At 39.4% G+C, this 70312-nt stretch overlaps 7 protein-coding genes and 1 pseudogene across 21 annotated transcripts; 4 read left to right on the top strand and 4 right to left on the bottom strand.

Annotated features, from left to right (window-relative positions):
• Window positions 1-1305: 1305 nt before the first annotated feature.
• LOC126601504 (NAC domain-containing protein 35-like) lies at window positions 1306-3964 on the top strand. The gene is made up of 4 exons (XM_050268225.1): window positions 1306-1422; window positions 1516-1773; window positions 1925-2193; window positions 2740-3964. Exons 1-4 carry the CDS (start codon window positions 1410-1412, stop codon window positions 3643-3645), a joined length of 1446 nt encoding a protein of 481 aa, XP_050124182.1. The 5' UTR covers window positions 1306-1409; the 3' UTR covers window positions 3646-3964.
• Window positions 3965-18730: 14766 nt separating this feature from the next.
• On the top strand, window positions 18731-19711 carry LOC126603106 (uncharacterized). Its single transcript, XM_050269853.1, has one exon. It carries the CDS (start codon window positions 18731-18733, stop codon window positions 19709-19711), a length of 981 nt encoding a protein of 326 aa, XP_050125810.1.
• Window positions 19712-20593: 882 nt separating this feature from the next.
• On the bottom strand, window positions 20594-21324 carry LOC126601515 (probable pathogenesis-related protein ARB_02861; annotated as a pseudogene).
• Window positions 21325-25966: 4642 nt separating this feature from the next.
• LOC126601512 (PHD finger protein Alfin1-like) lies at window positions 25967-31163 on the top strand. Of its 4 annotated transcripts, none has more exons than XM_050268238.1 (5): window positions 25967-26436; window positions 26556-26588; window positions 27686-27914; window positions 30411-30537; window positions 30664-31163. In XM_050268238.1, the coding sequence occupies exons 1-5, from the start codon at window positions 26340-26342 to the stop codon at window positions 30940-30942; spliced, it is 765 nt and encodes a 254-aa protein (XP_050124195.1). In that variant the 5' UTR covers window positions 25967-26339; the 3' UTR covers window positions 30943-31163. The 4 variants fall into 4 exon arrangements, with proteins under 4 accessions (XP_050124195.1, XP_050124193.1, XP_050124194.1 ...); XM_050268236.1 differs by having other exon boundaries at window positions 30411-30540; XM_050268237.1 differs by having other exon boundaries at window positions 25969-26436; window positions 30411-30540; window positions 30667-31163.
• A 901-nt stretch (window positions 31164-32064) lies between these two features.
• On the bottom strand, window positions 32065-34866 carry LOC126601508 (heptahelical transmembrane protein 2-like). 2 transcript variants are annotated; one of them, XM_050268229.1, is made up of 3 exons: window positions 34515-34866; window positions 34186-34342; window positions 32065-32936 (listed from the first exon to the last, which is right to left on the bottom strand). In XM_050268229.1, exons 1-3 carry the CDS (start codon window positions 34736-34738, stop codon window positions 32244-32246), a joined length of 1074 nt encoding a protein of 357 aa, XP_050124186.1. In that variant the 5' UTR covers window positions 34739-34866; the 3' UTR covers window positions 32065-32243. The 2 variants fall into 2 exon arrangements, with proteins under 2 accessions (XP_050124186.1, XP_050124185.1); XM_050268228.1 differs by having other exon boundaries at window positions 34159-34342; window positions 34515-34864.
• A 748-nt stretch (window positions 34867-35614) lies between these two features.
• LOC126601494 (putative pentatricopeptide repeat-containing protein At1g19290) lies at window positions 35615-40763 on the bottom strand. 9 transcript variants are annotated; one of them, XM_050268209.1, is made up of 4 exons: window positions 37976-40763; window positions 37420-37517; window positions 37263-37337; window positions 35615-36565 (listed from the first exon to the last, which is right to left on the bottom strand). In XM_050268209.1, exon 1 carries the CDS (start codon window positions 40671-40673, stop codon window positions 37989-37991), a length of 2685 nt encoding a protein of 894 aa, XP_050124166.1. In that variant the 5' UTR covers window positions 40674-40763; the 3' UTR covers window positions 35615-36565; window positions 37263-37337; window positions 37420-37517; window positions 37976-37988. The 9 variants fall into 9 exon arrangements, with proteins under 9 accessions (XP_050124166.1, XP_050124161.1, XP_050124165.1 ...); XM_050268204.1 differs by having other exon boundaries at window positions 37605-40762; XM_050268208.1 differs by having other exon boundaries at window positions 37435-37517; window positions 37605-40762.
• Window positions 40764-41002: 239 nt separating this feature from the next.
• On the bottom strand, window positions 41003-45903 carry LOC126601509 (2-C-methyl-D-erythritol 4-phosphate cytidylyltransferase, chloroplastic-like). Of its 2 annotated transcripts, XM_050268231.1 has the most exons (13): window positions 45531-45903; window positions 45317-45396; window positions 45161-45241; window positions 44936-44991; window positions 44395-44474; window positions 44190-44272; window positions 43351-43428; window positions 42731-42799; window positions 42063-42131; window positions 41943-41989; window positions 41521-41611; window positions 41322-41364; window positions 41003-41175 (listed from the first exon to the last, which is right to left on the bottom strand). In XM_050268231.1, exons 1-13 carry the CDS (start codon window positions 45685-45687, stop codon window positions 41153-41155), a joined length of 957 nt encoding a protein of 318 aa, XP_050124188.1. In that variant the 5' UTR covers window positions 45688-45903; the 3' UTR covers window positions 41003-41152. The 2 variants fall into 2 exon arrangements, with proteins under 2 accessions (XP_050124188.1, XP_050124187.1); XM_050268230.1 differs by having other exon boundaries at window positions 41003-41364; window positions 45531-45901.
• Window positions 45904-46072: 169 nt separating this feature from the next.
• Window positions 46073-48162, top strand: LOC126601519 (NADH dehydrogenase [ubiquinone] 1 beta subcomplex subunit 3-B-like). Of its 2 annotated transcripts, none has more exons than XM_050268248.1 (2): window positions 46073-46412; window positions 47932-48162. In XM_050268248.1, the coding sequence occupies exon 1, from the start codon at window positions 46144-46146 to the stop codon at window positions 46387-46389; it is 246 nt and encodes an 81-aa protein (XP_050124205.1). In that variant the 5' UTR covers window positions 46073-46143; the 3' UTR covers window positions 46390-46412; window positions 47932-48162. The 2 variants fall into 2 exon arrangements, with proteins under 2 accessions (XP_050124205.1, XP_050124204.1); XM_050268247.1 differs by having other exon boundaries at window positions 46074-46417.
• Window positions 48163-70312: the final 22150 nt, after the last annotated feature.

Here is a 70312-nt window from a genome sequence, read left to right as displayed (position 1 = left end):
GCATGAAAAGGAGATAGATTCCTTGATTATTCTTAACATGCATATGTGTTCTTCCTAATGCATGAATACATGTGTGCGTATATATGGCTATTATTTTCAGACACGGGTTAATGATATAGAAACAATAGACTTCACCCCTTAAAAAAAAAAAAAAATCTTGAAACTTATCAATTTTATTTAAGTAAATATACATAAATGTTTAGTAACTTACTAACCAGTTCTTAATTCTATTGGTTTTTCCTTTCCAAATTGTAAGAGATCTCAAATTTGAATCTTATGTTTCTTGTTGAACAAAAAAATTAATATTTTGCCCTTTTATAATTCTCATATTGCAAAAATGAAATTTACATAGTGGATGACGAAGAAAAGGAGGGAGGTAATTATCATAGTGATTAAATATGATTAAATTTTTACACGATCTCTCATTTTTTTTGTAAAGGAGGGAGGTAATTATTATCAAACGGTCCACTTGTTTTGACCTCTTAAAAGCTGTGATAATTTTTTATTGTTTGATGAAATTTAGAATATCCAGATCACTTGATTCGGTGACTTTGATGGAAGAGATCCGGAGATGATCTCTTTCCAAAATAATACACCCCTAGCATCGCATCACTGAGCATGTTCAAGTGTGGAGTGAAAAATAGGCCTAGGTTTGAAAATTATAATAAGAAACGAAAGCAATTTATAAAATTAATTTTTAATGATAATGAAAGAAAAGTCCAGGGGCACCGCTAAGGGGCTGTGGCCACCCTGTCTTGTTTTCGAAATGTCACTTTCTCATCTTAAACACCGAGCATACCTCTTCTATGTAGGGCCTCAAAGCTTTGTAGATCTTTCTATTAACTACGCTCTACATTTTTCTTTTTCTTCTCTCTCTCTCTCTCTTTCTATTTTTTTACTCCTTGTTCCTTTCCTCCCTGTTAAACTGGAGAGAGAGAAAAAGAAAGAGAAGATGAAAGAAAAAAGAGCAATATTATTCATATCATATTTTTGTACCACATCATACCATCTTAGGTAGCATTTGATGTGGACAGACACATTTGAATTAATCAGACTTTTAAATTTAATTCATTATTTAATAAACTAATAATTAAGAAAAACTAGTTAATTAAATGATGATTGTAGTATACGAAGAGTCTTTCTCCTCCATTTCCTTTGATTTTGCAAATGTTTCAAATGATGTGGTTATCCATATCAGATGCTACCTAAGGTGGTATAGCAATGTGATATAAAAACATGATATAAATAGCATTACTCAAGAAAAAAAAAACTTTTAATTAAGGGCATGGAATGACATATTAACCTTTCTCTTACCTCGCCTACCACTTGCGCGCAGTTGCATATACCAGTTAATAACCTTCCAAAATAACTGTTGTTGAGTGAGTTTTTGGTATAAAGAGGGCAGCGGGATGCCCAAGCTAGGTATATGAGGAATAACGAGTACAGACTAGTGCTTGACGAACTAGCTAGCTTTAATTAATTGGTTAGTTTCTAATCAGTTTATGGCAATTGCAGCAACAAGAACAACCACCTCATCATCATCAACAATGAGCCACGACGACTCCAACAAGGCCGATCATGATCATGATCATGAGCATGATGAGCATGTTGATGAGCATGAGCACGACATGGTGATGCCGGGTTTTCGCTTCCACCCTACTGAGGAGGAACTTGTAGAGTTCTACCTACGCCGTAAGGTTGAGGGCAAGCGCTTCAATGTCGAACTTATTACTTTTCTCGATCTTTATCGCTATGACCCTTGGGAACTTCCAGGTATATATATTCACTCACTCCCCACACACAGATCGATCCAAATAATCATTTGGATTCGCCATATACAAAGCAGTACATATATGTGAAATTCAACTCACCTTCTTTAAGATAATTTTATTTTATCTTAACTTGTATGAATGATTGTGTGCAGCTATGGCAGCAATCGGGGAGAAGGAATGGTTCTTTTATGTACCAAGAGACCGCAAGTACCGCAACGGCGATAGGCCAAACCGGGTAACTACTTCTGGGTATTGGAAGGCAACTGGAGCCGACCGTATGATCCGAAGCGAAAACTTCCGCTCAATCGGCCTCAAGAAAACCCTAGTCTTTTACTCTGGGAAAGCTCCCAAGGGTCTTCGAACTAGTTGGATCATGAACGAATATCGCTTGCCTCATCATGAAACTGAACGATATCAAAAGGTACATATATACATACATAGATTAAAACTAAATTATCAAACTCATTTGGAAATGATTAGGCTCTTCGGGATTTCTTCTTTCTCAATTTACCCAGAGCCTTTGGGACTTCTCGAGTACTGATGGTGAGCGAGTAGGACTGCTGCTTGTTATACCTCAACTCACAATCTTCAACATATATGAGAGAAACTACATGAGCCTTATGTCTTCACTACTGCCTAAACTTTGATCAGTTCACTATATATACATAGCTTAATATAATTAGCTAGTCTCAGTCTCCAGATTATAGATCTTGAGTTTATGTTAATTCTTTTGTATATATCATAGACAATTTGGCATAAGACGTACAAGTTATTAGCAAAGACAAAAGATAAGAAAACTTTTAAGAACACGGACTAGCTAGTTTGACATGCACTAGCTAGTTTGAAACGGATCATGTATTTTCTCCAAATAAATCAATATTGCTTCCTACTTATTCAACATATGGATTGATCCTTTGATTCTGCTTTGGGTGAATCGATGTCTAATTTGCATTAATTTAATTTTCAGGGAGAAATATCACTATGCCGAGTATACAAGAGAGCAGGAGTTGAAGACCACCCATCACTCCCTCGTTGTCTCCCGGCATCCAGGGCATCCACATCTAGATCATCAGTACTAGTAGATCAATCGACGACCATGTCAGACAATAAAAAGCAGCACACCAATAATACCAACACAATTGATACTGTGATGGAAAAAATCCAAGCTTTCAATGAAGGCCAATCGCAGCAAATTCATCATGATCATGAACATCAGATGGATCAAAAGATTAGCATCGAAACTGAAGGTAGTAGCGGAAATTCTGATGTGACAACAGTTTTGGGACTTTCGAAGTATAAGGTGTACCATCACGGCCACCACCAGCCCCACAACATTGAGAGTAGTACTAGTACCGCTGCCGCACTTGGACAACTGGGTACTCCAACTCATCATGTGGATCAGGAAGAAGGGATGCCTACTTTCTTGCACCACCTAACAAACTCAAGGCAAATTGCTGCTAATTGCTATTCGGGGATCTCAAGTACTGGCAATTCATGTGCAGCGCTCTTCACCGGTGGTTCTTCTTCTGTTTCATCTTCCAATATGAATGCAATTGATGATCTTCATAGACTTTTGAATTACCAACCTGTACACGTACAGCAGCAGGCCACCTCCAATCATTACCAACAGCAACAATATGTACACCATCATCTAGTACAATACTATGATCATCACCATCATCATCCTCCCCAACCCAACAACTTTTTCTCCACAAATTTACCTGCAGCAGCGGCAGCACTATCAACTATACAGCCACAGCCGCAGCAGCAGCTCCCCCCCAACGCACTTCCAACTGCTTTCTCTGACCGCCTATGGGACTGGAATCCAATATCAGAGCCAAACCGGCCGGACTACAACAATCCGTTCAAGTAATCAATCAATTATATATATATTGCTAAAGTACTGATGACCAATGTTATTCTTACATATAGATCGATAATAGTTCTATCGATAAACTTCTTAATTAGTTATGCTATTAGCTATCTACTCTCATGAATGATTTATCTAGCTAGCTAGCTAGCTAGCTTACCCTTAATAAGTTCTAAGTCTAGTAATCTAATTGCATAATGTTCTAGCTCATTAAGCTCATATATTACTTTTTTTCTTTTAATGTTATGACTAATATGTATCTTGTTTCATAGTTTCTCTTCCGGGTTTTTGGTTAAAGTAAGTCTAATTGAATTATTCCCAACTGCCTTTTGTTTACGGCCACTGTATATATAACATGTGATAGCGCTAGGCTTAGAACTGTGTTGGATGAATATATGAGCACTACGACTGCATGCATTGGTGAAGGTGCTTAATGAATTCCTAATTAGGGTTTCAAAGTAAATCGTATGGGTGAATCACTGAATCTTCTTTTCCTTTTGTGAACGTCGTCTCTTATTCTCTTTATGATTTCAAGTAGTTCAGAGATCCTACAAGAGATCAAGTGCTGATTAGGGTTCCCGGTCATGTGTGCTGATTAGGGTTCCCGGTCATGTGTTATTCTCTAAATTCCTCAACATCACTTCTTTTGTGTGTGTGTGTGTGTGTGTGTGTGTGTGTATTTGTAAGCATTATTATACATACTATATGAACATGTGAGGTACGCGTATACTTTGTACTGAGTGCTGAACAGAGAATGGAGGAGCGAGGATAATCTTAAATTGCATTGGTTATTTTTAGAAGAGTTAATCAAGGTCGATAATGTTTATATTCCAGTATAATACTCTTATATTACAGAGATTTTTTTTTTTTTTCCAAACGATAAACTGATTTATTAATTATGGAATACGAATCGAAATATTAACATAGCCTCTAGGATGTTAAAGAGCCAAATTGGCTCCCAATCATTCCAGTGAAACACACCACTTAAAAATATAAGCAGCCACCTCAATTAGAGGCGGCTTTATTACACTTCAGAGGAGAAAACCTAAATGCAACGGACCTCAAACGGGAAGCCAGAATATGAATGTGATGGACTATCCTAAACCCTAGATATCTATCACCGCCTTTGCATGTGTCTCTACCTCCACCATATCGAAACCCCACTCCACACAGGCCGTCAACCCAGCACGTATGGCCTCGGCCTCTGCCACGATGCTATAAAAATCTCCTACACCACCAGCCGTGACTGTACATAACAAGTTTGATTTTATTTTGGTGCTGTGACAATACATATGTGTTCAGGCGAAGATTTCTTCTAAGAGGGCACCTCGACACTCAGCACAGCTCCCCAAGGGATTGACACTTTGGATGTGTAGTCGGGCTCTTGCATGCTAATGTGCTGCATGAAGATGACAGAGTTAGTTTTGAAAGGTGCATTTGTGGGGCCTTAGGTGTAGGCCTTGAGACTCGCAATCAAAACTAACCAAGTGATAGGCATGCCACTACTATCTCAAATTCTCAGTATAGTAGATGTAGAACAAGATTGTGTTTAGTCGATTCCTTGCGCCCCAAGTTACTCGAACTTCTTCTTATCAAAGGATTGTCGTAGATGGGTTAAGTGCACATTAAGTTCTTTTTCTTGCCTTGCGAACAATGACTTTTAGTTCATAGTCTTATATGTTCGAATGAGGAGAGTTCAGATCCCTTAAGTCATTTGTTTGGTTCTTGATTGGTTTTAAATGAGAGCATATCCATTAAACTAACCGGATCCAAACACAAATAAAACTCTTAAAGTAGGAAAACAGGCGGATATGACTTGAATACATACTGGAGAATGCATTTAAGTAATAGATCTACAAATTCAGAAAGCAAACACAGAGTTTCGGGTAAGATTTCACCTTGTCTGGCAAGGTTGAACCTCTTGCAATCGCTCCTCTTTGAGTTTACAAAGGTTTTTATGCAAAAAAAAGGATGGATGGTAAACCATCTTACACAAGGGAATTGATACTATGCCACTAGGGGTGATAGCAGAGCTTCTAAACAAGACAAAACTGAGATCTAGGCTGATTATAGCTTTTAGATGTAAATCTGGCCTGAGAGCACAGTTTGTATGTTTGTTTGTTTGATTGGTTGAGTGTCCTTGTCTCTGAGGCTTCTTCCTCCTTTTATAAGCAAATTAGCCCGACTGCAGTGACTTTGCTCTTACCCAAAAGCATTTAGAGGGTAGTGAGTCATCAGCTTTTTACTTGTATTGCTACTAAAAAGTGTTTTTTGGTTGATTGTGAAGTCCCCATCACTTGACATTTAAATCATAGGCACATAGCCTATGCATTAATGGGGAGGCGCCAATTTGTGTCTGGGCATGATGTTGGGTTTCGGGCAAGTCTTCTTTTAATTTGCATCTCTAGGCTTCCACACACTTGCAGCCTAATGTTCAAATATTAACTCAAACAGTATGTGCATGCGCATGTGTATAAATTGTAAGGGGAAGATGTAAATCAAACATTATTTGATGGATCGGAGTGGCATGGATGAGGGCCTGCATTCTAGTGCAACTCCAAGCCGCCAATATTCGTCATGTTATAATAACTTCTTAGACTTTAGGGGTGCATCGATGTATTGTTCTTCATGTGATATATACAGGAAGCTGGATGCAGACCTCTCGCGGTACACGCACACTACATTCGAAGCATGGGAGAGGGGGGGTAGGCACCAGTATTCAGTAGCCAGCATTCTCAATGGGATTACTAGAGCTGCATATTTTAGGGTATAACTGTGAATTAGTAGGTTGGAATATTAATTATTACTTCTGAGTCTCTGACAAGTCAATGAGACCTGCATCGCATGTGTGCAGCTTTGCGGGCAAGTACGCGTCATGCTGAGCTCGGCTTTCGTGTATTGTTTGAGGAAAAATATTAATATGACACGGTTACAGTTTTACAATGACTTTTCATGATAATAATGCAATAATATGTTTTAAGGTTTCTTCACATATTATTACATGATTGGCATAGAAAAGTCGCTGCAACGATGTACCGGTGTCATACAATTTATTTTCTTGTTGTTAGAGAGACTAGTCCAAGGAGGTCCATGCTTATGATGGTTTTGCCACACTAGCTAGCTTTGTGGTATTGGAAAGTGTTATTCATATTTCTATTTTACTTTTCACACTCTTGTTAATTTTTTGCCATTGATTTTCTTCAATACATTAGATCCGAAAATAAAAAATTAAAAGAAACGTGTAAGAAGTAAAAACAGATATAGCACTACCCTTGCACAATGCCCAGCACAAATACAAAACAATGCTTGTGGTTGTTTGCCAAAAAAAAAAACAATGCTTCTAGTTCTTCACGTGACCTAATTAGTTGTTGGCCTCTCTAGTTCTTTGTAAATTTCTTGGCCAAAATGTCACGACAACAGAAAAGTCCTTCTATCACACCCAATATGCGTCATTGGACGCATTCATTTAATGGAGAAATTTTTTATTGTGACAGGAATACAAGTGGTACATCACGTGTTTTAATACAAGTGGTGGGAAATTTTATTTTTTAAGTTATTAACTTTTTAGCACACATATTTCATCATTTGTATAATAACACATAGTGTACTATCCTATGCCCTGGTTTGATACTGAGGTGATTCTGAAAAATAAAAAAAAGTGGCTATCAAAAAAAGCCAGCTTTTTTTCACAGTTTTTGGTGAAAAAAAAAGCCAAAAACACAAAGCTACAAAACCCAGCTTTGAAAAAACTAGTTTTTTTTCACATCTGTTTTACATAAAAATTTATCAAACACTATAATACTGTTTTTTTTTTTCAAAAGCACTTTTACAAAAAAAAATTACCAAACACTCTGCTGCTTTATTTCATAGCAGCTTATTCTCACAGCACAGCAGAAGCAGTTGTTTTTCAAAGCACAGCAATACCAAACCAGCCCATATGTACCGGTCACAATGAAAAATCTCTCTATTTGATGAAGCGGAGAAGGCATGATAGCGCTTGTTTTTTAAAAGGGGTATGAGGTGAGATGATATATTTTACTAAAGAGAAATCATTTTTAAATGAGAAACTCCAACAGTACAAGGTGATATTTTATTAAATAAAACAATAAGAAATTACAAATAGTCAAGAGGAGCCATAAACCGTACCCTCATAACAAAGAAAAATAAATATTCATGTTTCAACGGGCTAGATGTCATCCTTAACTTTCAACGGCACATGTTGAATGTTACACATCTATGTAATTCAAAAGACACTATTTACAAGCTATTAGATATTATTACTCACCATTTTCCGCCCTTAGTAGTATTTTGCAGCTTTATTAGTATTTTTGCGCCATAAGAACTACATCAAAATACATTTTTCTTTTAGTCATTACAGATAATTAGATTGCACATAATTTATTTAGAGACTGAATTTAAGTTGAAATCTTGTGGAGAGCTTTTTCCCCTAGTCTTTTGGGCTAGTTTTATATTTTCCTTGGCATTTCCAAGGTTCTGCTTTTCGTTCCATAGTTGTTTTAGGGTCTTCTCTTTGGTGCTCTTAGTTGATATTGGTAGATCTTAGGCTTAGTATGGAAGCTCTATCATAGAACAAGGCGAGGAGGAGATGCTAATAATCTTGGTGGCTTTGTTTATTGTTCGTGCTTTGGCCATGCTGGTGGATATGAGGCGTCTGGACCTTCTTTGGTCTTCCACAATGTTTAAGCGGTTGTTTCCCCTCCTCATAGAGGCGTTTTTCTTATTGGCATTGCATTCAGTAAAGCCTTGTATGAATGCTTGATCGTCTTTGGTGAGTTTGGATAACATGTGAAGGAAATCTTTTGAAATAATTAAGGTTTTATTTGAATAACTCATGCTTTTAACAAAGGTTAGGCAACAAAAGCTAGATCATCATATATTTATAAAACAAAACGATTTTCTCATTATCTTCAAGGCATAACGAATCTAGTTTCTAAAGAGATAAGGGAGAAAAATCATTTAATCAAAATCCACACTTTGGTTCTAAAACCAAACCCTACACTTTGGATAGAATGTCTCCAATCAAAGCTTCTCTATACTTTCTTTGAACCATGAAATGATTCTCGAAAAGTCACCAAGGGAGAAGAGATCTAAATCTCCATACGTACGCCAAGTTGATTTTCAAAGAAGATGATGAATCTTGAGGAGACAATGATGCTAGCAGCTTCTCCTCAACATTAGTGTCGTAATGGAAGAGGAGAGATGTTCTCTCTACAAGAATGAAACACTAAAGCCGCAAGAGACTTAAAGTCCTTTGTAAAGAGCTTACACTCGTGCGAAAACTCTAGCCTTGCTATGTATGGCCGCGGGTTAAGTGTTATTGAGCATTTTTGGGATGTGTAATGGAAGTTGTCATGCACAACAATTTATAAGCTCAATTGGATTGGAAATTCAAAACTTATTTGAAGGCCCAATAAGACATCTTACAGTCATACGATTAATTAATTTTATAACAAGAGTGGAAATATGTTTGGTGAAGGCTCATTCAAGAAAGATTTTGCAATTTTTGCTCAACATAGAGTATGATGGCTGATTTTTTTTTTTTCTAAAATAAGACTTGATTACTTGTGTTGTGTATTTATATTTATGTGTTTCATATTGTACGTAAAATCGGATAACCTCATCTGGATGATGTATAGTTTTGTTTGGACAAAATATTAATTGATACTCAACATGTTCTAAATCTTAGTTCACTCCCTAACTCAAGAATATTACGACCTGTTTGATATGCTACTTAGAAACTCTAACTTTAAAAGTATTATTCTTTGTATAAAGATATGTTTTTATTAGAAAATTTAAAATAAAAACTATCTGGTATAAAAATGAAAATTATTTTTAAATCTTACGAGTTTCCAAAAAAATATACCTACACCCACAAAGAACTCCCATCGTACCTTTCCTCTTCTCTCAACCTCCCATATTCTGCCATTTCTCTTGAAGTCCATTTTTTTCCAACTTCCCCTTTGCCACGACCTCCCTTTTTTCCTTAGCGCTAATTCACTTACAAGATCCATTGGCACTCACACACGACCTCATTTCTCCCAAAGTAAAACAGAACATGTATATATGCATTGGCAAACACAACATAATGTTTCCCATAGAGTAGTTGTATTCGGCTAGGAGTTTATAGAAGATCTTGGTGTTGCCGTGCCCTGCTTGTTTTCGTGTTCAACTTTCATAGCCGCCGTTGGAATCAGGTCAGTCACTCATTCTTTTGTATTTTAATTGTATAACCTTATAAGGCTAACAATTGGTATCAGAGCAGCTGATTATATGATTAAGGGGTGGTTTGGGAGTAAGGTGCTTAAAAAAAAAAGCACCCATGAAAAAAAGCTGGGAGGGTTTTAGGTGTTTGGTAAACTGAAAAAAAAAGGGCTTATTTTGGAAGTTGCTGTGAGAATAAGCTGAAATCAAAGGAAAAAGCTGAAGCTGTTATTTGCAGCTTTGGAAAACTGGCTCTTTTTCAAAGCACACGGAGCTACAATGCTCCTTTAATGAAAAGACCCACTATCAGACTGCTTTTTTTTCCAAAAGCACTTTTACAAAAAAATTTACTAAACACTCTGCTAATTTATTTCACAGCCGCTTATTCTCACAACAGCTTTTTTTCAAAGCACAGTAATACCAAACCAGCCCTAAAATCTATTAAGAAAAATTGATTTTAGAGACTGAAAGAAAACAGCTTAATCAATAATTGATATTTGGATAAATGTTGAAAGTCTACCAATCACATATGAAAACATACAATGGAAAAGACATGAAGGCATTAACATATGGATGGGAAGGTTCATATATATACATTGGCATATGAAATCCTGGTATAACCTTTCCTTTTGGTCTCCTCGTTTAAACAAGTGCTTTACAGTTTCTTTTAACTAGCAGCAGATCGTTAAGTAATTTTTGCTCCAAATGTTAAAGTTTTAGATGGGGGCTCCTTGACAAATAGACCAAATCTGTGGAAATTAGTATGTCTGGGAAAAGTTGAATTTTTAAGGCATACCCAGAAGCATACATATAAATGTGCATATATATCTTGTTTGTTCATGGCTATTTTGTTAGTAGTACATGAGTAAGCCTATTGGCTGGCCTCATCAGCTCCACCCGCAGTTTCCAGGGTGAACAGACGCAAAGGGGACACTAAGCACCCCCTCAAATGCCTCACGGACATGTTTTGGAAAACACCCCAAATCCTTATTGCTTCTTATTTCTATGGGTAAAATAAATTTGTGCAAATCAATTTTTTTAACCAGTTGTCTTAATGTGTGGGACATATATATAGACTGAATTGGATTGCCATGTCATTGGTTGTTGTGGGAAGTAATCAATATGGATCAAATTTTAAATTTGCAAATATGTAGCAAAATAGACATATGGTGTGTTTTTATACAAGGATTGGGTGGTCATATATCGCTTTAAGCTTGAGATGATCCCATACAAGACACAAATATATGTATAATATGGCAGATACGCAATAGTTATGTAGTACTTTTGTTGCTTATGGTCATAGTGATATTAACACATAAGGAATATGTACAATTTTACTTTCATATCTTGGTATAGTCAATTGTATATGACTAGTTAATTATGAAATGGACGCATAACTTGTGAATTGACTGAGAATGGCAGAAAGCATTCGGTGGCAAGAGCAAGAACAATATACAAATAAAATGAGGTTTGTCGTAATTATGTGACAATTCTCATTTGTATTTTATCTATTTATTATTTGAGAATTGTGGTTGGTCATGTGATTATAAATATGTTTATAAAGAAGTGGTGAACATATGAAGGTTTATAAAAAAGTGGTGAACATATGAAGGCATAAGGTATGTATTTCATTCAGAGCATGTGACTAAATTGATAAGCATAAGTCTTCAAACTTGTATATAGTTTATTAGTTTTTCCCATGCCTAAAGAATTTAAACAATGCTTTAATCAGTCAATTTTTATGTGCCATAAGGGGAGAAGAAAATAAATTATTCAAGGCTAATGTATGGCATTGTTTAAGTCTTATGCTTGTAAATCTTTTCAATTTGAATTATGATGTCGGTTTAAAGGATGAAATTTGACTACTAAAGTTTCTTTTGGACATCGAAATTGAAATGATATGAAATTGAATTTGTTATGGATGTATAAATTCATGATAGATGCATATAATTGTTTCTGGCAGATTGCGTGTCTTGATTTTAATCGGGTGAATGACACGTCTAATGGTCACCAAATGACCTGAATTTTGGATATGTTCAACATATAGATGTCTAATATGTGTCTGAAAATTTTCGTAATTTTCTGCCATATATTTTAATTATGGTGAATTCACTAGTAATCCATGCTCGTATAGACAGTTACTGGCAGATTATGTTGGTTTTTTTTTTTTGTTTGAGACATGACTTTAGACTACTATGTTGATCCAAAACGGCTCTATATTTTTATTTTATGAAGATTAGTATGTCTATTTTGATCAGTATAAATTTGGTAGCAATCAAGCTTATAAATTAATTATGATTAATTCTAAAGTAAGTGTAACTCGTTGCTGAAAATTCTGTTTGACAACTTTATGTTGATTGTAGTATCTATTTTATTATGTCTAAAATATAAGGCAATTTTCTTTAGGTACATCTTTGAAAGAATATATTAACAAGTGTTTGCCCAAGTGGAAGAATTAGTGAACGAAAATTGGGCTTCACACTCATTAACTTATTTGCAAGTATGAACTCTGAAAACTTAGTGGGAATTGTTCTAAAATTTTGACCACTAAGTGGACTTGCATGAATCTATTAAAGCATTATTCTATCTTCCATGATTTTGTGTTACTTGAATGTCTATAATATGTTTAAGTTGCACGAATGGATACTTGGTATATGCGTACATTTTCTATTACTTGCAATCATTTGGATTTCTCGGTTGATCATTTGTTTTGGGGCTCATAAGGACTTAGCATGAATGTGGACTTATTAATACATATAAGATGGTTGTTAGATGCAAGTTTTGTGTAACAGTGGTGAATGCTTTCATGTTTAGTTGTACCTTTCATTAAGGTAATATGCATTCATTGATTGAGTAAGGCTATTCCCAAAGGCATATTTTCAAAAGTATGATTTATGTATTGATTTGCAAATTAAGTAATGATGTTGCAGATCATTGGGAGTTTGAGTTTCATGTTAGTAATACCTTACATTTGCAGATGACCTATAAGGTATGTATAGAATCCAGGTATTCATTTTAATCTCCAGTTGAATTCATTAAGTCACATTTTTCGTGTGCTAATCAATTATCTGATGAAATATATATCAGATATCAAGTTGTTATCAAATTGCATATTAAATGGCATGACATGGTTTATGCACTACCTCAGTTGTGAGGATTTCCATCTTGCCCGCAGGTGTTGGAAATCACTATGAAAGCAACTGGTATGGTGCATAAATCAATGTCAAAAACATATTAATTCATCTTGCTCACAAGTGTTGAATTAATTTGTTTTATGAAGTTTTTGGGATATTTTACTTGGACATGTGCCTATTTGGTATTTTCAGTTGTGTCCGTTGGCTACAAACATTGTTTGTATTATTACTAATCTAATGAAAGTGATACATGATTGTTTTGGAAATGTATTCACACCTGCAGGTTATGGTGGCTTCATTAGATGAAGGATATCTGCATTGGCAAATTTAAGGCTTCGAAGAAGCATAAAGTGTAACTTGTGAGTTACAATAAGGTGGACCTGAGATGATATAAAGTAAGACATTTTGGTTAATTTAAAGTTTCATCTCTTGATCATAATTTGTGTTTCATGTGAATGAAGATTTTCGCATGTGTGATTATGAAGGTTTTGGGTTGTGTCAACCCTACAACCTTGTTAGTTCCATGTTAAGAAATGCATTTGACAGAAATTGCATTAAGGACGAGATGTAATCACTGTTACATGGCCACTAAAGTGACATTAGTCTCCAATCTCAAGTATAAACGTGAATATTACATTTTGTACACAAGTGGGAGAATGTTGGATTTATCCAATAATCAACCTTTTAAGTGGTCTACTACATGTAATAGGAATGTAATATTGAAGAATAATGTTAATTGTGATTTGATTTCTTAAAGATATCAATCCTATATAAGGTGTCTTATATTGGAAATAAGATTGATGGAATCCTTAATTGAATATGATTATGATACTTGACTTGGAGGCTAATAAAGTAAGTTTAGGTTTCCTTTATGGATGGAAACCCTAGCTTTTAGCCTATATAAAAACATCAGTCCCTATAAGCCCTAAAAAACACAACATAATGCTTCCTATAGAGAAGTTGTATTCGGCTAGAAGTTTATAGAAGATCTTGGTGTTGTCGTGCCCTGCTTGTTTTCGTGTTCGACTTTCATGGCCGCCGTTGGAATCAGGTTAGTCACTCATTCTTTTGTGTTTTAATTGTATAACCTTATAAGGCTAACAGCACCCTCATATGCAAGAAAAGGTTGCAACGGAAGTTCGAGAAGTAGCAAATTTGAAAGATGATTCCAGCATTGTTGAACTTGCAGATTATCTTAATGAAGATGCCCTTAATAAAATGCAGTATCTCTTAGCAGCTTTGACTAAGACACAGACGCTCTACCCTGCAATTCCACTGGTAATTTGACTAACATCTTAACTAAATCTAATGCATGCATACTGCAAGGGAAATGATTTCAGTGCGCTCCCGTTTATTTTTCTCACTTAAATTTCTTTTGATTTATTCAATTTAAGGATAGAAATACTCCACGAATTATCTTTTATTACTTTTTAATTAATAAAAACACCGCTATATAAACCATGCACTATAGTCAATAGCATTGATCTAAGTTTTGTCCATTAGAGAAAATGGTTTGTGTTAATTTTACATATATAAAATAAATGGGTAAACGGTTACCCGTTTATAACTGCGGTTAATACCTATAACCACTCATTTAAATTTCACAGGTAAACGGTTATACCCATAACCGTAACCGTGAAGTTTAAATGGCGGGTAACCGCGGGTATTTTGCGCATCCCTAGCTTGAAGTGGCTAGTAAACTCCGGTGTGGGTGATTCAAACTGGATCAAGTTCACCGAACCAAATTGTCGAAGCAAATTACTTTGGTATGCTCCAAATTCGTAGGCGAGATTCCTTTCATCAAGAAAGATCTACTTATCCTCCATGAAAGGAAAACCTAATCAAAACTTGATTAGGGAAATCCCTCGAGTATTTAAAAATTCTTATTGTAACGAGATTGACATGCGTCTCAAGCAATCATCATCCTAAGAGGAAAAGATTTCCTCTAGGATTCACCTAGTTGACTAAAGATTACTGTTCTTAAAAGTTATAAGGAGTATTCCTTAACTAGTATATACTATATATAAACCCCATAGGGTTCATATCAAATGTAGCACATATGTTGGAACTAAAATTTTGCACCACTGCTAATCATAAAGAATGCGAGAACGGCCACCTACAGATAAGAACAAACAACCATAGTTAACTAAAGTTGTTGGGTGTGGTACCGCCAAAGGATTTTCGAAGGTCAAGTTAGGATAAAATCTTATAACTTAAGCAATAGACAAGAGACTGAAGTGTGTGTTATGTGTGTCACCATAGATGAGCCCTAGATGAGTGTATTTATAATAGTCGGAAGATAGTTTTTTCAGGATATAGAATTTGTATTAAACCGAAAGAATCCTAAAGATATCCAGCATAAACAAATTGCTTCATTTGAGGATTGTAACTACTTGCGAGTATGCGGCACAAGCCAATCTCGAGATTGTATGAATCTCGAAAAATACAGGAAACCAATATGATCCTTAGTTAGAGCAGGTTTTTGTATCTTGCAGAGCAAGCATGGTCGATCTCAACGAGGCTTGCTGGTTCACCTACCATTTTGGAATCCAACTAGATGTGGTGGCATCGTTGATCCGTTTAGCCTTTACTCCGGTCTCAAAAAATTATGGTCCCACATCATACTATCATTCTTGAGCCTACTATCTAAGTTTTAAAGACACTCCTACTGACTTGATCGTTGGAGAAACCTTGACTGGTACCATGCCGGTGCATAGGTTCTTTATGATCTCTACTTTCTTTTGCATGTTACTGGTGATGGTTCTTAAATCTATGGAGGTACGGAAGTTTAATTACAACAAGAGGTAGATCGAATGTATAACTAGATTTTGTTTGGGTTGGAGGACAATTCCACAACTGAAAGAAAAAAATTAACTGTAAAAACACATTTTTTGTCTTTTCAAAGAAATAGGTTGTTTAGTATCTCGTAAGTTTGGACTTTTGAGATAGGCTTACCAAACAAGGATTTTAAATTTGTGGCTTAAAAACTGTTTTTAACAAGTTGGTGTCAAGAGCATACTCGAAGGACTACATTTTTTTAATCAATTTGAAACCCTTTTTTTTTTTTTTAGCAAGTGTTTGGGTTAAAAACTGAACTTTAGGCCCAAGGATGGAGTCGGCCCAAAAGAAGGCCTGGAGGAATAAAAGATCAAAGCCCAGCCGAGACTTGGGAAGGCAGGAAAGGGCCTTTTCTGACTTGATACAATTCACAAAGGCCACTTGCCTACCTACCCAAGGACCAAGTGGTATAGACTGATCAGACTGCACAGCCCATAAAGTACTTTATGGTGGCATTACATGTAATAAAGCTGATGAGTCATCACCCTCAGACTGCATTCGGGCAAAGCTGTTGCTACAGGAGCCAAACCAAGTAGTCTATAAAAGGAGGAAGAGAAGGCAGGAATAAGGACACTCAAACAAACAAACAAAAGCACAAACTCTGCTCAAAAAGCCAGATTTGCCTTCAAACGAAGCTGTAGTCAGCCCAAGCTTTCATCCCCCTCGGGATAATCTTTTCTCCTAAACTTTGTAATAGCTCTGCTACCTTGTTCAAACTTGTTGTAGTATCGATTCACCCTTTTGTATTCTCCTTTCCCCTCTCCACCTAAGCTTTCAGACCTGTGATAGAACCACAAAGATAGGGACCTGCAAGACGATCAGCCTTAATTGATAAGGTTTAATCTTGCCCGACCTGCTTTGTTATGTCTTTGTCTTTTCTTTCTTTAAAGTCTAGCGATATGTTGTATGTTTTTAGTTATATGCAAGTTGTTCCTAGCAAAATCACGATGACAAAACTTTCTCAACACTTGGATTTGATTTAAATATATCTTCAATGCTTAAATTAGATCCAAGTCCTAAGCCCGCAGGCATGCAAATCTGATTAGTTTAAAAGTCCTTGGCCTCAAGGCATAAAAAAGAACTTTATGTGGACTTAACCCATCCACGACAATCCTTGATAAACGAGAAGTCCGAAGTTACTTGGGGCGCAAGTAATCGACCTACCTTCTAGTTTTCTTTCTATTATATCATGATTATCATAGAACGCTTAAGCATGGGATGGACTCTAATGGAAAGCCTCAAGGCCTACACTTAAGGCCCCACAAAGGCATCCATTTGGATTCATCCTATTCAGCGATCTTAAGAGTCTAAGCATAAGAATGAACTCTGATGGGAAGCCTCAAGGCCTACACCTAAGGCCCCACAAAGGCACCCATTTGGGTTCGTTCTATTCCTTGGATTCGGGTAATCAGAAATATAATAGTTAGAAGATTCCTACAATCACAAGAATACATATGATGCGTTCGAGTACTGGTTTAGTTATGTACGGGAAGCCTCAAGGCCTACATTTAAGGCCCCACAAAGGCACATGTTATAACTAAACACGGTTTCTTGGATTCATTATATATATACAATGAAAGAACAACAACCATTTTACATCTGCCATGCTAAAGATGGCAGTGGCACGCCTGAGCACCTAAATGTTAACCTTGATTGTGAGCCTCAATGCCTATACCTAAGGCCCCACAAAGGCACCTCTCAAAGTTAACTCTGTCCTTCTCTTTCAGCCTTGCCCGAAGAGCCTTGCCCGACGAGACTTGCCCGACAACGCCCAGAAACGAAGTAAAAGCCCGACAGCAGCCCTCAACCGATGCCAACCTCCAGGGGAGCTGTGTGCTCGTCGGCCAGGAAACATCCCCAGCGGAAATTCCTGCCACGAACATAGTTTTGGCACGCCCAGTGGGACCCAAACTTCCAGATCTTGCATGTCCAAAAAGAAGAACCATAAACTTGATAAAAAGAATCCAAATGAAGGTCTTCTCCAAATGGCAGAACAATCAGAAAATCCTTCTTCCCCATCCGGACAGGTGGTTCCAGATAGCCCGACTACATCTGAAAGATCACAAGGAAAGGGAAGTAATGAAGAGCTACAAGCTACAATGATCCAAGTGTTAAAAAGCATGGAAAAGATCTCCCTAGAAACAAAGGGAGAAGTAAGCAGACTCTGTATGCTCACAGGGAATTTACAGAGAAGGCTTGATTTGGAGTTCTCTACTCCAAATGATGCTCAAGGAAGTGGAATGAGCCGGGTTATCACGAGAGATGAGCCAATCATTCCCTTATTTCCACTACTAGAAGAAACAGGAGATAGGGGAAAGAAAAAGGTAATTCTTGAGGGAAGTCAACCAGCGATGGAGCCGATCCCGAAGACAGAGTTTCTTAGTTTCCCATTATTATAATTTAATAATAAGGGAAAGGACGAACAAGAAAGGATGAGGTACGGAATGCCAGGTATGATGGGAGAAACTAGTGGAAAAGAGACTACCACTACTACTACCACTACTACGTCAGATAAACCTCCACCCTATAGACCGCCCCCGATGGTCAATAAAGGTGGAGGATCTAACTGGAGGAAACCCAAACCAAGGAGGGAAGCGAATGCGGGTAATGACCGGAGCCCGAAGATTGGATCAGCTATCCTCGATCATAATGATAATTTAGCCACTCAACAACTAAGGGATGAATTGGCTGAGTTAAGAAGAACGGTGACTCAAAATGCCCAGCCGCGGGCTCGCCCAGTGTTCAGGATTACTTACCAGAAGCCGTATCCTAAACATATCGACTAGCTAAATCCATTCCCTCTCAACTTCAAGATGCCCGCATTCCCCACCTTCATAGGTGAAGACAGCAGTGTGTCTTCCAGAGACCATATTTTCAAATTCTCCAATCACTGTATGGCGTATGAGGACAATCCAAACTACAAATTGAGGTTGTTTGGAACTTCGTTGGCAGGACTGGCGTCTCAATGGTATTCTCTATTACCCCCCAACTCTATTGCCAACTGGGGGCAAATGGAGATGGCTTTTCATGAACAGTTCTACAGGATAGAGCCAGAATTGACCATCAATGATCTAGTGGAGGTAAAACAATACGATCATGAATCCACAGAAGACTTCATGATGAGGTTCAGGAGGACCAAGATGAGATGCCAATTCCCCATCAACCAAGCACAGCTCATATCTATTGCTCAAAGGGCTTTAAAATTACCTTTGAGAAAAAGGTTATATGATGCACAGTTCAGTGAGCTGCAAGAACTCGTGATTGCTGCCACGAAGTACGAGAGGTTGTTGCAAGAGGAACAGCAAGTGAAGCACACTTCCAAAGTCCCTCATTTCTACAAAAACAAGGCTATTATTCACCATGTGGAGGTAGGAGAAACCAGGCCCGAACACGAGGATGGTCGTGAGGAAGAAAATATAGAAGTATGTGCTGCTGAGATGACTACACCCTTCAAACCATTGACGATCAAAGGATTAGTCCAACCTGTCAAGGATCAGAAAATCGTGATGAATGATGGTGGTTTCGTCCCCATGAAGCCCCCAAAGTATCAGAGTTATTCGTTTGATTTAACCAAGGCACCAGAGATCTATGAAGAGTTGGTACGGGCGAGAGTAATTTTGCCCGACAGTGCCAAAAAGATGCCCAAGCCCGAGGAACTCAGGGGGAAAAAGTATTGCAAGTTGCATTATACCTTCAACCATTCTATAGTTAATTGTGTCCAGTTTAGAGATTGGGTACAAGACCTTATAGTGAAGGGTAAGCTGCTACTTGATTCACCCCAGGCCAGTATGATGGTGGATACTAACCCTTTCCCGGAGGCTCCTATCAGTATGATCAACCTCATTTTTAAGGAGCCGGGGTCATCAGCTGAGTAAGAGTGCCATGAGGGGACCAGAGGACCAGGGACAGATTCTAAGGTTGTCAACCATAAAGGTGGAGAAGAAAAGCAAGTAGACAATGGGGCAAAGAATTGCCCAAGGCCAGTTCGAACAAAGCAAAGCAGGAAGCAAATTACATATCCATTCCAATATAAAAAGGGAGTTACAAATCATTCTATTCTAAAAACTTTACATCTTTACAAAGAGTGATTATTCTAGAATGGTATGTTCGCATGATGGTAAAAATTCTATTAGGTTCAGCTAAGACAGTATGATTGTTTACAAGTTCGGACTTGGCTTGTTCTAATTCCGAAGATGCCTTTTCTACCCCTTCGATTTGAAGTTCAAGTTTGTCTAGAAGAAGTGCTTGTTCTGCCTTAAGGACAATCAGTTGCTCTTCCAGTTTCTGGATTTCAGAAGAAACCACTTTAACTCTTTCTTTAGTCTGCATGCTTACTTCCATCAGTCGGTTAACTTGGGTAGAAGAGTTTGATTCTTTTTCCATAAAACATTTTGCCCGGTTAGCCTGTCTATCCGCTCTCTGGTATTGTTCCCTTAGAGCCCTCAGGTTCTCGAAGAAAGAAAGAAAGGAATCATGCTGAGGCTTGGACAAACAACCAGTTTTGAAAAATTCAGTTATAACCTTCTCAAGATCACAAAGAGCATTGAGACTAAATGACGCGGTGAATTCCTTCTTTGCCCATTCCTGAAAGATTTGCTGTTGCTCCGAAGACATGAAGGTTGCTGAAGGCTGCGTTGAAGATTTCAACCGTGTCTCAAGTCGCCCGAGTGCTTCAAAGAGTTTGAGCAGCTTGGCAGGATCAGAGGATGGGAAAGGAGGAGGGTCTGGCGTGATAGTTCTCTCCGATGAAACAATGCCTATTGAGGGGGTAATCTCTGCCTGTTTAGTCTGCTCAACTTCAGAGGGGGAAGTACCAATACCTCCAGAAGATGAATGAGGATGGGGGCGCTTTGATTTACGAGCTAATGGAGGAGGGGAAGTTTCTTTTGAAGCTTGCTACAAAAACCAAAAGACTCGGTCAAGATAATCTGAATACAGGTTAAAGCAAATGAGGTTCTGGAGAAAAGAAGTTTACCTGACTCAGCCCCGGAGTTTCACCAGAGAATGTACTAACCCTTGGTTGGGGAGGAGGTTCTTCACCACCGGCAGGAGGGGAATGAGCTGCGCCTGAACTTGTACCTGCATCCTGGATATATCCAAAGAAATGAGTAATTATCAGCAAAAGGGTCACCAGAGGAAGAAGCAAGAAGAAAACATTCCAGTACCTGAGCCTGATCTGAATGAGGAGAAGAAGGTTCATCAACTATCGGGCGAGCAAACGCCTGCGAAGTCGCTACATCTGAAGCTACAGGGATCTCAGGAACTATGGGTTCTTTATCCGAGACCACTAGTGAGGGAGGTGGCTCATATACTGAAGATGGCTGCAGGAAACATAAAAAAGAGTTAATTGGGTAGCAATGCGCAGAATTTCAAGGAGGAAATAATAATTTACCAAGGGATCATCCTCATCCACGAAGTGCAATACAACTACTGTGGACGGATCGAATTGAGAGGAAGGGGTCGCATCCAGAGCAGTGGAAGAAGTCATAGATCTCAGAGGGGGTCCATGACTAGGCAAAGAGGCAGATGCACCAGCCTAGGAAAACAAATAGAAAAAAGGAAAAGGGCTTAGCTATTAAATCCATAAAATTGGAGGTTTAGAGGTAGGGAAAGTACCTCAGCAGGATTGGTCTCAGAGGGGGAAAGATTTTTCTGTCGGGCAGGTCGTGGAGAAGCCTCGGGCGAAGAGAGCATTTCATTTCTCGCAGCCTGATCAGAGTAATCAAATTCAGGGTTGTATGAAAGTAAGAAAGTATACAATAATATCAGTCATACCTCGAGTTCTCGAAGGGCGGTGTCTCGCAATTCTTCGGCCTTTTTAAGCATAGCAGCCCGTAGTGGTTCCTCCTTGGAAGCAAGGATTGGCCTTTTAGATGCTTGAGGTCCTGTTGATCGATGAAAGGGACAATTAGATAAAGGAGGAAGACAGCAGTTCGATATAGAAAAAGAGAAACTCACTCGAAGATTGTTGTTTCTTTCTGCCTGCTTCAGGAACTGGAGCAGAGGTGACTCCTGATTTAGAAGGAATAGTAATCCTTGCCCGCTTACTCTTTCGAGTAGGAATTGGTCTTGTGGTTGTCGTAAGAGGTGCTGGATCAGGGTCAGAATCTTTGGCCATGACCACTTTCTTTCGCTTAAGGGCTTTAGTGATTGCCGTGGGTGTTCCTTCAGCCCCTGAATCCCCAATGGATTCTGAGATGTCCGTCCCTTCCCCGGCTTCTCGTCTCTCAGCCTCTGCAGCAGCACCATGAAGAATTGCAGCATCAGCAGAGTCATCTTCGGATTCAATGACTTCCAATTCAACATCCACTGGAGCTGCAGAAATCAGCAAAAGTAAGAATAGAAGGACTTCAGAAGGGAAGCCAAAGCAGGTTGAAAGAGAAGTACCTATCAGAAGTGACCGGTTTTTTTCTTGAATCATCTCCTTCCAATTTGCAAGCTCGCCCGAGCCAGGATATGATTTAAGAGAAAGCTGGCTGAAGATGCGATCGTGATTCATCTTCAAATCTCCTCCATACTTTTTAGTCCATTTCTCCTCCCACCAAGAGGAGAACAGCGAGGTACATTCAAAATTAAGAACAACGGGATGTCGGGCTGCTTGACTCATTACATCCAGGCTACGTCGGGCGGCTCGGAATGTCACTACAGTTGGGGTTTGTAACCGGAATGAGGTGCCACAATGGACAGAGTCGAAGAATGGGACAGGTATAGCTTGCCTAAATCCTAACTGCCGACTGCAGAAGTTAGGATGGTACACCTCCAAGCCTCGATCATATCTATTGCCCCGAACCCCCCAGGCCAAGTCTCTTGGTTGAATACAACTGATAAATTTTTCTCTACAAAAGGAGGTAGCATCCTCACCAGGGGCATCTTGGAAGGCTTGGTCAGAGAACCAAGGGTATCTTCTCAAAACTGACGCACCCCATTCCAAGTCTGATCGAGTCCTGCAAACTCTGAAAAAGTAAAAGCAGGCGAAGGTGGAATGGTCTGTAGGAGGAGCTTCTGCTAGAATTCGAGCAGGAGCCACACCCTCTGGAAACTCTAGATTGGCAGCCCGAAATTCTAGAAAATACCATTGCAGCCAGATTTGTATCATCCAAATTGGTCCATTCAAGTTGGTCTCGAAGGGCTCATCCCGAGTCATTTCAAAAAGAAGGTGATAAAGGTGGGAGAGAAGAAATGGACCTGTGGCTACATCATCAAAATTATGAAGAACCTCCACCAAGGGGATCCATTCTACCCTCACTCCCTTGGATTTGTTGGGGAAGACATGCTTATTGAGCCAGTAAAGGAGAAAGTACATATGCTCTTGATTTTTGTCAGCCCGAGGGGAGCCTACTCCAAAATTTTCCTTCACAAAAGGGATGAATCCCTTAAAGGAGGTCCCATAGCTCTTGAAAGTAACGGAGTTATAGCTCAGAGGAAGGAAGGTTGTGGAAGAACTCGAGCTCCCGGTGGTAGAAGACGGGACCCAATCTTGAGAAACATCTACTATCCTGCCTGACGGCCTCAAACCGAAGACCTGGGCCATATCAAGAATGGTGGGAGACATGGGGCCCATACGAAAATCGAAGGTATTTGTGCCCGTATTCCAAAAGAGGAGAGCAGAAGCAAGCAATTCGGGCTTAGGGACAATGGAAGTCTTCGAAAGCTTGACCAGTTCATAAATACCGTTATTCATCCATTTCTGCTTGAAGAAAGGCTCTAATTCGTCAACCCATTGGGCCCAGGTGGGATCATTCATCAAGGGAAATCCTCGACGATATGATGACCATTTCGAGGAAGAAATGCCCGACCCAGCCAGATAGGGATTTGGGGAAAACCAGTTTCCCCTGGGCATGTTGTCTTCCACTACTGAGGGGACCCGGGAAATCCAAGCGGGACCCAATGATTGTACCCCATGCGTCTCAAAGAAAAGCTCAAAATGCAAACCTGCCCGCGGGCGATGCAGCCCGTTGAGTAGACGGCGTAGGGTGGTGATTCCGTCGCCAGACTCATAAGATGGTGGGGTTTGGCTGGATCCTGAAGCCATTTGATGAAGATAGAGAAAGAAAAGAAAGAAAGAGGATAAAGATGCAACCTTGTCGGGCAACAGAGAAAGATAGTGGGGAAGTAGGAAAGTTTTTTTTTTCCCGCAGAAGGATTCCTTTCGCAGAAGTTCAATCGCAAGGTATTCGTGGGTTTAATAGGGAATCTCTTTCAATTAATATTGGCGCCTGGAATTCCAGGTTTAATATCAATTGAAGGGGGCACTGTTTGGGCTAAAAACTGAACTTTAGGCCCAAGGATGGAGTCAGCCCAAAAGAAGGCCTGGAGGAATAGAAGATCAAAGCCCAGCCGAGACTTGGGAAGGCAGGAAAGGGCCTTTTCTGACTTGATACAATTCACAAAGGCCACTTGCCTACCTACCCAAGGACCAAGTGGTATAGACTGAGCAGACTGCACAGCCCATAAAGTACTTTATGGTGGCATTACATGTAATAAAGCTGATGAGTCATCACCCTCAGACCGCATTCGGGCAAAGCTGTTGCTACAGGAGCCAAACCAAGTAGTCTATAAAAGGAGGAAGAGAAGGCAGGAATAAAGACACTCAAACAAACAAACAAAAGCACAAACTCTGCTCAAAAAGCCAGATTTGCCTTCAAACGAAGCTGTAGTCAGCCCAAGCTTTCATCCCCCTCGGGATAATCTTTTCTCCTAAACTTTGTAATAGCTCTGCTACCTTGTTCAAACTTGTTGTAGTATCGATTCACCCTTTTGTATTCTCCTTTCCCCTCTCCACCTAAGCTTTCAGACCTTTGACAGAACCACAAAGATAGGGACCTGCAAGACGATCAGCCTTAATTGATAAGGTTTAATCTTGCCCGACCTGCTTTGTTCTGTCTTTGTCTTTTCTTTCTTTAAAGTCTAGCGATATGTTGTATGTTTTTAGTTATATGCAAGTTGTTCCTAGCAAAATCACGATGAAAAAGCTTTCTCAACACTTGGATCTGATTTAAATATATCTTCAATGCTTAAATTAGATCCAAGTCCTAAGCCCGCAGGCATGTAAATCTGATTAGTTTAAAAGTCCTTGGCCTCAAGGCATAAAAAAGAACTTTATGTTGACTTAACCCATTCACGACAATCCTTGATAAACGAGAAGTCCGAAGTTACTTGGGGCGCAAGTAATCGACCTACCTTCTAGTTTTCTTTCTATTATATCATGATTATCATAGAACGCTTAAGCATGGGATTGACTCTAATGGAAAGCATCAAGGCCTACACTTAAGGCCCCACAAAGGCATCCATTTGGATTCATCCTATTCAGCGATCTTAAGAGTCTAAGCATAAGAATGAACTCTGATGGGAATCCTCAAGGCCTACACCTAAGGCCCCACAAAGGCACCCATTTGGGTTCGTTCTATTCCTTGGATTCGGGTAATCAGAAATATAATAGTTAGAAGATTCCTACAATCACAAGAATACATATGATGCGTTCGAGTACTGGTTTAGTTATGTACGGGAAGCCTCAAGGCCTACATTTAAGGCCCCACAAAGGCACATGTTATAACTAAACACGGTTTCTTGGATTCATTATATATATACAATGAAAGAACAACAACCATTTTACATCTGCCATGCTAAAGATGGCAGTGGCACGCCTGAGCACCTAAATGTTAACCTTGATTGTGAGCCTCAAGGCCTATACCTAAGGCCCCACAAAGGCACCTCTCAAAGTTAACTCTGTCCTTCTCTTTCAGCCTTGCCCGAAGAGCCTTGCCCGACGAGACTTGCCCAACAACGCCCAGAAACGAAGCAGAAGCCCGACAGCAGCCCTCAACCGACGCCAACCTCCAGGGGAGCTGTGTGCTCGTCGGCCAGGAAACATCCCCAGCGGAAATTCCTGCCACGAACAGCAAGCAATAGTGATAATATGTTAAATGGTTAGTTATAAGGAGAAGGAAAAAAAGTGAAAATTGAACTCACCCAAACGTGGATAAACATGATTAGTTGTTCTCGTTGCGGTAATCTCCGTGTGGAATCATTTGAGAGACAAAAGTTGATGAGTTTCTAAAACATGGACCATTTGTTTGATAAAATGAAAAGCTGTTTTCGGAAACAAGAAAGTGTTTTCGGAAACAGAACCAAACGGGCCCTTACCACTAGCATTGCAAATTTGCGAGTAAAACCCACCCAAATATGAAATATCAACCCTTCCTTAAATCCTCGCATCCTATCCGACTCGTACATTTATATTTCTCTTCGATTCTGTCTCCGCTTGCTTGCAACACCTTTCTGGCTGTCTAAAACAAAATTAAAATTTATTTATCAACAGCAACAAATAATTAGAATCCCCAATTCACCAGACCAGCAAACCCTAATTTCCTAATCAGAAGAAAAAAAATCCAATTCAATTCCACCACCATGTCCCTCTGATTTTCCCGGGCGACCCATTTCTCTCCAATAGGTAGCAGTTGAGATTGAGATTGAAGAAATTGAAATTGAGGCAGAGATAGCATAATGGAGGGCATACCGCACCCAATACCTCGAACAGTGGAGGAAGTCTTCAGCGACTTCAGAGGCAGACGCGCCGGCTTGATTAAGGCCCTCACCAATGGTTTGCCCGCTTCTCATTTTTTGTTATTTTTAACCTCTTAATTCTTTTGCATATCTCTCTACTTTCGTATGTGAATTTCCTTTCATGGTTTTACTAAATTTTTTGGTTCATTTTTGTAGACGTTCAGAAATTTTATCAACTGTGCGATCCTGGTGGGTTCTCTTTTCTCTTTCTTTTTTTACGTTTATGTTCTCTGTCTTTTGAGTAAAAGGACCATCTTTGTGGTTCTTTTCCATTCATATGTTTGTTTGTTGTAATTTCTAACTGTTGAAGCTTGATTTATAACGTGAATTTGCTGCACCATGAGCATGGATAAAAATACTCAATCATTTCAGCTGTGTTTTGTGCTGTATACCAAATTAAAATATATATGAAGTAACTGCTCTTGTGCAGCACTTTAAACACAAAACATCCTCATATGCCCGTTTTCGGTTACTAAAATACCCCATTTTGGCATATAGAGGCTAAGGCACCATTCTTTATAATAAGAAGTTTACTTACCAAAAATTAACCTGTTTGAAGGTGCATTGAATTTTATGACCTCCTAGACCCATTACACTGGCCAACTGTTGTGGAGCGATGGTGCCAAAGGAAAATGCTATAAATTTCCTGGTTGCTTTAGGTTGTTTGACTTCTTCTTGCTATGGTATTGCAAATGTTCTATAAACTTAAGTCCAAAAGTAGGTATTTTTAGATTTATCTTGCTTTTTGGATGGGTTTCTGTATAGATGGAGTACCTACTTTTCAAGTTGATCAACAATCAGGCTACTAAGTTCATGGCCCGTAAATCAATTATTAGATCATTGGAGGAGAATTTTCCACCTTTGAGGTTGGGGTTCACTGTTATTTTTGTTGTGTTTTTCTCTTTTTTTTATTTGGTTACATTAGTGTAGACATTTAATTTTTCAGTGGATCTTTCTGCGTCATGCTTTCTTAGTGGATGCTGAGCAGAAAAAAGAATTTTCCTTTTCTTTTGGACCAATTTATGCACTTTCCTTACCTCATGTATTTGAACTTTGGAGTTATTAAGTATTGATAAAATTAATAAATAAGTTTTGATAATTATCAAGTTTGCCTCTTTTCTTCAAGTTTGAATGAAAATTCATTCTATATTCCTCTTTTAATTTATAGTTGAACACATAACCAAAATAGGATTTGATGGATGTGGAGTCACTTACAAGTTACAACGCGGTTAAGATAGATTGTCTTTCCTTTTGTTTATTTCTTTTAACATATGTTGTGCTTGCAGAGAAGGAGAACTTGTGTTTGTATGGACTACCAAATGAGACATGGGAAGTTAACCTGCCTGTTGAGGAGGTTCCTCCTGAACTGCCCGAGCCAGCATTAGGTATAAACTTTGCTAGGGATGGGATGCAGGAGAAGGACTGGTTGTCACTGGTTGCAGTTCACAGTGATTCATGGTTGCTTGCTGTTGCATTCTATTTTGGTGCACGCTTTGGGTTTGGTAAGAATGAAAGGTACGAACTTGGTTTTCCTCTGTATTTGTATAACCTATATTGTAAAATTTTAATTAAAACAACTCACCTCTTAAACATATCCTATTATCAATTGGGAAATGCACAGGCTGTATTGATGAGTTATCTTCTTTTTGTTATCATATGTAATATTTCTATGTAGCACCTAGTATAGAATATAATTATTCATCCTTAGTTATTCTTCTGCAAACATATTGAAACTTTGTTTAAAAATTTATCCATAGTCTGTAGTAATGAGATCACGCTGTTGTTTGGTGTATTGAATTTTATATCTTAGTTCTTACAGAATTTTTTCTACTTTAACAACAGTTGTAGAGCCCCAATTTATTATTATTATTTTTAAATTTCCGTATTACAATCTCTAATGACAGTTTTCAAAAGCAGTAGGGAAAAGATTTACCTGCCATATGAAACATCGAGTCAGCACTTTCTGTTGACATATCTATCAACTGAATACTATATGTCTTTTTAGTATCAGTTCGTGCAGGTTGTGGTATCTTATTATTGATAGTTACCTTGCATATGATGTGCTAAGCTGTTTACATATTTTGTATGCATGTTTGAATAAGTTAGTTTATCCATGTATGACATTATCTGGCTGGTTAAAGTAAAGAAGATCAAGAAGTTCTCTTTAAAGCTAATTCATAAATTTAATGCATATACTTATAAAAACCTAGTTTTCTACCTCCTCCTTTTTCTTTCTAGGCTATTCCAAGGAAGATGCTTATCATTTGTTTGCTATCCTCAGGGTTTATATAGCCTATCCGTTAAATACTAGCATTTGATTATGTTGAAGAATCAACTAATGCTAGGTATGTGGCAATACTGATAGATTTCTTGCGTGGACTGTGTTCAAGCAGATGAAATTGGAGGTCCCTTTCTGCTTCCTAATATTCTGCTCTTTGTTGTACAGAAACGTCGTTTAATATAAGATATCTGCATACACTTTAGGTGGTGCTTTTTTCACTGGTGCCACTGCAAGGCCTCTTTTAGGCTGCATTGGAAGCCAGGGAATTTCTTTATTGCGTGGTCTACAAAGGTTGCCACCGTATTCCTTGGCCTAATTAAGTATTCCTGGTTGTTTCTTGGAGCAATCGGCTGCCTCTTTTGCCACCTTTTGATTCAGGATGCTAAAGGGGTTTTAACAATCGATAATTGGATTTTTCAAACAACCCTTCTGCGGTTCTGCAACCAAACTGCTTAGAATAAGTCTCACTGTCCTTTCATTTATGAAGGCTTCTATCTTTTTTCTTTTAGTAATTTTCAAGGCTTTCCAGTCTTCATATCTAAGTAGCCTCACCTTTATGCTATGATCTACCTGCATTAGACAAGTGCTGACATGCGAGAATGATAGACGAACTGAGAAGAGATAGTTATGGTATTTTTATCTGTACCTGATGACATTTATGGTTTTTTCTTCTGTTGAGAAGAGATTTAATTTCTTATGATATAGGAAAGAGTAATGCTATGTAGATCAACATTTTAGACCAAATTTGCAAGCAATGTACTGTGTCACCAATAGGAAATAAGCACGTTAATGAACACTTAAGTAATAATCCAATCGTCAACAACCACATCATAATGGTCTACGAATTTTGGTCTAAATAATTGGTCTCCCTAGCATTACCCTATAGGAAATTGGTGGCTGGGATTCAATTTGGCTTGACCTTCTCAGAGATCACTGTCTGAGAAATTTCATTGCTTGGCTACCTGAAAATCCTTAAATTACAATTGTTTTACTGTGATATCTCGAGATATACAAGCATGTGTGTGTGTGTGTGTGTGGATGTGTATGTATAGGTATGTATTCCTGTATGTGCAGGGAACTTGGGGGTTTAGTTAATTTGCGTAACTATATCGATACTGATTTCAGATAATCTTACTCCGTCTACTTCCAATCTATTTTCCTCATTTTTGGCTGACTGTCATTGAATATTCCTCTGGATACCTTACAGGCCTAGCCTTGAATCTTGTCTGAAGAGTGAAGACACATAGTTTGATGTCTGCATTGTTATGAATTATTTACCTTAACATACATCTGTGATGTTTGGCTATTGTCAACAATCATGTTTGCTTGGTAATTATGGGTATTCTGAAGATATCCTAGAGATTGAGAATGCCATAAAGAAGTGTTGTGCAAACTTCTTTTTCTTGGGTCGGTGGTGTGGGAACTGATTGCAGATGAATAAATTATTGGGATTAAAGTTGACTTGCAAAATTATAATTTCAACTTAATAATTTTATGATTAATAGTTTCAATTCAGTACCAGTTGTATCTAATCCCTAAGGTGTTGGATGAGTGGATTGCTTTGTTATTGATGGGATTGAGAATGTCAGAGTAGAGCCGTTCATGCTGTAGGATAAGGAAATATACCCTTTCTGCAAAAGCCAAGTGATGGGAGCTAAGTTTGTCTGAAGCTTTAGTGGATAATATCATGTGAAGGTGGTTCTAATTTCATGTGGCTTTGAAACTTGCAGGAAGAGGCTTTTTCAGATGATAAATGATCTCCCCACCATATTTGAAGTTGTGACAGGAAACGCTAAGCAACCAAAAGACCAGTCTACTCCTCCCAACAACAGTAGCAAGAACAAATCCAGTGGAAAGGTGGTAAGCAGTGGACTAGTTTGCATGATATGATTTTGTTTTTGTGTTTATACATCTTCCTTCTTTAGCCTTTGTTTTCACCTTATAATTAATCCTAGCTCTTTCTTTGTTGGTGCTGCCTTTAAGCAGTCTCGGCAGTCTGAGCCCCTGCAGAGCAAAGGAGTGAAAATGTCGCCGCTGCCCAAAGAGGAGGATGAAAGCGGGGAAGAAGAAGAAGAAGATGATGAACAAGGAGCGACTTGCGGGGCATGTGGAGACAATTATGGGGCTGATGAGTTCTGGATTTGCTGTGATGTGTGCGAAAGATGGTTCCATGGAAAATGTGTAAAGATTACACCCGCAAAGGCTGAGCATATCAAGCAGTACAAGTGCCCAAGTTGCAGTAGCAAGAGGGCTAGAGTTTAAATGTAGGTTCCGAATGTGGAGAAGAAACACCAATCAAAGAAAGCAGATGAGGGTTTACAACTATCATTACAATTTGGAGTAAAATAGAGTCAGTTGTCTATCTTAGTTGATGAATTTGAATGATTGGAAATGGGATTCTTCTAAGTTTTGCTACTCCTTGCTATTGTTCTGTCAAGTTTTCTCAGGAATTTGTTTCTAATATGAATAGTAAGCTATACGTATGTCCGTGCAGTCTCCTGGTTTGATTTTTGATGCATCTATTGGACGTGTTTATTTATGCATGATTACGTGCTGTTTGCAGTGCAGCTTACATGCTTTGTTGTCCTTGCTGTTTTCTAATTTTCTTGGCTAGTTTTATGTTTTAGTGGTACTAGTACAATAACGTGTTTTATAAGAAAGCACAGATGTTGAGCGAGTTCTTTGTGCAGTCGTGGAGTATCTGTGAATGCTGCCTTTCGGGTAAGTTTCTCCAAGAAATCTAGTTGTGCCGGAGGATTTGGCTTGGTTGCTGATGCACCCAAGTTTGGGGAATGAGTGGATGTGCCACATTTGTATCATGGTTTTAAGAAATTGCTGTGCTGAGTCGGGAGTGAAGGCTTTGGTTGTTACAAACAAGAGGTGCTCCAACGTAAGGATCTCCTAGTGTGGCTGGAAAGGTCGGTCTTTGATTATGCAGTTTCTCTTGATTGAGCAAGTGACGAGCGAGCGCAGATGCATGCTTCTCCCCGTCTGACTGAGGAAGGCGGGGTGGGGTTGGGGCTCTACACTGAATCGCCGATGAATTGAAGAGAGTTTCTTGTTTACCAAAGAATGAAAAAAGAGACTGACTCGGTTTCTTTTATTTTTTTTCTTTTGAAGTTGTGTGATGATGAAAGGTATCTCTGTCTTTGCACAATTCAGAACATAGGGCCCTGTCTGATGCAGTTCAAAATTGCACATATGTTTTCCTTTTTCCTGTGTTGTCCTTTCCTTGTAATTATATGCCTAAAACCCATAATTTCGCGTGCACGTTACCATATTACGTTGTACATTTTAACATTGAACACCAAACAACAACGCAGGCACTCCCTTGGTACTATTTAATTAATTCGCATGCACCACTCGATCGCATTCATTCCATAATGGCATCAATTATCAATCAATTATGGATGTTAAAAGTCAGTACAGCGTTTTCGAGTAAACATGCGTTGCGTGCAGCCATTTTCTTACTAATACGCAATCCTCAACAAACTAATACACACCCCGGTGTGGTGCCACAATGGCTGTACCCCTCACCAGTCCGTCACCAGCGTAAATGCCGCCTAATATGAACACGTTGGTGATCCTCGGCGAAAATCCATGACAACCAGAGTAGCAGCGCCATGTGCAAGTGCGCCTAGCACAACAAAGACGTGGAAGACCTGATGGCTGTGCCCTACAACATCAAACTTGCCCGGCTTCCACCGTTCTGGTATCCTAGTCACATAGAATGCTGCTCCTGAAGCATATAAAATGGCCATAGCAAGTTCATATGCCAGAGCAACGATTATATGTTGATGGCCCCAATTGATAACTAGGGCATGAAGCGCAGGAATGACTCCGGAGAAGCCCATCGAGAGGAAAAGGGTAGCCCTAAAAGAGCGGAAACGGGGTGCAGAGAGACTAGGGGAAAGAAGGGTAACGATGACAAGGATCCCGAGCAGAGATATGGAAGAAAGGTAGAAAAAGCGAGAGTAAGGGTTGCAGGAGAAGGCATAGTAAATGGGAGCAAAGAAAGAAGAGACGATCATAAGAGAGATGCCGGCATAGTCTAGGCGCCAGAAGAAAAAATTGAAGCATTTAGAGTGACAAGCCAAGAGGTGGGAAAGGGAGCTGCAAACCAAGCATCCCATAGCCCCACTTAGGAACACAAGCCACGGCCACATTGGAAGTAGAATACCATCGTAATCAACTTCTTGCTTCGCACTCGCATTCACATTCGCATGAATGATTGATGATGCATGTCTCTCTGAGTCCTGCCTCCCAAACAACAAAAAGACCACACATATAAGCACATGTTTAAAAGCGCTTTTAAATAACTTATGCAATTTCAGGAAGCACTAATAATGAATTTAACCTTGGTCAATTTGACTTCTTTTTTTTTGTCTAATATTCTAGTTAACCAAGGGTACATTTATTTTTGTCTTCTTTTACAAAATATGATTAATGAGAAAAGCAATAATAATGAATTTAAAAAAGAACAATACGATAATTGTAAACTAGTTCATTTTAGGTTATTTCGGTATTTACCATTTTGATCTGCTAATACTAATTGCATTTGTATGCACTCTAGCATGTGGTACTTCTCTCCATAAATCTAAGTAAGAAATTTGAGATTTAGAAGTCTACTAAATCCAAATAATGATTCCTATTTATTTATGTTTACCTATATATAAAGCCAGAGGCCCAATTTGGGGTCACGGCTTCGACAAAACTGATATGACCAAATTACCCCTCAACCAAAAAAATCCAAATGCAATTCAATATAATATATCAAATAATGCAAGGGTGATTTGGTAATTTGATTAGCATAAAATATAATATAAGTTTAAGTAGGAAGAGAAAAGAATAAAAAAATGGAAGAATGATTGAAAGTTGATGTTGCCCGAAAGGGAAAGAAAAATATAATAAAAAAATAAAGAAAATCATGAATATTGTGTTCAAAACATCTTAACATAAGTATAATGCCGGTTATAAAAAAAAAGTGATTCGCACGCAAATAATAATGTGATTAAATAAGTTATCAAATGATTATTTTTTTTTAATAAACGATATTATCTATACTAAAGAGAATGTGGGCTTAACCCCACAATAAACTAATAATAATGTAATTCAATCAATTATTTATTAAATGTAAATTATATAGAAAGGTTTATGAGGGATTTCTTCTAGCATAATTCAATAAATACATTTAAAGCAGATAAATCACGCATATGTCGTGATTCAAAAAATGCCTTCTGCACACAAATGTGCGTGTGCACGAAGACTAGTTTATTGAATAAGAAAGCACAAAACAAATGGAAGCGTATAGAAAAAAAAAAACTTTTGTACGCACTAGCAAAGGGTACAGACTTTGTGAGACCCACACCACGCGTCGTATTGATTATTTTGATTCCATTGTCGCGTGAAGGACAAAAGTTATTCCCAACTCCCGAAAACAAATGTTAAATAATATTTAAAAAGAAAAAAGAGACTGACCGGCGAACAAGGAAGAAATGCGTTTACATTGTGAGAGGAGGAGACATTGATCAAGGGTCCAGGAACCGCAACAGCCCTGCCATATTTACCCACCAAACAGAAAGCAGCAGCAACAGTGAGTGAGTCGTTGTCCGTCAAGGTGATGAGCGTCAGTCCCAGGAATATGAAGAACCCCACCAAGTGGCTGCAGCACAAGTAATTATAAGTAGGCCAATTTCTTAATGAATTCAATATGATGACTAATTTGCAGGTAGTTGGGCAGAACTAAGTAAGTAATTGAGTTAATTGAATAGAGGATGATGACGATATATAAATGAGGGAAAATGAAAGGAGGAGGGAGAGAGATGCGTACGTACGTCCAGATGTTGAGGGTTTCGTTGTGGAAGGCAAAGACGCTGAACAAGAGATCCTTCAAGGGCCACTCGCATCTGTAATGGTCCAATATGTACTCGTTGTCTTTCATGTAGGGCGGAAGCTCTTCCAACTTTCTCAACCTCGTCGTCTCGGTCGTCTTCTTCTTCCTGCTATTACTGGTGCTACTACTGCCCCACCACTCCATTCGCTTCCCGTGATTGCACATGAAAACACACACTCTCTGTCTCTCTCTTTTTTCTTCTTGTTCCAATTTCGTATTTCGTGTCTGGCCTCTCTCTCTCTTTCTTGTCCGATTTATATATGGATTATACGGAATTGGATTCAATCGGATTCTCACATTTTAATCATTTATTATCGTGAGTTAAAAATTATTTGATTTTTTTATTTAAAATTAAATATAAATAATATCTGATAAAAATTAATTGTAAAATATACGATAAAGGGTTAAAATGTGATCACAAAATGGATCCGGAGACTATCCCTTTCCGGATTATCCACCTCCAAGTAATTTTTTACTTTTCTTTTGTAAAAGGGAGTAAGTAAGAGTAAGGAAGTGGGTGGGCTGCTTTCTTACGTGTCACTTGGCTGGTTAGACTTTGAATTCAAACTAAACCAATGTCAAAGGAGTTGAGCTAGCTCTGCTGCCCTACTCTCTAGCTTTGCAAAAAACGTGGAATTAATTACCTGGAAATCTATAAAACGTGGAATTAATTACCTGGAAATCTATCTGTCTATTATTATTATTTCTTATATTTTATTCCATTCGCATCAAATATTATTCAAATTTGGTGCAAGGCGGAGAAATGTAATTTGTGTGATCATGACTCATGAGCATATATATATATATATATATATATATATATATATATATATATACACACACACATGATATTGAAGCCATTTTTCTTTCTTGGTTGCGTGCTAACAAATATATGCACCCAACTGACAAGTATATTTTCCTTATTCAACACAACTTTCAAATGCATTTGGATTCTAGAATCATATGGTATGATTGCCCTCAGGAGCGATGTTAGAAAGTTAGTTCACGGGACCACAACTAAGCAATGATGGATATAGGTAATGAAGAAAGAGAGAAATCATATATAAGAGGGCAGTGCAACATTTCTGAAATAGCATCAGCACACTGCTTCCAGCAACATCCGGAAAAGCACTTCTGCTGAGACTTAATAATAATTTTAAATCAGATAGATTGAACCTTGGGCAACAACAGAGAGACCTTCACAAATGATAGACACTCCTGTTGTGTATAATTATGGTGACTTTCTTATTATTCTCGACTCACGATAGAAAAAGAAATAATTTCGTCTTTCCTTCCCTCCTTCCCTGGTACTGTGAATTTAACTTCCTTCTGGATCTTAGGTATGGGTGTCACAACATTACATGACCAACCATTTAGTTTAAACTTCTCCTGCATCACTACACCCAGTATACAAAACATGTCCAAGCCAAGAGCCAATGCATTTACAAGGAGGGCAGGGCAAGGCAAGAGAGCAAAACATGTCTAAAGCATAAAGTTTCATTCACTTTATAATCCTTGTTTTAACATTATTCATCCAATTCAAAACAGTATCCATCCATCTCCATTCTCAAGGGATATGACTAAAAAGCATTGTACACTCTAAAGGCAATCTAATACATGGTGTTCACAACTAATTGGACAACTTACTTGGTATCAAAGCTACTATCCTAAATCAGAAAAATTCCCCAATTAGGTTGCTCAGAAAAACTAATCTACCTGTACAATGCAATAGGCTGACCTAAAAGCCAAAGATATTGCTTTGGCATGTTGCCATGTTGGCATAGTTGCCCAGAGCATATTAGCAATTTGGTATGTCAGTGTTCTCATTAGCATGAAAATGACAAATTAACGAAACCCATTACCAATAGTCTCTGCAACAACATACCCCATCACTGCAACAGTGGAACCTGTTATTATCCCTCATATTGATAGCTGCATGGCAATCCCAGCACACCCTCAGATTCTTAACCACCCTAATCACTGCCTCTGCATCTGTACCAAGAAGATGAGTATTCTGTTTACTTAGTAGCTGAGTATTTTCTTAGTTACTATAAATAGGATTCTTGTAAGAGGAGAAAGGCTATTATTGTAGTCATTTCTGAAATACAAGGTTACTTTTACTGTACAATTGAGAAACAAGTAGAGAGGGTCTAACAAGTAGTATAAGAAAAAAGTTAAAGATCAGTAGTGGTATATTGAGGTCAAAATTTCATGACGTCCGACTATTAACATGTATTCAATATTTTCAAACAGTGCAAGTGGCCCTTTACCACAATGGTGGAAAGGTGTTGAGCCCTTGCACGAAGGCGTGGGTTCAAACCCCGTTGGTGGCTAATCTAACAAAATCTATCGTTTGACCAAAAAAAATTCAATCAGTGATATGTTGAGATAAGTAGCACCGCCTAAACCATAATCCATAAGGAACTCATCAAACACATAGTACACAATGTACTTGGCTGACCTAACAACGGAAGATATTGCTTTGGCATGCTGGCCTAGTTGCACAAACATATAAAAAAGCATTGTCATCTGGTAGACTTGGAATTAACAAAAACAGCCGTAGTTAAAGATGATATAGCATTTCAATTCATATTCCATTCATACACAGGCAAATGTACATGAAGATGAGAATTTGATGATCAAATGGGGAATATAGGGAGGTAAAAACATGGTATCCAACAAGACTTACCCTCATCCTGCCCTTCCCTCAAGCCAAAAGAATCACCGATACGTTTTTCTCTTTCACTAGTCTAGACTCTGATTTCTGCATTATCAAAATCATCATCTCCATAACTGAATTGTAAATAATAATTGAACAGAAGGAAAGGTAAATTTGAAGATTTTACATCATTATTGGCAACCTTCGCAGAGAAACAAGTGAAGGTTGAGATTGCAATTCTAGCTACCTTAGCCTTGTGCCTGAAACTGAAGCTGAAATGATGACCTGAGACAAGATAAACATAGGCAATTAAGCAAACAATGTTTTATTTTGAATTGAATGATATGAAAAGAGAAGAGCTTTGGTGTTGACCTGCCTGAAAGTCTAATGCTAGAATTTGAAAGTGCTAGAATTCGGAGGTTATAACTTGAAAAGGCTGTGTGTGAAGAAGACTCACTGGTCCAACCCAAGAACACAAGGCACCATCTCAACCTTGACAACTCAGAGCTGACACTAAGAGCCAAATTCCAAATTCTTTGTACCTGTGCAGCTGTTTTTATTCTAAATTCCAACAGATGAGGAGTCTAAATATTCCATGAACTTGAAGACAAAACACCACCGATCCAGTTGTATATATTTTTTATTTGTCCTTCAGTACTTTAAGGCTAATAAATGCTTCTTTGGTGAGAAATAACACAGAGGAGCGGCTATGACACATCGTATGTTTAAGTTTAATATCTTACCCTCACCCTTCATTCAATGCTTTGAACCAAACTGGAGTATGTAATTAACAAGGTTATGCTGCACTCCCACCTTGATCAGTTGACTCAAAAGCTTCACAGATTCTTCCAAATTTCCTTGCTTATAAAGACCATTGATCAATGCAGAGTAAGTGATAACAGAGGGAGCAATCCCTTGTCGAATCATCTCGTTCCAAAATTTAAACGCTTCCACAGTATTTCCAATTCTGCTGTATCCACCAATCATTATATTGTAGGTAACATCATTAGGAACTAACTTCTTTCGGTTAAGTTTACGGAAAAGCCTCTGTGCTCTATCCAAATTTCCTGATTTGGACAAGCCATTTATAAGAGCATTATATGTGGTAATGTTAGGAACAAGATCCCTTTTCAGCATTTCATCTCGTAAGTTGAAAGCCTCAGTCACATTACCAGCAGCAGCCGTGGCATTGATTAGGGTGCAATAAGTAAAGTTGTCTGGAGAAATACCACTGAGCAATAATGACGATATTAATTTCCTTGCATCAGCAACTTTCCCTGATCTGCAGAGCCCCAAGATAGCAATATTGTATACAACCGGGTTGGACAGAGAGAAACTTTCAGCACTTTCATCAAGAGAATCTGCAAATTTTTGAATTTCTTGATTTCTACTGCCAACTTTGCAAAGCTTCGAAAAACATTGCTGATCTGAAAAAAAATCAAAATCCAATAGCTTCTGCAACAGACTATTTCCTTCATCAATCCTACCAAGCCTATACAGAGTACTGACAACTTTGCTGCAAATAATTAAATTGGTGGTGAACCCTTTGTCAATCATCTCAAAATATGAACTCAAAGCTTTATCCAGCATCCCTTCATTGCACCAACCAGTGATCAGGGCTCCATATGTAACAATATCCGGGGTTAATCCCCTTGTCTGCATCTCAGCAAGAAGACCATTCACTTTACTTAATTTCCTGGACATAAAGACACCATTGATGAGAGAATTGTACATTTCAATGGAAGGAAGTATTGCTTGCCTTTCCATCAAACTCTTAACTTTGAAAGCTTCTTCAACGTTCCCAATTTTACAGTACCCATCACTCAGGGTTCTATAAGTCATCTCATCAGGTAAACATCCTAGCTCCTTCATCTTTTCGAAAACCTCTTCCGCTTCAACCATTTTTCCCATCTTGCATAACCCATTAATCATTGTATTGAAAACAAACTTACTTTTGGTAAAACCCTTTGCTAGAATATCTTTCCACAGAGTTATAGCCCCATCAAGATCTTCCTTCTTCAAAACCCCATCAAGCAGAGAACAATAGCTAACCTCGTCAGGAGCCAACCCTCTTTTCAACATTAGATGCCAAAGATGCAAGGCATCATCAAAAGCACCCGCTTGACATAAACCCTTGAGAAGCGTATTATAAGTTATAACAGTGTGATGGATTCCTTCCTGAAGCATCTCATCAAAAAGCTTCAATGCATCACTTGTCTGACCTTTCTTACAATACCCATCCATAAGGGTATTATAACTATAAGAATCAGGGTTTAAGTTCCAATATCTCATCCGCAACAACACTCCCTCCGCGTCACGAACTTGACCGACCTTGCAGTACCCATTGATCAAGGAGTTGCAAATGAAAATATTCATACTTAAACCCATGGTCAACATCTCATCCCGAATCCTAATAGCATCATCAATTCTGCCAGCTTTACAATACCCATCTAACAAGACGCCATAAGCAAGTTCATCCACAACCACAAACTCGTCCCCCTCCTCCTCCTTCATACCTCGAAGCACCTTCTCCGCTTCCTCCATCTTACACTGCTTGCAGTAACCCTTAATCAACAGTGTATAACTCACCACATTTCTCTTAATTCCTTTCTCAGACATCAACCCCAACACCAATCGGGCTCCTTCAACATCTCCCGAACTGATGTACCCATTAATCAAACTATTGTAAGTCACCACATTTAATTCAAAACCCAAACTTTCCATCTCTTTGACAAACTCCGCCGCTCTACTCAGCCTCCCCTCCTTACAATACGCATTCACCATTATCGAACAGGTATAAACATCGGGAACAATCCCCAACCTAATTATCTGCTCATACACAAGCAATGCATTGAAACATTCACCGTTTCTGACCAAATTACTCAACAATGAATTACAAGACCTCAAACTAGGAACTCGACCGCACTTACCCATATTATCAAACACATGAAGTGCACACTTGGTCATGCCCTTCTCAGCAAACACCTTGAGAACCATGTCGAAAACCGTTGGAGAAAACGTAAATTCCCTGTAAACGCGAACAAGCTCATCCCAGACCACGAATGCTGAACAATGGTTGTTGCAGAGACGGACCAACTCGTTCAAATACGCTCTGGTTTGGTCGTGCATTCCAGCTCTGGACAAGATATGAACAATCATACAGTAAGACTTGAGGTTGGGCCTGAACTTGTGCTGCTTGGAAGCCAATTTGAAAAAGGCTAAGCAGGCGGCGGGGTTGAGCTTCAGTTGGCGGAGGACGGTGCTGAGGAGGCGGTCGGAGAAGTCAAAGGAGAGCTGGTGAAGGGCGTCGTAGCGCTGGAGGAGGAGGAGGCGGGATATGCGGTCGTGTAACTGGGGGCGGGTGAGCTTGTACTCGTCCCGGAGCTTCCAGTGGGGTGTTCGGGACACGTGGAGGGACCTGCGCGCGAAGTAGCAGATCATTTGGTTCGGCTGAGGACGGAGTAGTCTGGCGATGGCAATTTCACTCCCTAATCGCTCCCCGGCATTTCGTTTGAATTCAGCTTCTTAAATGAAACGGGTAGGTTGAAATTTTTTATTTTATTGTTTGGTTAGGACTTTTAATATTTAATTTTATATAACACTAATAATTTACTCTAAATTCTCAACCCTGAAAAGGGAGATCCGATCTCGGGTGCATAGGGACCGAGCAATGCCACTCTGATCATCAACATCTCTTGGTACACAGTATTATTATTCAAGTTCAATTTCATTAGAAATGATATTCAGCTTCTAATTACACACATAAGCACTTTTAGGGGAAACATGCTTCAATTAATCACATTAGTACATACTACACTTTTGTATAAATATGATACAACTTATTTATACCGGAAGAAGAACAGAACTAGAAGCAGTGGCACAAAATCTCATCCCCTTCAATGACCTTTTTTGAACTTAAATTAACTTTCGGCTTTAGTTTGGCCTACACAAAGGAAAGGAAAGAAAGCTTTACCAAAAAAAAAAAAAAAAAAAAAAAAAAAAGCAAAGGAAAGAAGAACAAAACTACAAGCGCTGGCACAAAAACAGTATACGGAGACTATTCGGGAGAAGACTGTCCCGAGTTCATACTCAGTATTCTTTCCGCAAGTAATAAATCATCCGGCGTTGTCACCTGCAAAACCAAAACACCAGCATCGTTGCATTACATAGTATTAACCAACTTTCCAAATACACCGAGAAACGTTTACGTCCGACGTTGGAACTGGACTGCTTAACATTGCTTAACAGTCAAAGAATCAAGCTTGAATTAGGATACATGTTTCACTACCTTGATGTTGGTATAAGATCCTTGAGTGATGTACACGGGATGCTTAAGGTGCTCAACAATAGACACGTCGTCAGTCACTTCAAGCCCTTCTCTGCGGTAAGCACAATTTGTTCAGGATTTGTATACCAATCATATTTAAGTTGACGGACAAAGATACTTACAAATTATAATTAGGAGCCCACATGAAAAAAAAGTGAAATATGGAGAAAATTATAGATGGCCGACAGAATATTAAGTTTCACTCATACACCGACGACAATTTCAAAATAACATAAACAACAAACATCAGCCTCTCAAGGGAACGCTCTGATATATTCAGTGCCTCAACATTTATCAACATGGCCTCATTATGCTAGTTTGGCATTCTTTAACAATCAGTATGCGACTAAATTGTGCACCATGAATTAGTTAGTAGTTAGTACCTATTGACAAGCTCAAAACCCTCTCTGAGCAACTCAGGTTTGATGACCTGTAGGAATTGATCAGCATTCTAAATTAGGTCCTCAAACGATCAACTAAGATATATAAGTTAAGGAGCAAACCTGGGGTGTCTGCATTTCCCAAAGTGTTCTCCTGTCAAGGGTTTTGACTACAAAAGATTCACTGTTTGCCTGCATATAAAAATGGAAAAGAAAAATAAAGCACACGAATAAGCTCATCAAGTTTTGGTTCAATCTAATCGATTGACGAAAGTCAAGTTATTTGGAGGACTGACACGGTGAATTGCTCGTTGGTGTAGCAATGTGTAGTTAGACTGGAAAGTAACAATAAAACAAAAGGTTCTGCTACCCCCAATTAAGATTGCAATTCCATACATTTCCAAAGTGCACTTTCCGAAATCTAGACATGGTATTATTTATGTGGTCTTCAAGTAATGGCCATCACAGAGTCAAGGAAGACCATTTCAAAGTCAATTAATGGCGATCCTCTGAGGAATGGAGCATCGTAACATGGTGACAAAAGATGGGAACAGAAAACTACCACTAGTTGAAAGAATCTTCTGTAAGGTCTATGTCACACTACTATGTCAAATGTGGAGTTGAACTGTTGAGTAAAAAAACATAATATCCTTTGATACAACCAAACTACAAAGGAAGCATGAAACTAGGAGTTTCAAGACACGTATTAAATGTGTTTCACTGAAAAGAGACCAAAGAGATACTAAACGGACACAGCTTTAGCATAAATATTACTAAACTGAAGGTAGTACCTCTTTGATTGTAGCTTTTACTGGAACACCAAGTACGGCTGCACCATTTAAGCAGCCATCTTTGAGAACCTAAAGGCATACAGTTCCAACTCTAATCATTCTTTTAAATATCCAAGGGAAGAGTCCGACTTAAGAATACAAACAAATAAACAACCATGCATAAATTAAATGTTTTACCGTACATATAAATGCCTAAATCTAACAACTAGAACCCACATAAAAATTTCCATTTCTTTTATTCTTCTTTATATATTTTTGAGAGAGACCAACTATGACTGGACATATTGACTCCAGCACTCAGAATGTGCAAGGAAACGGCCAACTGTGACAAACTATTTACAAGTATCTAATTAATTCAGACAGTGATTTATTTCAATAAGTAGAACTGCTCTATACCAAACGATGTACTAAGTGTGATATATTTCATATGTGTTCTTTTACATATTGAACTCAATTGGTAGCACTGGTCTATAACCTCCAAAACCATAATCCAGAAGGAACGCATAAGAACATAGTACACTACATAATGAAAGTCAATGCACCATTAAGTACGTATAGTCAACAGACAATAAAAGCCAATGCGCTAGATGTGAGCAGGGAAAGAAATCTGCATCTCAAACCTTTGCTGCATCTCCTGATGCTACCAGAGGTCTAGCAGAATCATGGATACAAACAAGCTCCGAGGTCAAATCAATTGCCTGTCCACAGGAGAATTGTATTCAATCATAAGAAGATAAGTTTATGCTCCCAATAATAGTCATACATCAGCTTCATAATTAAAATATAAAATAAAAAATAAAAAAGCACCAAACGATCAATGCAATTGTATATATCAATGCGATTTCAAAATAAATAAGAAGAAATCATTGACTTCTGTCTTGTTACTAACCGGTTACAATGTGCAAGACAAATACAGAAAAATGGAAGAATATCTGTTCATAACAACAACGAACAAACTTCAAAATAAAAAATAGAGAATAGGCCTAATGGCACTATCACTCCAGAGAGTGTCGTTACAGAAGGATTTTTTGGTTGCCCTTGAAGAAGATTTCAAAATTCATCTGGAAAAAGTTAAATTCAGGCTTCGGGCTACCTATATCAATCTCACATTTCTCACACTGAGGCTTAGGGATTAAAGTGAAAAAGCTTCCTGCAAAATAGGATAAAGTTGCATTCCCACTGAGAAGAAAACTTTCAACAAACTTCAATGATTGAACCAAAGTTTCATTACAGAAGCGTTGTCCCGAAAGAACAATAGACAGCCTTCTCAGTTTCATATATCAAGTAAGGTAATGCAACAGACATTGAGATAAAGCAGAGCCTAGACTTCATTATAATTTTAAATCAGATAGATTTTGTTTCTATATAGAGCCTTTGGCAACAAATGAGAGGCCTTTACAAAATGAAAGAGGCTTTTTAATTCTTGATTAACAATGGAAAAGAAAGAATCTCTGTGCACCTGGAGTCCACTGTAAACCGAATCTTGTCTTTCCTTCCCTGGTAGTGTGAATTTAAGTTCCTTCTGGATCTTATGTTTGGCGTCTGAGAACATGACCAACCAAATTAGTTTAAATGTCTCCTGCATCACTACACCGAATATATAAAGCATGCCAAGCCAAGAGGCAATGCATTTACAAGGAGGGCCAGAGAGCGAGGATTATAACCTTCAAAAACATCCTTGTAGGAGGGATCACAAACTACAATTATTTCCTTGACTTCAATCATTTGGGAGAAAGTGTAGAAGCTGCATGGAATCCAAAATATCATTCAGAAGAGCATAAGATTTGTATCCGCGGAAAGAAAAAAAATAAGAGAGTAGAAAGTCAATTAATATTTCCACGTGACATGAATAAAAAACCTACACAAGAGAATCTGAAAAGGACTATTGCAACTAGAACTATAAAGACACAAAGAGGTCAGGTTTCAGTCACAAAAGAGTAACTGTGTCTAGAAATTGGCATCCAATAATCCACCAACTCAAACTTGGTATTGTAGGAACTTTTGGCATCTACAAGCAACTGGGTCTTGCAACCAAATAGTCCAAAGCACCAAGGTTCATTCATTTTATAATCCTTCTAAAGTTACAAAATGAAAGTGCTTATTCATCATTATAATGAACCAGATAAACATTCAGCTAATTAAACAAAATGACGCATTGTAGTTGGTTTGATAAGTGGTTTGACTGAGAGAGTGTGAGTCAGTTACCTGTATAATGCAATTGGCTGGCCTAAAAGGGGAAGATATTGCTTTGGCAAGCTGGCCTAGTAGCACAAACATAACGAGAAAACATGATCATCTTGTGGGACTGGAATGACAACCAAATCCATAGATGAAGGTGATGGGGATTCTATTTCATCCATTGCATTATGCAGAAAAATGCAGATGAAGAAGAGAATCTGACGATCTAAATGGGGAATGTGAAGAACTTACACCCATCCTTTTGCCCTGCCCTCCAGCCAAAAGAATCACCGACACGCTCTTCTCTTTCACTATTGATCTAGTCTCTGGTTTCTGCATTATCAAGTAAACCATTTACAAAAGTGGTGGTGATAATTGAACAAAAAAGAAAGGGAAATATGAAGATACATCTTCATTGGCAACTTTCGCAGAGATTCTAGTATGCAGGGCCTTAGCCTTAGCCTTAGCCTTGTGCCTGAAACTGAATTGTTTGCCTGAGAGACAATAGAAGCATGCAAGCATATAGCTAATTAATTAATTATTAAACAATTAAGCATACAAAACAAATGTTTGAATCAATGAATTTGAAAGGAGTAATTTAATGAGATAAAAAAGACAAGAGCTTTGCCTGCATTCCCAATGCCTGCTTCTGCTGCTGCTGCAAGTCTAAGTCTAAGGCCTCCTCCTCCTCCTCCTGCTAACTTTGAAAGTGGTGGGATTCGGAGGTTATCATTTGAAAAAGCTGCTGAGGAAGACACATTGAGACTGAGGACGTCCATGTCTCAACCCACAGACCTCAAAACCTCACCCTTCCTTCCTTCCTTCCTTCCCTCCCTGTGCCTCTCTGTCTCTGCAGCACCTCTCTCTTTTTTTTATTCAACATAAGAGATGAGGAGGATTCTGTCTGTATATTCCCTCAACCTGGAGACAAAATCACCACTCATCGCTTCCTGTATAATATTTCTTTTTTTTTCTTTTTTTCTTTTTTTTCCTCCTCAACCGGAAACAGAATTATTGTGTATTTACATACGGCGGGTCCGTTGGTAGACTAATGATCGCTAATGGGCCTCCATCGAGTCCCAGTATTTCATCATATTAAGCCCAAACTAAGCCCACCCCTACCCACCCTATGACAAAAATGATGAGAGAACCCAAGTCAGGAGAGAAATTCTCATTAAACAGAAAAACAAACAGGAAAGAAGACGAAGGGGTAATCAATCGAGAGAGATACGGAAATGGGTGGGAGTAAGAAGGCGCTGGGGACGACAGGGGAGTTCTTCAGGAGGAGGGACGAGTGGAGGAAGCATCCGATGCTCTCTAATCAGCTCCGCCACGCCACGCCCGGCCTTGGCATCGCTCTTGTTGCATTCGGCGTCTACCTCGTCGGCGAGCAGGTCTACGACCGCCTCGTCGCTCCATCCCCCTCCTCCTCTCATCACGCCCACTCTCATTCCGTCTCTTCAACCTCCGCTACTCACTGAAGAAAGAGAATTCAGCGGGTCAGGTGAGGTCAGTCTCCAAGATCCAACCTTTTTCTTTTCTCAGTTATCAATTAGGGTTTCTTTTTGTTTGTTAGGGATTCCAGCTGAAAATGGAATCAATGATTCCATATAGCAGTCGTTTCTAATTTCTAAGCTTTAATTCCAAATCAAAAATTAAATCTTACATATTTATATTGCAGTGTTCATCAAATTGGTACTTAGATTTGAATACAACGTATTTACGGGATCATTGTCCATTTGGGTTTTCATTATTGCCCTACATTACTTTTCAAGTCATCGATGCCAATTTTTTCTGTTTGTTTTGTAGTTTTGGTCTTTTAAGTGGTCTTATATGCATGTGGGACTTTCAATTGAACTTTGAAATGGGAAACAACTACTTGTAACTTGTAGGAAAGATGGTATGCATACACCTATGATTATGTAGTGTATGCATCTGCATACTTGAGATTAAACAAACTACTTAACGACTGGCAGGTGCAGAGATTGTTGTCATCTCTCGGGAAATTTGTTTAGCTTCCTTTTAGTGGCAATTTGATTAGGATACTTCTGCATTGGTTTGTTAGTTTTTGTGGTTGTGAATCTTGCAACTTGTTAGTTTTAGCGGAAATTTGTTTAGCTTCCTTTTAGTGGCAATTCATTACTTCTTAACATGAAAAGTTCATATTCTTTGACTGAAATTTGCTCCTTGTAAGTCTGGACTAGCACTTTGTATGTAAAACTAGAATGGCGTCCAGGTATTTTAATTGAAACCTGATAAGGCTAGTGCTCGCAAGCTAAAGTTGAGACAGAATGTATTTGTTTTCTCTCCTGCATTCCAAAAAGAGTTTTTCTATTAAACACCACTTTTTTCTGAGTTCACTACAGTTTAACTCAAAAAGTGTTAAAAACCTTTTAATTGTGCAAAACAGACTATAGGACATATTGAGAACAAAGAAAAACACTCGTCCAATGCACATCCACCCGAATGGCACCACAAACTAGCCCACAAAGTCCCAATGGCGGCGGCAGTGCTGCCATCGGCTCCAACTCCAGCGATCAATTGGTCAATTGGCACAATATGATGATGATGCTATACGTATACTCTTGTTGATTGGGGATCATAATATAAAATTAGGTATATATCTAACAGGGCTTTTGGGTGTTTTTAGGGTTCTGTTAATTCAATGCTCAGACTTGCAATGGCCTTATAGAAGGCAACCTGAGTAACTGAATCTTTTGTTCCCTGCTTGGATTCTTTGTTTGAAACAGTATTGACAACTCCATAATAAACTCAGGGCGTCATATTGATATCAACATGCACAACTAAAACTGAACACAAGAAAGTGTCTTCTTAGGTTCTATTTAATGAAGGCTTGGTGGGGGTGTCTGTTGATGTGTTGGTGGGTGTGATTTGGTGTTTAATGGGGTGTAAATAGAAATTGGGGTGAACTTAGATCAGAAGTGGTGTTTAAATAGAAGAACTCTTCCAAAAATATGTATGGTCCTTTTATGTTCTTATTTGATAGTTAGCTGATCTTGCAGATGGGTGCTCGTGGTCAACAGGAGTCAGCAGGAGGAAAAAGTTGTGGAGTTTCTTATATTTCTGTGCCCTTTTCTGCTTGATGTTTGAATAAAATGTTTTCACTTCTCTAGGGCCTTAACGAACTTGAAGGCTGTAAGTTTTATTTGTGCAGAGTTTTAATCTGCTGTCGCTACTCCCAGAATGTCTTACATTTGAAGATTGCATCATTTAAAGTTTGTGTTTGGTTTCTATTCGTATATTCCTTTGAATTGCATTTTTCAACTTCTAAACTAAATTCATTTTAGGCCTTTAATTAAATTTGGTTATGGTTTTGTGTGTGGTCATTGCCATGGTTCCTAATGCAGCCTTTGGGAGTCAAATTGCTTATGAAGACTGAAGAGCGGACGGTGTTCTTGCCTTCTTGGATGGCAACTAGATATGAAACCTAAGCCTTTTTGACTAAGTAGCCATGTCTAAGTTCAATTAATAATGAGATTATGAAAACAAGCCTTTAGTGTTTAAAACGGTGTCACTAGCCTTTTCCATTTTTAACAACACGGGAAAGTTTTGTGTCTGTTCATGGCGTTAAGCAAGGATCATTAGGGGCAGAAACTATGAAGCGCATCAAAGATATCATTCACTTTTTTGTTCATTGCATTTTGCACAAAATGTTTGGATACAAGTTGGTAAGACATCCTCTGTGTTTCTTTCTTTTTTTCTCATGACGATCGTATTGCCTAGATTAAGAATTTGTCCCCTTTTATTAGTCATAACTTGAAAGGGACTTTTACAGTCTGTTTGCAAATTTGGAAGCAGAGAAATAGGTTAAGTTCTAATTCTTCGTTTTCGTCTCTACCCTACTCTACTCAACTGAGAGACATATCTACTTGAATTTAGCATCCCTAGTACTGACAATACGCCTGAGGCTCTGAGGCTCAGCCAAGCAGCAAGCAGCCCCGTATATATTTGCAACAATCTTGAGATTGGTTGAAAACAAGTCTAACAACAAAAACGTCTTCTGTCATTACTCCGTCTCCGTTGTTTATTTTTCATGACAGCTATTAACAAAACTTACTTTTCATGAGAGCTATTAACAAAACTTAATGGCTCGTATGGGGAAGAAGATCCTCTCCAGATCCTGTTTGTGCGGACCCTCGGGATCCATTGATCCTGGTCGTTCAACACAGATTGAATGGTGAAAAAAAACACACCATCTAAGCGTGCCGTCGCAGCTGAAGGACCTCCAAATCCATGGACGCAATGTCTCATCCACCTCCTTTCTCTTCCCCACGGCTTTGCCCAACCAAATGTTGTCTCCAATCTGCTCGCTCATCATGCACTGAAGCACATCGTCTTCTGTCGCAAACTTGTTCCATGAGCCAATTGAGTTTACGACGAGTTGATAACATGCCTTTGTCGTGAACTCGTTCCATTTGGGAACAAGAGAAGCCAAGCATTGAAAGGAGAAAGAGAGAAGGCAGTGAACAGGAGGTTGGTGGAATCGTAGCTGTTCGATCTATGGTGAACGACCATGATCTATTTATCCTGAGGCTCCGCACGAATAGGATCTGAAGAGGATCGGATCCTGTTCCGCGGTATGGTATGGTCAAACATTCAATAATTTTATTAATTTGTAAAAGTAGACTTTAATTTTGACTTTACAGGAAGGTCACGAGCACAAACGCTTGCCATTGCCAAGCAATTCCTCTTTTTTATTATTATACACAACGTACGTAACGTGACCGACTGGAAAACATTGACTCGTTCCGTTCTACAAATATATGTATCTTTGTTGTAAATACTGGGTATGTATGCCCAAATGTATATAGTAAATCTTTCACAAGTTTAATAGTGTTTTGTTTGCTTTTCAAAATGTTTGCTCTATAAATAGAGCATTACAAGTGCAGAGCCAAAAATAATCACAAGGCGACACGTAGATTGTTAGACAAAAATGACCAAAATACCCCTGAGGTACACCGGGATCTCTACGCGCAAATAGTTAACAATCCTTTTTCAACAAAGTCAAAGATGCTCCAAAAGAGGTAAACAATTCAAAGTCTATCTCATCAAATTCCATTTTGCAAGGTAACCTCCAAATTATTATGTTAATTGGTTAATTAATGAATTAATTACCCAATTAATCCATTAAATATCAATTAAGTCACCATTTAATCCCAAAACCATATCAATGGCCGGCCAACCCCATCCAAGAAAGAATCCATCATATTTTCTACCTTTTTCTATCATTTTCTCCTTTTTAATTACACTAATTAGCTAGCTAATAAATCTCATAAACACAAAAACATTCCCCTTATGTTTAATTAGCCAATTAATCATAATAAATTGGCTAATTAAACCAAAATTCATGCCAAAAAACCAACCTATGGCCGGCCACTCTTTTCTCCAAAGAGGACCAGCCTATCCCTATATATAGGCTCTCATTTTCACCAAAAAGCCATTCCAACTAGGGGTGGGCAAACGAGTACAGGAAATTGCTGGTCGGGACGGGTAATAGAGATTCGGGCTGGGTACGGGCCAGGTCCTAATTTTGTAAAACAGAAACGGGGCGGGGCGGGGCGGGCCGTAGACATTTTCAGTTCGGGCCGGTTCCAAAAATATAGAAAAACGGGTACCCAGACCGGCCCATTTGTAATTAGAATGGACAGACAAGATTGAAGATCATTTCTTTATCCAATCTTAACCGTTCATTTTAGGTTTCCTCGTCCTATCGAATTCGACTATGTCACTCTAATCTCTCACTCGAGTCTCTCTCACCGTCTGTGAATCATCCCCTCCCTTCTACCACCCTGACATCACGACGGTCATGGCGACCACCACGACAGCCCAACAACTTCGACGGCATCCCAGACTTACAGAACCCAGTCACCCCACCACCCATCTTCTCGATTTGTCACCTCTCTCTCTCTCAGTCTCACAGGTAAAAACCAACATTTGTGTATATAACTGATCTGCATTTCGAGCTCTCTGCTTTATTTCAGGTGTTAAATTCCTAAATATTATGTGGGTCGAGTTTGATTTAGTTGTTTTTCTGCATTTCGAGTTCTCTGATTTTGAATCACCTGTTGTGTTTTTAGGTCAATTTTATGTGATTAGTGCCAGCATTTTTTAAGGATATGAATCTGGTACTCAGTCTCTATCTCACAGGTAAAAACTAAAAACCGAACCCCCATTTTCTTCTATGCTTTATCAAATTTTGTTTTAAAATCAATTGAATCTTAGCATTACTTCATCTGTTTTTTTAGCATTACTTCATCTTGCCCTTTGGGTGTGAGATAGGCTGCGTGAGTCTATCTGTGTAATGTGATGTTTTATAGCTTATGTTATTGTTTATATGTCCTAAACTTCTAAAGTTCATTGAAGGCTGCCTAAATTTTGTGATGATCGGTGGTGTTATGCAGGACTTGTTCTTTGCCTTTTCTGGAATGTAATAGTTGTTACTACGGCATGGATTAAGGGGGGAAGGTGCGTGTGAAAACATACTTGGCAACTATCCTGCATGTAAACAAGTTCTCATTTTGGATCTATCTCATGTTGGGTGAAATTGATCGTTTCCTGATCTTTGGTGTAGCGGTAAAAATTTGGTTCCTTGTTGTTATCTACTTCATATCAGGGGCTCCTGGATCCTATGTCTTGTGGTACCGTCCATTGTACCGTGTTTTCAGGTATATATTGCCTATTTATATTGAATCCTGCCAGAGTCCTACTTCTGTATACCACTTGTTTATAGCCAAAAGGAACTTTAAAGCTTGGACACCATGTGAGGCAACAAAGAACAAGTTATGGAAGATTTAGGGAATAAAACTTATTGGATTTGGGGTAATATGATAGTAGTATTGATGATTGTTATGAGGAATTCATCTGGTTAAAGCATATGTAATTGTTTCAACCATGAGGAATATAGCTGCTTAATTTGTAGCTAGTTATAGTATTGGTTTGAATTCTCTAATTTTATCTTCTTGCAGGTCCGAGAGTGCTTTGAAGTATGGACGGTTTTTCTTGTTTTGAATTACTTGATTTTTGGAATTTGGTGTCTTGGACTTTTGGATATTTTGTATGTTGATTTCATTTTTAGATGTTGGACGATGTAATATTGTTATTTTGGATGTATTGTTAATTTATGAACTTGGATGTTGGTCTTTGTATTTAAATTGGATGTGAATAATGGTGAATTTGTGCAAAATCTACATAAATGCAGTATGTGATATGTGATTCTATGCAGTTGCAATCTGCGCAAATCTGTGCAGTTTCCAATCAGTGCAGTGCAGTTTGCAATCTGTGCAGTGCAGTTTGCAATCAGTGCAGTGCAGTTTGCAATTTGTACAGTGCAGTTTGTAATCTGTATTATGTACAAATTTGATTATTTTTTTTTTCAAAAAAAAAAAAAAAAGGACCCATGGACCTTGCCCAAATCGGCCCGTTTCAACCGGGCCGAGTAATGTCTGGTTCCTGTATTAGAAAATCCAATACTCGCCCCGGCCCGTTTTGTTTAAGCTCCGGTTCCTTCAAACTTAGGTTCGGCCCGGCCCGGTCCATGCCCAGGCCTAATTCCAACACTTTGGCAAAAATTCCAAAATTCTCTAAACATCTTTCTTTCTAAATTCTAACTTTGGCATCAGAGGTTCTTCGGCCAAAGCCCCCCTCCATTCATCATGGACGCGTGAGGCTCTTGGCCTTAACCTAAGGTGTTAATTGTTTTGTAGGTGCAAAATTGTCCAAGATCAAGGAGGAAGAAATTTGCATCCACAAATGGGTGCTTTCAATGAGAGTTGAAATCCATACTCATAGAAGACTCTCGCACAAAAAGGTTTTTTCTTTATTTTCTAGTCCATTTGAATATTTTTCATACGTTCTTATTATTAGAATTTTTTACTTGCAAAGGTTCTTTGAAAAAACGTATAAGAAAAATATAATGGCTAGAAATTTAGAAAATTACACAAGTGAAAATTCTAATATTCAAGAAATGGGATTGCGGAGATTCGTAAGGCTAAATGCGACAATAAGTGGAGCGGCACCACCACCACGAGTTTCTACCACGGGAACCACCGCGGTGGCTACCTTGGTAGCCACCCGTGGCGAGGTCCATGGTGCCTTCACCACGACCCGAGCCGTGCCATCCAAGGCTCACGGCACCAAGGCCACGACCCAAGCCATGTCACTCCAAGCCCAACATGAATTCAACGCGTTGTCAAGCCAAGCTCAAGCCTCGCACCCATGTGCATCACACTCCGAGCAGCCTGCTCTCGTGCTCCAACCGAGCAGCCCATTCCTATGGCCCAGCCTGCTCCCGCCGAGCAGTCCACTCCTATAGCCCAGCCTGCTCCCGCCGAGCAGCCTACTCTCTCAGCCCAGCCTGCTCTTGTGGCCCAGCCTGCTCCTGCGGCCTAGTCTGCTCCCGTGGCTTTCCAAACAGCCCAAGTCGGCCCAAGACTATCTCAACCATTCGGACTTACCATCAAGCCGGGGGCATTCTCACCACATTTATTCATGAATTTGACATTTCCAACTCAAATCTCGCGCCCGGAGTCTACCACCCTTCTATTGCCCAAGGAGGCACATTCCTTCCAAGCTTTTCCATTCCAAGTGGCGAACAACACTTGTCTCGACAAGTCATAGAGTTGACGAGTGCCCTCACATAGCAAACGACCTTGGTGAACCAGCTCTTGCAGCGCACTGAGATGCAACGTGCCCCAGACGAGGTATCCCGAAGTAGGACAAGGGCAAACAAAGAACCTCTTCAGCAACGTCTCGGCAAGCAATCACTCGACCAGCCACAAACCAAGCATTCAAGTAGTGTACACTCCCGATTGGGCCCTCAAGATAACGTATACTCCCGTCTCAGAACGCGGAGAAGCGTGCACTCTCGATTAGGCCCACAAGCAAGCATACATTCACGGTTAGGGTCACACTCCGATAGTCAACATGAGCAACCTTCCAGGCGAAGTGTTCATTCGTAGCTAAGCCCGCAATGAGCATCCTCCACCTCACATCGGAGTAGGCAGCACGACGGACGAAGAGAAGTAGTTACTCAATCCGGCTCAAGTTCAACAGGCAGCTTGCGAAAAACTCGTTCTCCTGCTAGGAACACACCACACGCACCATATCCGTAGCATAGATGAGCCAAACACATGGAAGAGTAGCCTAGACCAGTAAGTCACGGCTGGAGGTAGCCGAGAGCTCTGCTACCCCAACAAAGGCAAATTCAGGAAGAAGTAGAAAGACTCTTGACCAAGCGATGGCGTAATTTCCAACGCAATGAGGTCACTGACGAGGCATTACGACGGAACATGACCAACATAAGCAGGTCACCCTTCACGGATAAGATCGAGCAGGTAGAACCTTCACGTGAGTTCAGTATGCCACATTTCACATCTTTCAAATGGGATGAAGACCCGGAGATACACTTAAAGCACTACCGAATCGCAATGATCCTCTATCGAAACAACGATGATCTCATGTGCAAGATATTCGCCACCACTCTACAAGGCGAGGCGAAAGATTGGTTCTACACCCTGCCGCCATAATCTATATGGAATTTTGACGAACTTTCTTTAGTTTTCACCAAAGAATATTCATCCTATCGCTCGATCAAAAAGAAGTCCGACAATTTGTTCGACGTCAAGAAGAACCCAAAGGAGTCGCTTCGCGACAATGTGAAGAGGTTCAAACCAAAGAAGGTAAAAATAGTCAGATGCAACAACTCAATAGCTAGAGTAGCCTTCCAAAAAGAACTTCCAGCAGACCACCCAATGTTCAGAAAACCGATAATGAAAAAAGATCTAACTCTGGTAGACTCTTTCGCTCTGGCAGAAAAGCATGCACTTTGGGACGAAGTTCGCCGATGCCCATTTAAAGTAAATCTAAGCGATCTTGAATATGAAGTTCCTCACTACTCTAAAGGAGATTCAAAGTCTGACTGGACGAGTAGTCGCATCTGAAGCAGAAATAAGCTCTACCATCATACGAGAAGAGCTGGGGGGCCGACTACCTATATTCCACAGTTTAAAAGCTCTCATCGATGCTATCAGTTGTATTCCTTAGTTTAAAAGCTTTTATTGATGTTATTAAGAATTTAAAAGCTAACTTTGGTGATAGTTGTTGTAACCTAAAAGCTCAAGTTTTACCTTCAAACGCACGCAGTCATCATCATGATGCACTATTCCGTCGAATCCAGACGCACGACGATAAATGAGTAGACCTTAGTGGATGCAAAGTTTTCTGACAAACGCAACAACTCAACCCAAAAGACACACCAAGGGCAGACGAACACTGGAAGGAACACTCAGAAGCAAGTTTTATCCTCGTCGTCCTAGAAGATTTTACATAAGAGCAACATGTACCGGCAGTTGAGCACTACCTTCTGCCGCACGTCACACGGCTCTAGCCAACCCTTGCTCCATTATTCAGCTCTAGAATGGCCTAATATCAAAAGTTAAGCATCTCCTGCTATATGTACCATGACCACAGCTCCACGACTCCTTGCCACGCCTTTACGCCTAGCCTTGACAACGTAATAGAGCAGCCCAACGACGCCCCGAAGGCAGCCGAGCACACTTTACTCGCACCTACTCCCTCAATGGAGATTTCTGGCATTTGCATGTTGATGGCGCATCCAACTACAAAGGCTCGCGAACAGCCGTGGTTCTTGTCACCCTAGACGGTTCAATGCTCGAGCAGGGGATCACTCTAAGCTTCAAAGCATCTAACAACGAAGTATAGTACGAGGCCCTACTAGCAGGCCTCTGAATGGCAAAATACTTGGTAGTGAAAAAGCTCGTAATTCATTTTGATTCCCAGCTAATCACCAGCCAGACTACTGGGGAGTACACGGCAAAACATCAGATGATGGTGCAATACCTAGAGAAAGTACGCAAGCAACTTGAGGCATTGGAGAAGTTCTTCCAAGAATATGGCATCAAGCAGCACATGTCCATGCCGAGATATCCTCAAAGCAATGGGCAGGTCGAAGCATCCAACAAAATGATCCTCGACTGCCTCAAGAAATCCTTCACCAACAAGAAGGAAAAATGGCCAGACGAACTCCCCGGATGTCTATAGGTATATCGCACCACCAAAAGACGAGCAATCGATGAGACTCATTTCTCTTTAGCATTTGGTTCGGAAGCAATCATTCATCCCAATGTCATCAAGCCAAGTATCACCACTCTACTACCAAGCATTAAGAAGAACAGTAAGGAGATGGTCACAAGCTTAGATCTGGCAGAGGAAAAGCGAGAGCAGACTAGCACCCGTATTGCAGCCTACTAGCAGCAGCTCCTCTCCAGCTACAACAAAATGGCTAAGATCCGGCAGTTCTAGCCCAGAGATCTAGTCCTAAGAAAAACCTTCATCACTGCAAAAAGATGGATCCCATATGGGAAGGTCCGTACAAGATCAACAGAGTACGCAGCAAGAGTAATTACACTCTCGCCATCATGAAATGACAAAAAGATCGAAAAGCAGTGGAATGCCTACAATCTGAGGAAGGACCATATGTGACCTCCCGCTACATCAAAGCTCGAAGACTCAAGCAGCTCGACGGGCACCACCTCACAAGCCGATGACTATCCAGTTGTTATGCAGTTCCTACCTTACAGCTAAGTTCTCGTTCATTTTACTCGTTTTTCAATGAGGAATTCAGAAGTAATCACAACTTGGCTCAACTGTATGCTTACAACAACTTATCACTCCTGCACTTCAAAAGAAGACTGCGCCCTTCTCAGGGACTCATCGCAGGAATTGCGCCTCTAGAAGTACCAACCATACTCTCTAGTGCGAGAGGGTAAACTAATTGCTCTCTAGTGCGAGAGGGTAAACCAATTCCCCGACACCTATATGGGTCAACTCTTTAAGACGGGAGGATAAACTTTACACTCCGAATATCCAAACGTGGATGAGCCTGGCTACCCTAGTATAACTAGATGCACGATGGCTTGCGTCTGGATTCCTAGAAGTAGTCACAATGGTCTTTGTCAAGGCTTAGCTAATTGAAGGATTTTTAGTCTCTTGGCCTAATCCGTGGGGAACCGGGCCCTAGAGACGGAGGAGGCACATTACTCAGTACGCTCTACAAAGGGCTGCCCTGGAACCCTAAAGCTGCTACTGAGTGCACTAAGGTAGCCTACGGTTTCTGGAAGACTGCTTACGGCTTGCCTTTCGAGCAGTAAAGCCGCGCTCGACTTATACAACCGCACATTCTTGTGAAAGGTTAAACAAGCTAGCGCGCATATACGAAAATTTATCCACTGCCGACATGCTACGTAGTCGATTAGCTTCACCTCTGCCAAGCGTGGAACAACCTACACCAAGTCTTAAAGTGTTGTGATACTTGCTACGCAACCGACGAAATTGGAGAAAGTCAAGGTTAACAACCTAGTGGTTACGCAGACTTGTCTGCTTCTGTAAGTAAGGCATTCGGCTGCCAACCCTATGGCTAACAACTTTGCAAAGTTCTACACCAACACCTACGGCTGCATAGGCTACGCGAGCTTGTCTGCTTATAAAAAAGTAACATGTCTGCCACTGGTCTATCAAGTCTAAAGGTTAAAGCATGAACAAAAGAAGCGAAGATGAAGAAAAGCGAAGGAAGCGTGTTTATAAATAATTAGCAAAGGCGGAAGGAGTTCAAGCAAAATAAGAGCTACCAGGAAAAACAAATAAAATCCTAAAGGCTACTTAGAAGACTACAGCAGCTTGGACATCCCACGACTACTCGGTCACCACATCTTCAGCAACCGCGATGCTCTTAGCAGCGGCATCATCCGGCGCTTCATGCCCAGCTACCCCTGCCTGGGCACTAACTTCTCTAATTACTTCACCAATGGAAGCCTCAAAAGTAAAAACAAGCAAGTCTTCAGGAGAAATAGAGAAGGTCTCGAAACCTCAAGCTCATCCTTCTTACCCTTCAGTTGCTCATTTTTCTCAAGCAGACCAACACGGATGCACTGCAGCTCATTCACCTCCTTCTTCAAACTTTCGTTGATCTTTAGTACACCTTGAAGTTCCAACACTTGGGGTTCAAACTTATCGACGATTCTCTTGAAGTGGATCACTTGATTATAAGAAACAATCAACTCTTCATCCTTTGCATAAGCAGCGAAACGAAGCTCAGAAATTGCAAACTCAAGATCTTGAATCTGAGGTATGTAACATCCAATCTCCTTCTCTGCACTTTCATACTTAACTTGGATCGCATCAAGCCTAGTCTTCAAGTCAACAATCTCTTGGCGAGCGATCTCAAGCTACAGAGAAATGGGGGTAGAAATATTAGACCCCTTCAAAGCAACGAGCTCAAAATCCAACCTTTTGATCTCCTCAGCCGAGGAATAAGCTTCAGCTGTCATAGTCTTCGCCATCTCCTTGGCAGCCTTGTTACATCTGCATCATAGCAAACAGAGCAGTCATTTTATATTGGGTCGTATGCTTCGCAAAGGAACTTGGGTAAACAACCTTTCTAACACCATCAACAAATTTGGCACAAGCATCCATGTCTTCAAGCAGATATGGTTTTAAAAACACATGGGTCTCAGCAGCCTCCCCAGAAGCAAGCTTAGTGGATTTCTCACAGCTGCCCACTCGAGTAGTCTTCTCTTTCCCAGCAGGTGAGTCAGACTTTGCAGCAGAGGGAGTGGGCCTTAGCGCCACTTTAGCAGCAGAGTTTACCTTATCACTCTTCATAATAGCAAGCCTCTCCAAATGTGAACCAGACTTAGCTCACAATGGACACTAGGGGCACGACATGACCTCTACGCTGAGCAACCCTATCAGCAATCATACTAGCCATTCTCGATGGCAGGCGCCACATGCTCAGATCTAGCAGCCTTATTTTTCTTCCCATCGAAAGAAGTCATACCAATCACAGACCTCTCGGCAGCAGGCAAACCCTCACGAGCAGTGGAAAAGTCTTCAGTTTTCTCTTAACCAGCATCTCTTGAGTAGGCGGGGAAGATCTCTTCTTTCCCCCTTCATCCTTGATTAGATCAGAACCTACAGTTTCTTGATCCTCAACATATAAAAATGATTGGACCTGAAGTTCCATCCTGCAAAAAGATCGGGCATGAAGTTCCTTGATCCTCAAGATCAGGACATGAAGTTCCGTGATGAGTACTGTAAGTTTGAAGTGCCACAGTGCCTTAACTTAATTGTAATAAAGGCCATAAGAGTCTCAGTCCACAGACTATTTAATAAGGACCATAAGTTCCTTATACTCAAAATGGTTTTGCAAAAGCACTTATTAAGCAGATGAAATTGATTACCCGCGCTCTGCTCATGAAAAGGAAATTACAAGATGGATAAATATCATTTTACATAATTCATTATTAAGTTCGGTTAAGACCAATTGCCAACCATCAATATTTCTCGGTACAACTCGTGTTTGGGCACTAGCCAAACATTATACATTTATGAATTTTTGGTTGTGTTGTCTATGTGCCTGTAAGATTGCCACAACGTACTGAAATGAGGCATCATCGCGGATTAGGCATTGATGTTGAACACCATCTATCATTCAATATTTGGAACCCTTGACTGGGGATATGTTTACCGCGTGGTTTGTAGATTGTCATTTTGATAAGACAATTTTACCACCGTTAGGGGGAGAAAATAAAATTGTTCCAGAAGAACGATGAGAAAATATCATTCCAGAAGAATGATGAGAAAAGACCGTTCCAGAAGAACGAAGAGAATTTGTCTTATTTTGATTCACGAAGCAATCAACATAAAAATGAAGTAAGAATAATTGAATGATGCAACGATATATCAATCAAATGCTAGATGTATTTAATGATGCAAGAAAGTGATGAAATCACATATATTTGCTGCAAATGTACCTACAAGAATTAATGTCCATGTTGGACAATATAGTGAGGTAGTAAATGATTTCTCTGTTGCACGCCTGAAGCGTGGCAAACCTTCAGACTCAAAAGGTTCAGTTATTCGAAAGAAGAAGAATATGGCACTACCAAACTATTACATTCCCGAAGTATAACTGTTGCATGCCAGAAGCATGACAGTCGCCACATGGATACACATCCCAGAAAGGACAATCCGCAGATATGAGAATGATGAAGCATGATTGACGTATAGGTTCTAAATGACTCAACTCCTGGAAGTGGAGATTAAAATCCAAGCTCTATAACGCTCAAGAAGAGGTTATGATCCGCATTCTCTAAACTATGACTGTCCTGAAAGAGACAGTGTAATACCCTTGAAGAGGCAATGGACATCCGAAGAAATGAAAAACTTTTATGCATGCACATGAGAATATGGGATCACTGATTGATGATAACCAATGGTAATTTTGGTTTTTACAAGTAGCTACTAAATTCATCAAATGAGCTGTGTTGATATTGAGTCCCGTTCTTTTTCCGTCAACAAAATTATTGGCCAAAAAATGGAGAAAGGCAATTCCATTACAATTTTGTAAGAACGTGGAAAAATAGACCTATATACTTGAATACAATACAGATAGCCAAAATATGTTGAACCAATGAGGTTACATATAGGCATTTGTAATACAATGAAATACACTCACATGATTTGACACAAGGTATTGAAACCTAATATTATACTCTTACAAACGGGTTCATATGAATAAAGAATTATATACGAAGGGTTGTGAGTCGCCCACATCATATCTCCATAAGTAAATCCCTCAATTATACATAGGAGCAAGTTGCTCTGTATAAATTCTAAAGGAAAATGTGTCATGAAGTATAGAAAATCCCTGAATGATTCAAATTGCTTGAAGTAAGCCCCCGAAGGGTAAAACATAAAATATGTGCTCAATATCAATGGATGGTATAAATTGCCTTAGTGAATACAATCATTATGATATTGTTGCAACATACTAAAATCTCTTGCAAGAGTCAATGACTTTAAATTAGAGCTCCTGAAGAGTTAATGATATTAAATTGGGACTCCTGAAGAGTCAAGAAAGATTTAAAATGTCTGCCCCTTAGCCAAAAAAATTCAAAACCTGCCCAAATATATCAAATTATGCAAGGGTAAGTTGGTAATTTGGTCATCATAAAATATAATATAAATATAAATGGGAAGAGAGAAAAGAATAAAAAAATGACAAAGTTGATGGTGCCCATGTGATAGGGGAAGAAAAATATAATAAAAATAAGAAAAATCATGAATGTTGTGTTCAAAACATCTTAAGATGTGCGTAACGCCGATGATAAAAAAAGAAAATAACGAAATAAAAAAATATTGAAGCAATTCATGCATATAAATACATTTAAAATGTATAAGTCATGTGTAGCGCGCTGTTATTCAAAAAATGCCTTTTGCACGCGGTTGTTTATTAAATATTATTTCTCAATTTTTAAACACTTAAAAGGTACGTAGTGTTACATCCCGACCCGGGCCCCTACCACATCCCGGGCTTCGCCTCTGCCGTAACACGATATTGTCCGCTTTGGGCCTCGACCACACCCTCACGGTTTTGTTTATGGGAACTCACACGAGAACTTTCCAGTGGGTCACCCATCCTGGGATTGCTCTCGCGTGAACTCGCTTAACTTTGGAGTTCCGATGAAACCCGAAGCCAACAAGCTCTCAAAAGACCTCGTGCTAGGTAGAGATGGGAATATACGTATAAGGCTTACAAGATCCACACCCCTAGGCGATGTGGGATGTAACATTCCACTCCCTTAGGGGCCCGACGTCCTCGTCGGCACACTTCCGGCCAGGGATTGGCTCTGATACCAAATTGTCACATCCCGGCCCAGGCCCCCATCACATCCCGGGCTCCACCTCTGCCGTAACACGATATTGTCCGCTTTGGGTTTCGATCACGCCCTCACGGTTTTGTTTCTGGGAACTCACACGAGAACTTCCCAGTGGGTCACCCATCCTGGGATTGTTCTCGCGCAAACTCGCTTAACTTCGGAGTTCCGATGGAACCCGAAACCAGTGAGCTCCCAAAAGGCCTCGTGCTAGGTAGAGATGAGAATATACATATAAGGCTTATAGGATCCACACCCCTAAGCGATGTGGGATGTAACACGTAGTGTCAGTTATAAAAAAAGTCTCTCGCACGCACATAATAATGTGATTCAATTAGTTGTTAAATGATCATTTTTTTAACAAACGATGTTATCTACACTAAGGGGAGGGAGTAGGCTTGGCCTTACAATGGGCTAGCAATCAGTTGTTTATTAAATATTGTTTTTTCTAATCTTAATGTAAATTCAATAAAATGTAGATGGAAATTGAAAGACTGCTTTTATTAATATGGATTCAGCTGCTTTGATTAGCTCAAGGATCGCTTTAATTAAATGTATTTATTATCATTTCCATCTACATTAATAAATATATTTAAAACATGTAAATCGTACGTAGTACGTCATAATTCAAAAAATGCCTTCTGCACGCACGTGAGCGCGTGCATGGAGGCTAATTTATATAATATTTATGATGTTGTGGTTCGTTAAGTTGAGTTGAGCCCTAAAAGAAGAAGCAGAGTAGCATTCTTTTTTATTTGCTCAACAGTCTGTTTAAAAATATTGGGAAACTTTGATATGAGGTTCCAACAACTCCCATGCATGTATATTTTTGGGTTAATCTCAGTTTACTACCCTGAAATTTCTTGGTTTTCAACATTTGGTACATAAAGTTTTTTCGTCCCAGTCTGGTACCTAAAGTCATAATTCTGGGACACTTTCATACATCCATTAAGTTTTCTGTCAGAACTTCTGTTAACTGAAGACGTGGTACTCACATGGACAATGATTGGGCGCCATGTGTCAACATGGGCCCACGTGGAAATTTAAAAAAAAACTAAAAATTAAAAAAGAAATCTTTTTTTTTCCTCTCCTCTGCAACATGCACCACCCTCCCTTCCACCCACACCCACAACCACTTTCCCTTCTCTCCTCTACAACCTACACCCACCATCCATTCCCTCCTCTGCAATCGCACCCACCCTTCCCGCACACCTAACCCAACAACATGCCAAGGAGAAAGAATAACCGAAGCATTGAAGCAAGGGAACCACCAGGTACCAATGGCCGTCCTTCTCTATCTTTCCATGCAACTCAAGTCACAAGACATAGCACCTTCCGTTCACGGCCATCGGATACTACTTACTCAACGGGGGGCGGCTTGGATAAGCCTTTGAAGTCTAGTTTGAAGATCCGTGGTAAATGGATTCGTTTGGAGTATGAGAGCCTACCCCAGGTTTGTTTTCGTTGTGGGATAATTGGTCATGATCAAATTCAATGTGTGGCTGGTCTGGGTTCGGTTGTTTCTAAGGTTGTGGAAGAGGGCAATGGTAACGTGAGAGTTAATTGCACGACAATGGGTTCTGATACCACTAAGGGGGTTTAGGGTTAAGGGGAAGTGGCGGAGAGGGCTAGGAATGCTCAAGAATCGGTTAGGAATTGCGAATTTATCCAAATTAGGGATTTAGGTCAAGTGGGTTTTTGATATATTTCATAAATTGGAAGGGTTTCCTGGTAGATTTGAATTATTTTAGGTGGGATTTTGTTAGGTCGGGTGTGCGGGGAGGGTGGGTGCTGGTTGTAAAGAAGAGAATGGAGGTGTTATGGGTTGCAGAGACAAGAATGAAGGGTCATGAGAGTTGCAAAGGAGATATGGGAGGGAATAGGTGGGGAGTGAGGTAGGAGACGGGTGGGTAAAAAAAAAGGATTTTTTTCAAATTTTTAATTGTTTTTAAATTTTTATGCGAGCCCATATTGACACATGGCACCAAATCACTATCCATGTGGGTGCTACGTCATCAGTTAACGGAGTTTTTGACGGAAAACTTAACGGATGTATGAAAGTGTCTGAGAATTATGACTTTAGGTACCAAACTGAGACGAAAAAAACTTTATATACCAAATGTTGAAAACCAAGAAACTTCAAAGTAGTAAACGGAGATTAACCCTATATTTTTTGGTCGCCAGCTCATGTCATTTCGGTACTGTATAGGGAGCGAAGCTTGACTTTATGATGGATTTACGAAATTTTGTGGTTTTTAATTAAAACCATTTATTTTATAAAATTATTGTAAATTGTAAAAAAATAATTAAAAGTATGTTTAGTCAATGAACTGTAGTAAACATATAGACATATCTTTTATGGGATCCCTTTTTATATAATTTAATGACTAAACGATCTCAATTTTTTAATTTTTTTAATTTTTTTAATTTTTTTGCAAAACTCATCTTTTCAAAGTGCTTTAGAATATGAACGGTTCCAATAAACATGGAATTTCGAAAATCAGTCACATAGCCAATTAAGGAGGAACTTCCTCATTCGTTTAATTCATCAATAAAATAAACTAAAAGTTGTCACTTAATCTTACAATCTAGTGATATTCTTATTTAATTTTTAATAAAAAAATCTTATGTTTGTTGCAGTCCTATTGGATTATGACTGTGATTGTGTAAATCCTAGTGTATCTAGGAATATCTTTGTATATTCCCCTTAGTAGTTAAATTTCTATTAGAGTTATAATCCTATTAGGGTAAGAATTTAACCTATCCTACTACTATAAATAATAGCACAATGGGGGTGATACTACACACACCTCAAAATTACATCTCTCTCTTCTCTCTCTGTTGCCGCCAGCCCCTCTCCCCCTCTGTCCTAAATAAGTTCAGTCAAATAGGCCTACAACACGTTATCAGCACGCTCTTGCCAGAAGCTAAGGAACTGAAGGATCGTGGATGAGGCTTTCTTCTACAACATCAAAGGCTTTCAATTATTTTCTGCCAATCAGGTTCTTTTAAAATAAATTAAGATATTTGAAACGACCTTGAAGCATGAAACATTCCCCATGATGCATAAACCCTTTATATTTATATTTTCATTTCAATTATATATATTGTATATATGTTCATATATCTTGTCAATAGATATATTTGTTAATGCAATACGCAATTATGCTATGTGGATTTTGAGTCAAAGCATCGAAATTAATTTAGCAGCAATTAGGGTTTTTAACCCTAGAATACGAAAAAAAAAATGGAATTTTTTTGCGGCAGCGCCGCCACTGGCACCAAGCCGAGTTAGCTGGCCTGCAGCTATGCCACCACATTAGGACGCCATCATTTCGACACCATAAACCGCTCACAGTAGCCCTTTGGGCTTGCTACCACTACACTGCAACCAGGCCTCGGCCTAGGTTGGATCATGAACGGGCCTGAAGCCTTGAGTCCACCAGCAAAATTGCAGCTTTGCTGGGCCGCAACATTGCAAACTGGCCCAATTTGCCATCAAGCCTTGTGCTTGCTAGGCTTTGCCTTAGCCCCGACCTGCGACCAACACAGCTAGCCCAATAGACTGAGCCTGTTCCCTCGACCCAAAACTGAAGCCAACTTATGCTACACTTCGCGTGTACCCACATCCCAGGCCAGCCTTGTGTTGGGCCTGTGCACCTGCGCTCTTTTTGGACTAAAAGCCAGCAGCCTTGCTGCTGGGCCTATCCCAGATTTCGGCCCTTAGACTGCTCCGCAACCATCTGTGGCCCACTATGCCCTTTTAGCGCTTTGCCCTACTCACAGCACCCAAGCCCACCGATAATGGACTATGGTTTTTCGAATCCAATGCTATTTTTAGCTTTCTCTATAATTTTAACCCGAATGTTATTATTATTCTTGCTTCTACGATCGACCATGTATGGTCTGATCTATTGAATTAATTAAATTGACCAGCAGTCCATTAATCAGACAATTAATCCAAATTTATTTGCATGAAGCTCACTTTTTTGGCAATTAACGATTCAATAAATTATTTCATTTCTTTGAACCGTTGACTATCTTTCGTAATCCCGAAGCACTTACACTTGGGTTCCTGAAGCAACCACAAATCCACGACTCTTTATTGTATATGGTATTTCGTGTTCTTGCAGGTACCCCTATATGAACTAAACCTTCATAACTAAATCGAACCTGTAGTTTTGAATTTAGTGCATTTGAAACTCAAAGTTTTCATTCAAAACTTACCACATGAAACCCGTAGTTTTCATGCTTAAATTAAACCAATATTTGTCTATAGAACCGGCATGTTCTACGATATATGTCTATGGTTTTTCCATACGACTAACCACATTTGGGTGTACCCTCTGTTTTAGGGGCATGTCAAACTTGAATAAGCTCGATTTCACCACTTTGGAAGTTTCTGGAAGAAACTACCTGAAGTGGTTTCAAGACGTGAAGTTCCATCTTACTGCAAAGAGTCTTAAAGTTACTATCGAGAAACCTATCGACGATGAACCCGTCGACGAAACTCAAAAAGCTACTGCTATGATCTTCATCCAAAGATACATCCATGATGCACTGCAGACTGAGTACCTCACAGAGGATGACACAACCTAACCGCGAAGGTCGAAGCATGTTGGCCATCACCGGATTATGACGTAACCATAAGAGTAAGCGATGTGAAAAAGTGACTGAATTAAAACCAAACTATGACTAATTTAGACTAAACAGTGAAAGAGTGCGCAGTTGTGGGAATAACCCACTGCAATTATTTAGAGCATAATAGCCAGTACAACTACAATAAAGTAGTCAAAGTAATTAAAGTACACTTATTAAGTTCATACTTTTAAACAAAGCTAATATCAGAACTGCCGAAAGTTCCTCCAATGCCACAAAGAGTACAACTACCTAGGTCCTGAAGGGGCGAAAAACAAAGTTGAGTGGGTCAGCAAAACAACATTTGTAAGAAAAACCTTTAGTTTAAACATAGTAACCCCTCGCTGTAAAACAAGTATAGTTTCCGTAAAACATACTATGTAAGTATGTAAACAAAAGTACAATAGCAATATAACCAGAAATATGCCAAGTCATGATATATCAAATGCCGCAGTAATATAATCATGTGATAATCAAGTATAAACAAGTGCTCATCCATCTAAGCTGACACACAAGTTCGTAATAATTATTTCTGACACGAACAGGACTGTGTGTAATCAATACGCTCTAATACTACGTTCACGTGAAGGCTGGTGCTGAAGCACAGTCACATACGAGTCGGAATTGCCTAATGCAATATGTACGACAGGACTGACACCTAACTTGGATCCAAGGCGAGTGAACGGTGTGGATGTGAACATACACGTAAAGGACTGGCCCTAGCCCTGGGACGAGTACTAACACCGGGGTGCAGCAATGATGAGCATGTATAAATATGCATGAATGTCATAACAGTAATATCCCAACCATATGGCAGCATTTATCATATTTAATATCACAATAAAGATACTTGGCAATATAAGCGTAAAAAATGGAGTAAATACGCATTTATGGAAACTATAACTATGTATAGATATAAAAACAAACTGCACATTCACAAATACATCGTCAGATCGTAGCCTTCGAGCCTTGTTTGACCCCGTACGTCATCGGGATACGTTTCCCCTATATGTGAAATAACTATTTTAAATTAATTAATAACTCATATATGAAAACTTAAATAAAACCCCTCATAGTTTGCTCAAACCTAGGGTTTAAATATACAAAATCGATCTACTCAACGTCGCGGACCTACATAAATTGACAGAAGGCTCGAAGGCTACAAAATCGATCCATTCGGCTTATGCAACGCACCTGCCACTTTCCAAAGATGTATGATAAGTATATTCTCTGATTTTGTTGAGAAGATTATTGAGGTATTTATGGATGATTTCAGTGTGTTTGGGGATTCTTTTGATAATTGTTTGGATCATCCGACCTTGATCTTGAAACGATGTGTTGAAACTAACCTTGTTTTGAATTGGGAAAAAATGTCATTTTATGGTTAAACAAGGTATAGTTTTAGACCATATCGTTTTAGAAAAAGGAATTGAAGTAGATAAATCAAAAATAGACCTTGTACGTCACTTACCCTCTCCTACTTCAGTTAGAGAGGTTCGTTCTTTTCTTAGCCATCGCTTCATCAAGGATTTTTCCAAGATTTCCAACCCCCTTTGCCGATTGCTTCAGAAAGATGTGCCCTTCAAGTTTGATGAGGAATGTGAATTGGCATTCAAGCAACTCAAGGAGAAGCTAACTTCAGCTCCTATCATTGTTCCTCCTGATTGGATCCTTCCTTTCAAGCTTATGTGCGATGCATCCGACTATGCACTAGGCGCTGTTTTGGGGCAAAGAAAAGGCAAGCAGCCGCATGTCATATACTACATCTCTCGAACTCTCAATGATGCCCAATTGAACTACTCCACAATGGAAAAAGAACTTCTTGCTGTTGTCTTTGCTTTAGATAAGTTTTGGTCTTATTTCATTGGCAATAAAGTGATTGTTTACTCTGATCATGCAGCTTTGAAGTACTTACTAACGAAGAAGGAAGCAAGACCTAGGCTTATTCGTTGGATGCTTCTTCTTCAAGAGTTTGACATCAAAATCCGAGACAAGAAATGAAGTGAGAATGTGGTGGCTGACCACCTAAGCCGAATAATCCATGATGAGCATGTCGTGCCTATCCCAGAATCTTTTCCCGATAAGCAGCTGCTGTCCATTGAGGTAAGTGAACCTTGGTATGCCGATTTAGTGAATTACTTAGTGACTAAACAAGTTCCAAGCACTCTCACCAAGCACCAATGTGATAAACTTCAAAAAGATGCACGATTCTATGTTTGGGATAATCCCTATTTGTGGAAATATTGTTCTGACCAGATTTTGTGTAGATGTGTGCATGATTATGAATTTCATTTGATTCTAAGATTCTGTCACACTTATGCTTGTGGTGGACATTTTGGTACCCAAAGAACGACATTAAAGGTTCTTGAATGTGGATTTTATTGGCCCACTTTGTTTAAAGATGCTAGAACTTTTTGTCTAACCTGTGATCGTAGCTAAAAAACGGGAAATATAGGTACCAAAGGTCAAATGCCGCAACAACCCCTATCATTTGTTGAAATTTTTGACCTTTGGGGTATTGATTTCATGGGTCATTTCCCTCCATCTTATGGTTTCACTTATATCTTGCTAGCTGTTGATTATGTTTCGAAATGGGTGGAAGTAAAAGCCACCCGTACTAATGATTCTAAGGTGGTTGCAGATTTTGTGAAAACTAACATTTTTGCTAAGTTTGAAATGCCTAGAGTTCTCATCAGTGATGGAGGTTCCCACTTTTGTAATCGAACCATTGAGGTTTTGCTCAAGAAGTATAATGTTACGCATAAGGTTTCAACACCTTATCATCCTCAAACCAATGGGCAAGCCGAGGTTTCAAATTAGGAGATCAAGTAGATTCTAGAGAAAAGTGTGGGGCCAACAAAGAGGGATTAGAGCTTGCACTTGGACGATGCATTGTGGGCTTATTGTACGGCCTACAAAACTCCCTTTGGCATGTCACCTTTTCAGCTCATCTATGGTAAGCCATGTCATTTGCCCGTAGAGTTAGAACACAAGGCACATTGGCCTGTGAAGACCTTCAACATGAATATAGATGTAGCTGGGGTGCATAGAAAGCTCCAATTGAATGAACTCGAGGAGATTAGGCACAAGGCTTACGAGAATGCTCGCATTTACAAGGACAAGACCAAGGCATATCATGATAAGATGCTTTGTTCAAAGACATTCTCCAAGGGGCAGAAAATGCTCCTCTTTGATTCTCAACTTCGGTTATTTCCCAGTAAGTTACGTTCTAAGTAGATTGGACCTTTTGTTGTTACTAATGTTTTTCCTTATGGTGCAGTCCAAGTTCAAAGCTTGAAAACCGGCCACGAATTCAAGGTGAATGGGCATCGTTTGAAGCCCTATTACAACCTGTTTGAAGAGCATGTGGTGGAGGAACTATCCCTCTATGCCGTGGGCTCCAAGGAGGCTTGAAGGATGGTATTCGTCCGGCTGTATGATATTAAAGCAAGCGCTTCGTATGAGGCAACCCATGTCAATAAAGAGCACCTAGATTCAGCTCTAAATCCATATTTGCTTTCTTTCAACCTTTCTTTTTGCTGCCCTTATCTTTCCATGTTTATTTGTTGCTTGTTTGGTTGTTTTTATGTGGGTTTATGTTTGAAACATTGTCAGCTAAACAAGATGTTTTTACATTGATTTTCGTGGGAAAGGAACATTAGGAAGAAAAGTACAAGAATGTGCAAACAGGAAAGAGCCTTCATTGGTCAAGAGGTGCCTCAGCACTCGATGGAGCTCCAGAAAGACGAAGCGCTAGAGTTTGATTTTCCGGAGCCTCAACACTTGGTGAAATGCAGATGATAAAGGCAAAAGTTGCCTCTGGAGTAAGGCCACAAACTTTTGATGATCACTCTGGACCCGAACTTCAGACTCCTGCAGCTGGTCAAGCTTCATCTTCATACTCATTGAGTAACTAGTTGCGAGCATGTGCTACTCTTTATTCTCGTGCCTGAGCCCTCTGATCTTTTACCGAAAACTAGCCACCCTAGCCATCAAAGACTCAACCTGACGA

The sequence above is a fragment of the Malus sylvestris genome, chromosome 15 (genome assembly GCF_916048215.2).
Source record: "Malus sylvestris chromosome 15, drMalSylv7.2, whole genome shotgun sequence".
Lineage (NCBI taxonomy): Eukaryota > Viridiplantae > Streptophyta > Magnoliopsida > Rosales > Rosaceae > Malus > Malus sylvestris.
This window is presented reverse-complemented; position numbering and strand designations above follow the sequence as displayed.

Coding starts and splice junctions, on each gene's coding strand:
- LOC126601494 (XM_050268209.1), bottom strand. CDS start 40,673: ATGATCTGCTACTTCGCGCGCAGGTCCCTCCACGTGTCCCGAACACCC.
- LOC126603106 (XM_050269853.1), top strand. CDS start 18,731: ATGGCGTATGAGGACAATCCAAACTACAAATTGAGGTTGTTTGGAACT.
- LOC126601509 (XM_050268230.1), bottom strand. CDS start 45,687: ATGGACGTCCTCAGTCTCAATGTGTCTTCCTCAGCAGCTTTTTCAAAT. Junction 42,800..43,350: donor CATCAGGAGATGCAGCAAAG/GTTTGAGATGCA, acceptor GTATGCCTTTAG/GTTCTCAAAGATGGCTGCTT. Junction 41,365..41,520: donor GATCTTATACCAACATCAAG/GTAGTGAAACAT, acceptor TTGGTTTTGCAG/GTGACAACGCCGGATGATTT.
- LOC126601504 (XM_050268225.1), top strand. Junction 1,774..1,924: donor TGACCCTTGGGAACTTCCAG/GTATATATATTC, acceptor GATTGTGTGCAG/CTATGGCAGCAATCGGGGAG. Junction 2,194..2,739: donor AAACTGAACGATATCAAAAG/GTACATATATAC, acceptor TTTAATTTTCAG/GGAGAAATATCACTATGCCG.
- LOC126601519 (XM_050268248.1), top strand. CDS start 46,144: ATGGGTGGGAGTAAGAAGGCGCTGGGGACGACAGGGGAGTTCTTCAGG.
- LOC126601508 (XM_050268228.1), bottom strand. CDS start 34,738: ATGTGCAATCACGGGAAGCGAATGGAGTGGTGGGGCAGTAGTAGCACC. Junction 34,343..34,514: donor GAAACCCTCAACATCTGGAC/GTACGTACGCAT, acceptor CTTGTGCTGCAG/CCACTTGGTGGGGTTCTTCA. Junction 32,937..34,158: donor CATTTCTTCCTTGTTCGCCG/GTCAGTCTCTTT, acceptor TTTGGGAGGCAG/GACTCAGAGAGACATGCATC.
- LOC126601512 (XM_050268236.1), top strand. CDS start 26,340: ATGGAGGGCATACCGCACCCAATACCTCGAACAGTGGAGGAAGTCTTC. Junction 26,589..27,685: donor TTATCAACTGTGCGATCCTG/GTGGGTTCTCTT, acceptor TTGTGCTTGCAG/AGAAGGAGAACTTGTGTTTG. Junction 27,915..30,410: donor GGGTTTGGTAAGAATGAAAG/GTACGAACTTGG, acceptor TGAAACTTGCAG/GAAGAGGCTTTTTCAGATGA.